Below are 70,259 nucleotides of genomic sequence, written 5' to 3'. Positions count from 1 at the left end.
AACTTGCGCAACAACAACACAATCATTATTAGAGCATATTTTGTTTTCTAACGAGAAAAACAGTAATCATAAAACCAGTTAATTTAAATTAACTACATGTATGTAGCCGCAAACTGGTAAGCATTAATCATCTGATTCCTTAATTATTTCACTCAGTAGGTTGCATTCTGTCAGCTCATTTTTTGACTATATCGCCTCCTTGTGGACAATACTGAAGCACACTAATTCATGGTATAAGCAATTAAAGGGATACTCCACTTTAAAATGAAAATTCTGTCATCATATACTCACCCGCATGTTGTTTCAATCCTGTATGAATTTCTTTCTTCTGCAGAACAGAAAGGAAGATATTTAGAAGAATGTCAGTAACCAGACAGTTTCTGGTCTCATTGACTTCCATAGTAGGAAAAAAAAAATACTATGGAAGTCAATGAGACCAGAAACTGTCTGGTTACTGACATTCTTCTAAATATCTTCCTTTCTGTTCAGCAGAAGAAAGAAATTCATACAGGTTTGAAACAACATGAGGGTGAGTATATGATGACAGAATATTCATTTTAAAGTGGAGTATCCCTTTAAATTAGTTTTTTTTTTTCCATGCTTTAATCGTCCACAAACGTTCAATTTTCACCGCTTCAACGCAGCCTACAGCATCAAATAATAAAGTTTTAGCCTATTTGAATTTAACATCAATTTTAAATCTCTATTTTGTGCACCTGAACAGCACGTTTTAATCTTAACTTAATTTAGGATATTGTTTAATATACTCAGAAATTCTTTCTAGTTCAAAAAGGATTGTTGTACCAGAATTATACACTCTCAAAAAAAAGAAAAGAAAAAAAAAAAGGTTTAAAGAGCAGTCACAGCCCCTTTCAAATATTACTAAAATGTACCTTTTAGGTACTAATAATGTACACTTTAGGTACTAATGTGTACCTTTATGGTATAGGCCTACTAATATTGACCCTTTAGGGACAACTAATGTACAAAAGTGAATCTTTTGAAAAGGCACTGCCCCAGCGACAACTTCTGTACTTTTTTTCGGAGAGTTTAATGCATAAAAAATGATAATAATAATTTTTCAGTAGGTCATATCATGCAGATTCTGACTATAGACAAAACAGCTCAGGTCAGTCACACAGGAGATTGTCTGTTTGCTTTTATTTCATGAGTTTATTGTGAACATTATGGCAATGAATATTAAAACATTTTAGTAGCACCATTTTCTTCAGCTTTTAATGATCGTTAACTTTAAAGAGGACAAACTTTTTGCTAATCTTCATTTGCTGAGGGTAATTCTACATCACTGTGCTAATCACTGTCAGTATGCTTTATCTAAAAGTGTTACACTGATGAAATAAACCTCCCAGTTAACCTCTCCTCTCACTACTACAAATCTAGTTTAAAACATAGACAAAAAAAGCTTAAACTTGCTAATAATGCCAATTATGAGACTAATGGTTACTATATTACTATAAACTGACATGTTAAGGTAGTTAGTGAGCATACAAACAATAAATAAAGGAAAAATTGTTGAATACATAGAAAATATTGCTTCATTGAGTACACCTGAATATTTGGTCTTCTTTATAATAGTGCTGGGTTAATAGACATTTTCATAATAAACTTTAAAAGGCTTGCATCTTCATCTTTCAAAAGAAAGGAGTAGGACTTTCTTTTTCTATAACAGATTTCAAGTTTTAAGGCCAAATCAATCAGAGAAAAGTTTATACATTTTTCTTTGATTATGGTTTTTAAAAAAAATTTTAGCTTCTACTAAAATTATTTCTTACTATAAATCTTTTACACATTTCAAGAAATATGAATGCCAAAATTCACTCATTTGAATTAGGTAATTCTGTGCTATGCAGAGCATCTTCACAGTTGGACAAGAGATCCTTCTATTGATTTGGAATGTCATGCTTTTGTAATTGGTCCTGAATTGGGTTCAAAAGGGGACTGACTGAGCCCTCGTCCCACAGAGCTGCCCCTGAGATGGGAGTCATGGGATGTGACCCAGGCAGAGAGGGTGGCAGGGCTTATGCATCATCACCGCCACACAGCAGCAGAAGGGCTTTACGGTAGTCACCTGCGGTATCACCCTGCAGTAACAGAAAAAGATGAGAAAGTTTACATTTCACTGATCTGGGTGAACAAGAAAATGTTAGAAGGTGTACACCTGCATGCATGAGCATACATTAATAATTTTGTGCAGGGAGGTTGCAAACTTCTTGCGGAATTCAACACGTATATCCAGCATGTCCACCTCACTGCGACAAACCATGATCCTGATCAATGTCTGGTCATCGGTGCCTGCCCCCTACAGGATGAAACGAGAATTACAGCAACAGGTACGTTCTTTGAAGGTTAAAGGAGAAGTTCACTTTTAAAAAAACTTTTGCTGATTATTTACTCACCCCCATGTCATCCAAGATGTCCATGTCTTTCTTTCTTCAGTCGAAAAGAAATTAAGGTTTTTGATGAAAACATTCCAGGATTTTTTCACATATTATGGATTCCATTGGGACCCAAACGGTTCAAGGTCCAAATGACAGTTTCATTGCAGCTTCAAAGGGCTTTAAACGATACCAGACGATGAATAAGGGTCTTATCTAGCGAAACGATCGGTCATTTCAAAAATAAAATAAAAAGTTTACGTTTTATAAGCACAAATGTTCGCCTTGCTCTGTTCTGTGATGCGCGTTCGTGACGTCAAGTAATACGCAATTACGTTGAAAAGGTCACGCTTGAAAAATTGAAGAAAATGTTCTTTTTGGCTTTTTAATATTAAAACACTCAGGATGCGCACACGAAATGGGCATTTTAAACGATAAACTGACACAAATACATTTGAAAATGTTTATATGGTCCTCCTTCCGCACATTTGTAAACACATCAAACTTGACCTTTTCAACGTAATTGCGTATTACGTGACGTCACGAACGCGCATCACAGAACAGAGCAAGGCGAACATTTGTGCTTATAAAACTTAAACTTTTTTATTTATTTTTGAAATGACCGATCGTTTCGCTAGATAAGACCCTTATTCATCGTCTGGTATCGTTTAAAGCCCTTTGAAGCGGCAATGAAACTGTCATTTGGACCTTGAACCGTTTGGGTCCCAATGGAATCCATAATATGTGGAAAAATCCTGGAATGTTTTCATCAAAAACCTTAATTTCTTTTCGACTGAAGAAAGAAAGACATGGACATCTTGGATGACATGGGGGTGAGTAAATTATCAGCAAAAGTTTTTTCAAAAGTGAACTTCTCCTTTAATATAGTAAGTAAAATAATTTTGTTACCTTAAAAATAAAAAGGAAAGCAAAATAATATAATATTTAAAAAAATTAAACATTTCTTTTCAGCTTGTTGTCAACGCTACATTTTTCATTTAGTTTAACTTAATGTACTAATTAAAACTAAACCTGAAATAAATAAAAAAATAAAAAAATGACAAACACACAACAAAATTACAAAAACTTTTTTTTGAACTTTTTTTTTTAATGTTCTAATCAAAGAGATAAATATAAACCCAGAGACAAGTTGTGTTGCAGAACAGAATCATTCCTATTATTCACAAATATTGAAACACATACTCACCTTCATGGCTTTGTAAAGGCTCTCCGCAAAATACCCCGGTAAACTGCGGGCACACTTCACTGATGAGACACAGAAGAGAGTGTTAAGAGACAAAACAGCCACACAGAGAGAAAAATCCCATGATTCTGAGTGCTGTATATGGGTGATTCTTAAAGGGATACTTCACCTCTGGAAAGATGAATGTGTATTTAAAATAGGCCATTTATGTAGAAGAAATGTGAAGAAAATTTTGAATTTGGAGTTTTCTAGACTGAGAAAAGACAGAAAATGTATTTTTGGCTTATGTGGATGAAAGACAACAACTCCCAGAATGCACTTGCTTCACTGCTCTACAAGGCCACGCCTCCCGGTAAGAGAGCGCAGTTGAAAACAACAAGGTTATGCTACTAGTGAGTCTCCGTGACAAGTTTGCCCGGGATATCGAGCGCGAGGCCGATGGCGTCATTACTGAGACGCGCCGGTCTCCTATCTCTCACGGAGGAGCGGGAATTTTCTTAGCAATGTTAAAACGCACATCGACTGATCACTTGTTTAGCGTTCATGTAAACACTTCATTCAGATTCACCAATCGGAATGAATTCAGTTAGATTGAAACAAAAGGTGTGCATGTAAACACTGAATGGCGACTGCAGAAAGCAAAAGCTGAATCCCGGACATTTTGGACGATCTCGACGGCCGGACATGTCCGGGAAAAAGAGTATGGTACCGCTACTACTCAGCTTTCTCCACAGAACAAGAGCCTGCTAGCTTAGCTTCCAAAGAAAGACGGCTGATACTGTGTACATTCTGTGAGTGAGATCCCACCTCCTATGGGCGGGTTGAAAACATGCGGGACAGCTCCTCCTACTGGCTGTAGTCTTTAGCCTCTGGCCAGAAAATCCTCCGATGACGCAAAATGACGATTTTTGCGTCATTGGAGGATTTTTTCCAGACCAAAAATACATAAATCTCTCATCTCAGGGGGATATGAGGGTGGAAAGCACGGTAATTCGAAAATACTACAGGTTTTCTACTAATACAAAGCTTAATGCTAAATCCTGAAGTATCCCTTTAAGTTATAGGAATGATTCTGTCCCCTAATATATGATTTTATAGACAAACTGTAAGGCATGGCCCCTCCCCAGACTTTTTACCTTCCCCTCTATAATAAAAGTATAAAATAAGGAAATTGTTATTTTGCACTTTCTAATAGGAACTTAATTGAGATCCATATATCTGTGTGTGTGTGTCTTACCAACAGCCAGGAGTACTTCTTGGAGGGTTCCTGAGGTCTCTCTCTGGATGCTCTCCTCTATCTCATACCCTGAGAGCTTTCTATACTCCTCGAACACTGCAGATTAACAGAAAACTAATGAATATACAAAACCAAACATAACAATATCATTAACTCTGTGCATGTTTTGAACTGACCTTTCCTAAGGTGAGCACTACTACGGTTTCCCAGGATAGTGATGAACTGGCTTTCATCAGTTCCACACTTCTTTTCTCCTGCGGCAAATAGAGCCTACACACAAACAGTTTTTAAACTTCACAATGACAAACTGACAATACACACTACAAGCATTAGATGGCAGCATTTCACCTCGTTTTACATCAAGTCAAAAGATGCTTATTCAACATCCAAACTTTTATTAGAGAAAGACAATTTTGAACAGTTGTTTGCAAATATTTAGGGGTCGTTTCACTGGCGGAGCTAGGGGGTGGCCAGGGGTGGCCGTGGCCACCCTTGGTCTAAGCTTGGCCACCCCTTTGGCCACCCCTTTCACAACTGATTTCTGTCTCTTTTTTTTATTGACAAAAATTGCGTTTTTTAAAACGCTGAACCGTCTCTTTAAGACCACAAAAAACGTGAGACTTTTCAGACGCACACTCCAACTTCTCCTCAGCGCCAGGCGCAAGTCAAACGAGTACGGAAATGTGCAAGTGCCGAATGAGCTTCAGCAGAACATCAGTGATATGCACATAGTAAATATAGAGTCAATCTTTCTCAACTGGTGGGTTGCAAGACCGTTTTGAGTAGGCCTAAGTCGAATAGTGTGCAGTCAACAACAAATGTAATTCTCTTTTTTTCTAATGCTACTTCTATTTTAGAAGATGTGTGTGAAAGCTTGTGACACTTCTGTCAGATGCTGAGAAAAAGTGCGTTGTCCTTATTCAGTTGGCTATCTTCGGTAAGATGACGAGATGTTGTCAGGCCAAATGTCAGTAAAACTATTCTGTCCTACGGCGGACATCCGTTGTATTGTGCTTGCGGTACGCTCATCACGCGCAAATGCGGCGTGCTGTAGCCGTAGTTGTCCTCAATTAACTGATTGGATCAAAAAGGCGATTAAAACTGTCATAACTGCATGCATGTATTTGTTATATATGCGTCACATGTGTCTGGATTAAAATATTCTGCTATGTGAGATCACAATATAAGGCACAAACTGATATGTAATGTTTTAATGTCCAAATAAATGTGAGCACTGTGCATTTGTACTAGACGATAGGCATTCATTTTGCGTTAATTTGTAAAGGACAAACAAAAATGGATCATTTGGGGATTCAAAAGAGAACTTTTGTTTTCCTTTTTAATTTAGGTATGATAGAACTGTTGCAATTATTTATTTTGACAACTAATATAGAAAGTTAAACTTTTTTTTGACAAACTCAGAATTGGTTGAAGAGTTCATTGATTATATAAAACGCATTGAAGGTTGAATAATCTTTGGACTACAGTATTTATCTGCATGTTATCTCATCCATGAAGATGCAACAATGTAGAACAAGCTATTGGAGATTTTGAGAACCAGAACCAATCTAACTGAGCAAGTTGAACTTTAGCTATAGTGTGTGCCCTTTTATTACTATTTAATTAATTTTAATATGAGGTAGTGGGTAATAATAAAAAAATATAAAATTCACTCAGTATTCCATGATTCCCAATTCACTAATATCTCAATTACAATTAAGTACAAATTAACTTTATTCAGTTGTGTAGGCACTAAAACAGTCCAATACATTATCAAATTATTTTTTATGATAAAATAATTAAGATTTCTGTGCCACCCCAGACTGGTTGCTGGCCCTTGCCCTTGGCCAGCACCACCCCTATGAAAAAATCCTGGCTCCGCCACTACATGACACTTTTTTCGACTAAAAAATGAAAAACTTTTTATGCGTTTTGGCCGTTCATTAACACGACATCAGTGTTTTGGCAGCCTGAACGGGGATGGTTTTTACAATGTTGTTGTCTGTATGCAAAAAAAGCAAAGGAAAATCTTTTCCGTTTTTAGTACATCATTGTCGTGTAAACACACTCAGTTACACTGGACTTAATAGCAACAAAACTTACATAAACAAACTTACCTGAGCATCACTTTGGATGAGGTTCTCTTGTATACCCTGCTGTCTGCTGGCCTATGGATAAATCATTTAATAGCAAATAAATTAATTGTAATACTAAGACAAAACAACCACACTTAAAGGGATAATTCACCCAAAAATGAAAAATTCTGTCATCATTTACTCACCTTTAATTTGTTCAAAACCTGTATGAATTTCTTTCTTTTGCTGAACACAAAAGATTATAGTGTGAAGAATATCAGGAAACCATTTTTATTAAATTTTTTCACTATGGAAGTCAATGGGGTCCATCAACCGTTTGGTTACCAAAATTCTACAAAATGTCTTTTTTTGTGTTCAGCAGAAGAAAGAAATTCATACAGATTTGAAACAACTTGAGGGTGAGTAAATGATGACAATTTTCATTTTTGGGTGAACTATCCCCTTAAGTCTATGGCTTTTTACAGTGGGTTGACTTTCCAGTCTTACTTTATAATAATTATTTTCATATACAGATAAATTATTGTTAATTGACATCTTGTATTTTCATTTTTAAAAAGATTTTTAATAGACTGCGTACTTGTAGCAAAACAACCAGCATCCTCTCGAAATGACCTGCGGTGTCACCAGTCACATCTTTCTCCAGTTCAACTTTATGCTCTATAATGCACATATAGACATCATCAAGACTAAAGACAGCGGCATTCAGCAGCACATATTGCACAGCTGGCAATTATTAAAAATTAATAATAAATAATATGTATAATAAAAGTATAAATAACTAAGAACAAGAATACTAAAAAGTCAAAGACGTATAATACATAACCCACACAAACAGTTACCTTGCTTGTATAAACTTTTGATCTCGTTGATTTCATTGGCTAATCTAGATGCCAAGATCTCAATCAACACTTTCTCATCTGTGCCTGCTCCCTAAAACAAATGCAAGGTACAGATATACATTGTATGACAGTGTATTTTGCAAGTGTTAATGTCAACAATCATGAATATTTGAATTCTTAAAATGAATGACCTCCCAATAATTATTGATATGTACCTTAATAGCATTCCGCAGAGATGTGACATCAAACATGATGGGAGGAGTCATCAGAGCTACTATCAGAGACTCAAACTTCCCAGTGAGCTCGGACTTCAAATTATCCACCAAATCCTGAACAGAAAAAATAAATGTATACTTTTAAGATTTTAAATTATATATATATATATATATATATATATATATATATATATATATATATAAATAAATAAATTATATATATATAAATAAAAATAAATAAATTATATATATATATATATATATATATATATAATTATATATATAATTATATATATAATTATAATATAATATAATATAATATAATATATATATATATATATATATATATTATATATGAAGAGTTCAGATGCAAAAGCCTCTAAGTGCCATCTGAAATTTTCTTCTAGAGCTCGTATATTTAAATTCAATAATTTCACTTAAATGGCAATGAAGATTACCTATTAATTGTCATTTAAGTGAAATTACTGATCTTAAATATACGAGCTAGATAAAAATGACCATTCTAGAAGAAAATTTCAGATGGCACTTAGAGGCTTTTGCATCTGAACTCTTCATATATATATATATAAAACCAGCATCTATTCAAATAAAACACTAAGATGTCCAGTGCTATTTTAATTTTAAAACATAATTTATGCTAATGCTGTTACTGTACCTTTCCATGCAGAGTTTTGAATGCAGCTTTGATTTCTTGGCGCTGTGCATTACTGCGTGCTGTCACCAGCTTGAGAATAGCATCCTCATCGGTGCCTGAGTAAAAATAATAATAATAACGTTGATTACCATTACTTTATTCTTCGACATAATGAGAAGACTGATACCCATCTCTTAAACCCAGATACAACATTCTCTGAGTATTCATTTATGAGAAACAAATAAACTGATTAAACAAGCAAAACGTATAAATTAGTGTCTAAATACAAATGCATCCTTACACAGCCGTGATTAGCCAAATAATAATAAATTACTCTAAACGTGTAAAATCTCTCCTCTTTTACGGCATTACAGATTCTAATTTACAGTTATACTGGTTCTATAGATATAATACTATGTTATTCCATAACAGTCATTCATTTGAAGGTGTACTGATCTTTAATGTGTCAAATTGGCATTTAATATGTTAGTCAAACTCACCAATTCCTTTCATGGCCTTGTAGAGAACCTCAGCATCGTTATTAGCATTGAATCCACTGTGGGGCTTCACTGTTCCTCTGCCAGCCTAAAACAATTAGAAACACAACATTTTAGTTGCATGTTCTCTTTTCTGTAGTATGTATTTATTTCACTTCAGGAACTTCAGTAGCCTAATCTATGAATCATGACCACACCCTTATTTCCTCTGCAGCCGACGGTCTGTCTCTTTAAGAAGCTGTGCATTTAACTTTTACATGCAGTGGTTTTCCACATGGAAACTTTGAGCGTCTACCACAAAAAGTATGTGTGGGGGGAGGCAGAGGAATGACACCAGAATACTGGATGTGGACATACAAATGATTCATACAATACCACAGTATATAAATTAATTTGACATTGTTTTATACATTCAAAAAGTAAAGTTAAGATTTGTATTATGTTTGTGACCTAAGACAGATGTTATTGCCCACTCAAATTGAGGAAGTTATGCAAGATCCCAGAAAACGGTCTTCAAACATCAGCTGATGTAACCAAAGATCTTGCTGATCACACGATCTTTTGGGTAAATCACATACTTTTTAAATCGTTTACATAATAAACTTGAAAGAAGACAACACTCCAACCGTGTCTGTTTGTGGGTCAAAGAAGTCACAGGAAAAGATACAAGCACAGACACAGGCACACTGGTTTGTTCATATCTCAGTTAAGCCCCCAGGGTGACAACCACACTACTGACAAAACAAGGCACACAATTACACTCTAAAGCCTTTTTCTAAACCTCACTGTATCAGTGGAAGCTCAGAACATACTGCAAATCCATTTATTATGGCTTTTCTTCTATGTAGTAATTGTTTTACTCCCATTTAATTCTACAAGACATAGGCTGCATCCTGAAATCTCATACTTCCCTAATATATAGGCAAAATCAGTATGTGAAAAGAGTAGCATGTCCGAATTAACAGTATTCATAAAACAGTAGTTGAAAAGTACCCGTATGACTTACTACTTCCTGTGAGATTCTGAAGAGCACATACAATGGACACTTTACTATCCCATGAGGCCACACAAGTGGATTTGTTAATGGCAGTGAAGCAACCCAACTGTCACTGTAGGTCACATGACGATTGCAGTACATCCAGATTACATTTATACTTCATATTCATATTATATAAAACATACTTTTTAGTGTCCGTAAAGTAATTCGTTATACAAAAGTATGTAATTTTGGATGCAGCCATAGACTGTATGCGCCAAGGCTATGATATGAGGTCAAAAGCAGTTAAGTTCCCAGACATTGTCCGATAATCAATGTGAGCATGCTTATTATGTATAAACTGGCAAGTCTAAATCAGCTGCTGTCTATCACACAGCTGTTTTTATAAGTCTTGCCAATTACTACTCACAGCTTTTTTTATTAGATAAACGAAATTACATTTCGTTGTTTCGGAGAGGATACGTATTGTTCGTCTCGAGCCATATTGTTAATGGAATAAAGGAATGTGCTGAATAACGCAGGTTTGAATGCTTTCTGTGGTTATCTAAGAATGTGGAGCGCCAGCTCCAAACACAAGAGATTCCTACCGATGTGTGATAGCAACATCATGCGTTACAGATTTATTCTGTGCAAAACAAGCATTTAAGGAAGAACTTGCAGATTCTTGAGACACGGGATAGCAATCTTTCCTGATATCAAATGTACCTTTTTTAAAAAATAAAATTTCACACCTGTGTCCATACTTTTGTCAACACTCAGATATTCACCACAACATGTGTCAATCTGCCTTCACCCTGAAGATTCCCTTTTTGATATTTCACCTGAAATTATTTTCAAATATCAACAAATATCAAAATTGTCTGATTTGTTTTATTGCTGTTTTTTACATTTTAGTTATGTTGATGATGTTTTCCATTTTACAACCACGATAATATAAATTAAGATCATTTTATTTTATTTAGTTTAAAATTTCAAACCATTGTAATTTCACATAATGGGTACTTTAATACATAAGTGACGTGCAAAATATGTTTGTTTTTTTGTAAACAAGATTCCATATGACTGTGGTGACCATTCAATAGATGGAGCTGAAAGTCAGGTGGAAACCATTCTGTAGTTTCCATTCATTGAAGTGAATGCTAATTTATATTAAACCTTTTACAAAATATAAGATGGGCATTGCACCAAAATATAGCTGTAAATAGCTCTTAAATTGTTAAACGGATTATTCCAGTTCCTTAAACATAAACGTTTCTTCTTTTTTTCAGTTCTGCTGCCTTTTTTTGTCCCAGTACTCAAGACTCAGTGTGCTGTCATTTGGTGTCATGTTACTCAGCCTCTCTTCATACAATAGACTGAACATATTTGACACCCAAATATATGGAAAACTAAAGCAATATTAATTTACCAACAGCATCTAGAGCCCGATTGTTTTCTAGTCCCCTTTTAAAAGCTGGAAATAACTAATTTACAAAGCAACTGCAGCTCTCACTGTGTGCACACCTGATATTAAAGGGATAGTTCACGGTAAACAGAAAGTTCACTGCATGCACTCACTGACTTCCATAGTATTTTTTTTTTCCTACTATGGAATTCAATAGGTGCTGTCAACTGTTATGTTACCAACATTTTTTAAAATATCTTATTTTGTGTTCAACAGAAGAAAGAAACTCATACACGTTTGGAATAACATGAGGGTAAGTGATGACAACATTTTCATTTTTGGGTGAACTATCCCTTTAATTATATTCTGTAAGTAAGGTAAAGTATGACGTTCAAATTCAAAAGCCAAGATAATAACATAGTATCTAAACATTACATTACTGAGTTTATGAAATATTATTATTATGCTCCAAGTCGTAGGAAACAATCTATCAGTTTACTTTAACTCAGCTGAACAAGGGTAATAGGAAACAGAGGCGAGAGGATAGAGGAGAGGAGAAACTGAGAGAGAGACAGACAGGAACGCCCATTGGGTCGTTTAGCCCACACGAATGAGTCAGTAGCTCTCGTTTACAACAATTTTTTTTCTTTCTAACATCACTTGTTTGTGGAAAAAAAGTTGTAGTAGCTAGTTAGATACGGTTTCCCCCCCAAAAAAACTTAAACTACTCCCAAAATGTGTCGCCTTTATTGTTGGATAACGAGGAAGCATCGTTTTAGGCTACTCTGTAAGTAATACAACACGAGTAAATGGACTTAAATGGATGGGCGTCGACATATGAACTGTCGGAAGTTTATACTATTCTCAACAGAATATTGAATATCTTCAGAAATAAAGGCGTTGAAACTTAATAGCGTATGTGATACAAATGTTATAGACTTTTATTTCAACAATAGCCTAAACAGACAGATAACTTACCATGTTTGAGATTTGCGTAGCTTACTTCAAAGTGCTCGAAGCTAAAGACATAAACGACAAAATAGTTCAGTAACAAACATTAACATGTGAATATTATCAAATACATAAAGTGATTCTGAAATAATTAAAAGCAGTGTTTAAGAAACATGTTGGAATGTTTGCAGACAGGTATAGGTCCTGCCAGTGAACTCACTTACCGTAAGAAGAGTTTCAGTTTAAAATGTGATGACTGCAGTACAGACCGAAGCAGCAGCAGGAATGAGGAATGAAGAAGTAGGAGGATTAAACTTGACTACGATGTGTTGAGCCACACCTTGGCAAAAAAGCCAATCGCTGGGACTTATGGGTAGTGGTGTTTTTGCTTTCGTCTTATAGGCTATTTCAACATCTGTGCACACGAAAGCAACGAATCACTTCTGGAGCAGGCATTAGGGGAGAGTGGGGTGAGTTGTGCCAGTTTTTACTCAAAGTGACTTTAAAGTGAGGCCATGGCAGTAATGCCTTCAACTTAAGGATGTACATATATTTCAGGATGTGGTGCATCCCTGAGAACAATAACTTTGGATCTGAAATAAATTGTTTCAGAAATATAGCTCTTGGGAAAAAAGTGGTCTCATGGCACAACTTGCCCCTGGTGCGGGGGAAGTTGTGCCTTTGGGGGAATACATTGGGGGTAAATTGTGCCAGTGATTTCTGAAGTAAAACAGAACATTTTAATGTTATGAACCGTAATGCTATATGAAAGCAAGATAAATTCAATACAAAATTAGTCATTTAAGGTTTATTTAGATATTGTCACCCTGGAATACCATAGCATGCGTTTTTCCTTCTATGGTCAATTGCATAGGAATTTTGTATTGAACATAACTCTGGATCACAGTGTCAAAGAGACAAGGGGGCGGGCTCATTTTACTCAGACGACCAATCAGTCTCTCAGGATCATTGTGAAGCTATCAAGCTACGCCCTAGCAACCATTTAGAGCACCATAGCAACACAATATATGATATTTGTGAATCATTTCAGGCAAAAAGGCTTTGGCAATAGATGCCTGTTGACATTGCGCTGTCTGTCAATTATGTAACATATAAGAATAAAGTGACTAGGCTAATTTCTAAACATCCTATTGTGACATAGGCCACTTAAAAACGGAATAAAACTTCTCTTTAATAACATAGTGCAAACTCAAAACTGAAATCAGTGTTAGCTAAATTAAACAAATAACAGGCAGGCCTAAGTCAAACAATGATGAGGCATGCCCATCTCCTCACTTCTCAAGATTATCCCCTGTGAGTATATAGGTCTAGGTGGTCTGGATCTGGCACAACTTAACCCAGGCCCTTTGGCACAAATCACCCCAGACCCACAAGTTTGAAAAACTAGCATGATCCAGCAGTTAAGAGCTAACATCATGCTAACTGTATAGACTCATTGTGTCGCCTACTAAAGCACTAAAACATGTGTGAAATGTTTTCAAACTTGTCTATAATTGTTCAGACACTACAATCAAAAAACCTTAATCATAGAAATTTTACTTTGAAAGGGAAAAAACTGTTTTTTGCACTAAAATATGCTTAACTCTCATGCCATGTGTCTCCCCTCTTTGGAGGACGAGTAAAAGTGATTGCTTTTCAAAATTATGTGGTCACATGACCAATTTCTTCTATGGTTTTCTAGAAACAAGGGTGGAACTACTTCCCCCCTGGCACAAATCACCCCACTCTCCCCTACATAAGAACATAGAATGTAAGCATTTATTAAACACTTATAAACATAAACTTTTGCCATCCAGGAGGCTATATGGTTTGTGAAATCTGATGTGATGATGGTCCCCCACCCTGTTGGTCAACAAACGTCCAGGTGCTCTCATTGTATAAGACAAACAGAGAAAAACTATTTGCCAAGCAACACATTAAGACTAATCAAACACACAAAGATGGGTGTCACATTACACTAATCTAACATTTTATCTGGAAAGTAACTCATTGTTGATTTCCACATGCATGCAAGACTTGCTGATCAAATTTCAATCCCAAACATAAATGCAACTGCATTGGGTTCTAGAGGGCCTTGGCAAGGAATTAAAACATACAGTCTTTATGTAACAGTTTTTACCATCACTTTAGATGAAATTGTCTGTAATCACAGTACAGTGTGCACATGTACTGTTAATTCACCTGAAATATTTTATTGCTTGAATGATATTATTGTTCTGGTTTTATTATTATTATTGTTTATTTTTTTATATATATATTTTTTTAGGTTAGGCCTACTGTGCCAAATCAATAATTTGATAGACAATTACGTGCAATTAAACTTGTCCATATGCTTTATGTGATGAAACTGTTAATCATTGCGAATAGATCATTGCTTTGGGCCCTGTACATTTAAAAAATGGTTGTGGGCAGTTGTTGAGATTTTCAGTGAATAAATCACTTCCGAAAACTTGGAATATACAGTTGCTATCAAAATGATTCAAAACCCCCTTGACCTGCAAGACATTTTGCTGCAGAGAACAACATTTTATGAAACAATTTGACAAAGGGATCAGTAAACTATTATAGAATGTTTATTAATACACATTTGAGTGATTCTAAAAATGTAAAGTTGATAAAAAAAAAAGAGTAAAACACCAAATCAAATTGGCTACACACTTAAAAACGTTGGGTTATTTTTTTAACCCAACCGTTGGTGTATGCATGTTGGGTCATTATGTTGGGTTATCTTAAAATTTGTTGGGTTATTTGTTTATGCCGTTGGGTTATTTTTAACCCAACATTTTTAAGTGAGTATAAACATTCATGCACAAAATTATTCAACCCCCAAAAGTCCAATTTTGTGCAGAAACATTTATTCTTTATAGCCTCCAATAAATCCTGCCTGTAAGTGCTTAGAAGCTTGTCACCTCTTTACTGCAATCTTGGCCCATTCCTCACTTGAAAAAGCTTCCAGATCACTGATAATCTTTGGTTTTCACGTTACCACTGTTTTCTTCAAATTCCACCAAATATTTTCAATGAGATTTAAATATAAAGACTGTACAGGCCACTTAAGAACATTCTACGACTGATCCCTGAACCAGGCTTAAGTAGATTTGGATGTATATTTTGGGATGGCTGTCCTGCAGGAAAGTCCATTGATCATCAAGCTTCAGTCTCTGCACCGAAGGCATCACCATCTTTTCCAAAATGGCTTGATACTTTAAAGAATTCATGATGTTCTTCATACAGTCAAGATTTCCACTTCCTGCAACAGCAAAGTACCCCCATAGCACAATACAACGGCTGTCCGCCGTATGACAGAATAGTTTTACTGACATTTGGCCTGACAACATCTCGTCATCTTACCGAAGATAGCCAACTGAATAAGGACAACGCACTTTTCCTCAGCATCTGACAGAAGTGTCACAAGCTTTCACACACATCTTCTAAAATAGAAGTAGCATCAGAAAAAAAGAGAATTACATTTGTTGTTTACTGCACACTATTCGACTTAGGCCTACTCAAAACGGTCTTGCAACCCACCAGTTGAGAAAGATTGACTCTATATTTACTATGTGCATATCACTGATGTTCTGCTGAAGCTCAATCGGCACTTGCACATTTCCGTACTCGTTTGACTTGCGCCTGGCGCTGAGGTGAAGTTGGAGTGTGCATCTGAAAAGTCTCACGTTTTTTGTGGTCTTAAAGAGACGGTTCAGCGTTTTAAAAAACGCAATTTTTGTCAATAAAAAAAGAGACAGAAACAGCAGTTGTGAGAGGGGTGGCCAAGCTTAGACCAAGGCTGGCAACCCCCTAGCTCCGCCAGAGGATCAAAGTGCTCGTTGCCGCTGCAATCAGTGTACAGTGATCAGGATGTTCTGGATGTTCAGGATCTTCACTCGGACGCGCGCTTCAATCCGTTGTGGAGACTCGTTCCCTGTTCTCAGGAAACATGTTACAGTCGTAACCTGAGACGTTATGGTTATCATCCTTTGTGTGAACTTAGATTCATCAAAGTTAATTGAACTTAGTTACCTGAACGTTACCTGAATATATATATATATATATATATATATATATATTATATATAGCCTAGCCTATATAAAATTACAAACAGATTTACAGGCTTTTCTTTTATTACACAGATGATGTGTGGTTTATTTAACTTGCTTAGTATATATATATATATATATATTTTTTTTTTTATTGGAGTCTTTTTCTGATGCCATTGTTTTCCTTGGATTTGCAGTTCCATGCAATTTTAAGATTTTCTTGGTTCATTCCATGTTTTATAGGCAACCTCTGTCATGATAATTCAGATTAGCACAGTTGGTTTTAAATTAATCTTATTTTAGTTCAGGACTCCATAGTCCAGGTGTAACTAATCCTTACTTAATCTGTGTTACAGAAAGCCATTTTTTAAGACACGATTAACTATTCTAGATTAAGGCCTACTCCTGTCTTATTTTAAACCCTGTCCGGGAAACCGCCCCATTGAGTATTAACACAATTTTGTACCATGCCATATATAATAACTAAGTGACTTAAAAACAGCAGCGTTGAATTATTTAGTTGTATTACAAAAAGTCCTACAACTCAAAAGCATTATATATTGGCATTATCACTTTTAATTTGCCATTAAACTGTTATAAATGAATTTTAGAAACAAAAAACAAAACTCTGTATCTTTAGAAAAACTTACATTTTAGTCTCTGGGTAGTTAAATAATTTTGAGTGCAACTCAATCAAGTTTATGCTTTTATGGTGTTCTTTTGTCTTTTTTGTCATTAAGTTCTCATTCTCTTTCAAGAGAGGGTAGGATATATATTTATTTTTTCAAAAAGTCATCTTTTCTTGTCCACTAAAGAAAGAAAATAGTATGGGATTGGAACAATATGAGGGTGAGCAAATAGCCATAAATTAAATTTTTGGTATTTGGTAAATACTAAAATTAAAAGGGGCAACATGATGATACCAGTTTACAGGGCTATAGCCTTTATTAATTATGTAACTCATAGGCCTACTTTGAGTGTGTAAACTGAATTTCATAGACAAAAACATGCTTGACAGTATAGGCCTATAAACCCACTTCAAATTGACATATTTAAAACATACCAGAAAGTGCAAGTCATCAGTTGTTATTTCAGCTGATCCACTCAGGTCAAATGGAGTGTTGTGAATAGAACAGAGTTAAAATTATAGTCTTTTGGTTCTGATTTACGCAGCTTGAGTCATTAAGTGCACCTAATACATTCCCCCACTTTTTAAAATAATCTACAGTAAAATGTAATTGTTTCTGTTTTAATCAAACGATTCATCAGAGCTGGAAAACACTGGTAGCTTCCAGAATCGACCGATGGCGGACCGACCTATTGCTGGAGAATCTGAACCAACTTTTTCCGTTTTTCTCTCTTTCGTGTGGCGTTGCCTTTTTTTAGACACACCAAATATACAGAAAAGTTTCACTGCCGGTGTAAATATGTGTGCCAGTAGTACATAAATAGCACGAGTATCTGAGCGGACACCCCTCCGGTCTGTGTAAATGGAATATGACCGGTCGCATATATGATCCTCGTGCTCCCTCAGCAGGGATTGTGTTTTCTCGGGCGACGCCTTTCAGAACTCTTGAGGAGTGACACCCACGAACGTCTGCGATCATGGAGTGGAAACCGATGGAAATAAACCCGGAGGTTTAACGCTATGTCATGATTTAGCCACGTTAGCCAATCTGTTTGTAGAGCATGCTTTCGCTTTCTCTGGTATGATTGTGGCCGACATATTTGTGCGTTTGTATTGGTTTCAGATGCTGAATAAGGTACGTTTGCTGAGTCATAAGATGAGAGGATGATGATGATGAGACTGTCTGTGGCGTCTGGGGCTGAACTGTCGTGGACCCGAATCTGAAATGAAAGGGCGTGGGCTTACACACATCACCTATGCACGAAAACAATAACACGCAGAATTTCTAAATGCATGCTTTACGCAATGATTTGTAATTTTGCATAATATCAGAATTAAGTTTGTCGTTTATAAACAATCGACAATGAAAACCCCCCTCATTACAAACTTGAAATATTTTAGACCGCTTTATTTTATATGGGAATAACGGGTATCGCGTTGTGATTTTTGTAAACCTTTTCTCTGTATCTAGGTATTGAGTAAGTTGGGTGTGGGCTCGAGTTGGCGTTTTGTGGATGTTTTGGGTCTGGAGGATGAGTCTTTGTCAGGAGTGCCATCACCCTGCTGTGCCATGATGCTGCTCTTCCCTTTAACGCAACAGGTACGTACGTACGGAAGCACGCACATGATGAGCGCGCACACAATGCATTACATTAAACGCGGGCGTGGTCATTTCTCACGTGTAATCCTTTAAGACTATTTGTGTTGCTCAATCTTAATAGTTTATTTTAGGAAAGAAATGAAAGTTGTCACTTTAGTTTAACATTTAAACTCACAGAATGAATTATATAACGTTATTTATAACTATTTAACCCACATCCTCTTCTTTCTTTTAGCATGAGGACTTTCGTTCCAAACAGTCTGTTGATGACACTAAATGTGTTTATTTTCTGAAACAAACTGTGGTCAACTCCTGTGGAACTGTGGGATTGGTGCATGCTGTGGCCAACAACCAGGACACTATTGATTTTGGTCAGTGGTGCCATGAACATCTGCTCATACACCAGATGCTTATTGATGCAGAATATAGCTGATGGCCTTGTTGATTTTAAAAATATTACATCTAATTTATCTTTTGAAAACTTGACTGGCTAAATCAACCCAAAAATATTTAGATTCCTTAATCAGGTTAATCCAAAGTGCAACAAATTTCATATGCATCATTAAAGCAAAAAACGTTTATACAAATATTATAAATCAGTCATATGGCACAGTTTGGGTTGTTCGGGAGAGAGGCAGATTCAAGACTTAACATTTTTGTGTTTTTTTTTTTTTCCCTTCTCCCTACCATCTATAGACAACAACTCTACACTGAAGAAGTTTCTCAAAGCCACCTCAGGGATGTCTGCTGCAGAAAGAGCCAAAGAACTTGAACAAAATAAGGTATTGCAAGCATTCATTAAAAGTTGAGCCACACAAAATGTGATTTGCCAAAACCCAAGATTAAGTTAGAAATATCACAAAGTTCATGTGACCATTTTCATTTTTGTGTAGTATTCAATACCACCAGTAGATGGTACTATTGTATTATATTCCATGTTTTTTTTGTTTAAAGTCACCATGAAATCCAAATTGATCATTCTTATTTATGGAATATTGCAGTATCCATTATAAAGAATTTACGTAACTTAACAAAATAACTTCCACTCCCTCTTGCAACATCTCTTCTCTCTCTGATAATGTATGTTCTGGCGTGAGTGTCGGACAATCTGTCACTCTCATGAGATCACCGCAATAACAAACCACAACCGAGTTTCACTCGGATATATGCCACAATAGAGAAGTCTATCGCATCTTCTGTTTCATATTGACTTTAATTAAAATGCATTCAGGCTTGATTTGTGTTTTTAAAATGAAGTTAATGTAGTTACAATTTTATTCAGGACATCCAGGAAACTCATGATGCAGTTGCTAACGAAGGAGAGTGTCGGGTAAGACAAAACAACTGACAATATAGCACATATACTAGTTACAAATACAAGTACTAAGTAATGACTTTAACTTAATTTTTTATTTTTTTCATCTCTTATAACAGCCAGAGGCAGACGAAGTCAACTTCCATTTCATTACATTTGTCAATGTAAATGGTCAGCTTTATGAGCTGGGTAAGTGGGTGACATGTATTGTGTTGTAGTGTCTGTTTCATTGGCCAATGACTTTCATTTAAGTATAAACTCCTTTTAAAACGTCTGAGATGAAAAAGTGGGTGTTTTGTCACATCAGATGGCAGAATTGATGGACCTGTGAGTCATGGACCTACAAAACCAGAAAGCTTTGTCATGGTAAGGGCACATTTTCCTGGGAATGGCCTTTTGTACTAAATGACAACTGTAATCACTTTCTCTTATGAACCGTAATTACGTTCAAAACTGTAGATTTAGAGCACCTAAAACAGAGTCATTTTCCCATTTCATCTCTCTAGGATGCAGCAAAGGTGTGCCGTGAGTTTACGGAGCGGGAGAAAGGGGAGGTGCGTTTCTCTGCTGTGGCTCTCTGCAAGGCCTGAGAGGAAACAGACCACTAAGCTTGAACCATGAGCAAAACCCTTCAACCACTTTACTATACAGAGCACAGAAACCAAACCTGTACCATCCCTTCATACATGCTACACAAACTGCCTGTCTGACTGTGAATTAATGTAATTTCCTATTTATTCTAATTTAGTTTTGTCTCTTGAATCAATCTACAACTACTATGCTCTCTGTAAACATCAGTGTTAATTTAGCTTTTGTTGATGTACCTTTTAGTTCTAATGTTTTGGGCACTTTTTTGGAGGGGCAAAATTTTGCAAAAATGTGATGTTCACTAAGCTTGGAGGTATATGTGCAAAATAAATAGAAGACAGAGAAGGGTATTCTGCTTCTGTGTGTAGTATTGTCATTACATGCTGGAACTATCTGACATCACTAATTAACAGTTTAACTTTGCATTTAGACAATACCATATGTAGTTGACGAATATTGAGTGGTGTATGTAGTTTATTTTTGAGGTGTGTGTATAGGCTTCAGTTGTAATTTAAATTATTCATCCCCCCCCATTGCAAATCAGGTTTATTGGCAAAATGTACTGACTGTTTGCAATGAACAAACTAATTGAAATGGCTCAACAAATGTTTCAAGTGGTTTCCCCAAATTCAACTAAAAATGACTTCTGCAGTCTCAAAAATATTCAACCTTTTCATGGCAAGCATTTTTAGTACTTGGAGGAACTCCATTTTGCCATTATGATCTGCTGAAAAAGAGATATGTAACCTGACACCAGCTTCTGGCAGCGTTTCTGAAGAATCTTAACCAATTCCTCATGAGCAATGGCTTCCGGTTCAGTAACATTCTTGGGTTTACGTGCTGCAACTGCCGCCTTCAAATCGCACCAGAGATTATTTAAAAAAATGTATGAGTCTTCGATTAAGTCAGGTGACTGATGGGCCATCAGTCACCTGACTTAATCGAAGACTATGGCCACTGTAGAATCTTCCAGAACATCTGCAACCAATCCTTGGTGGAAGTTGAGGTATGCTTGGGATCATTGTCCTGTTGGAAGTTCCAATGGCACCCAAGCTTATGCTTCCTCACTCACGACATGTTTTCTCATAGGATTTTCTGATACTTTAATGAATCCATCTTACCTTCCACACGCTGCAGGTTCCAGTGCCAGAGGATGCAAAGCAGCCCCAGAGCATTACCACTATACTTAATTGTAGACAGTGTTCTTTTCATCATATGCTTCATTCTTCTTCCTCCAGACATACTGCTGATCCATAGGGCCTAAAAAAATCCAGTTTGTTTCATTGCTCCCCAGAACAGAATCCCAAAACTTCTGTGGGTTATTTATATGATTTTGAACGCTTTTCTTGTGCTTTTGGGTCAGTAGTGGTGTACGTCTTGGAGTTCTGGCATGGAAACCGCATGCGTTAAGTACTCGTCTTATACTGTGCAAGCTGAAATCTCAGTGCCTGTTGCCACCAAGTCTTGCAGCAGGTCTTTTACAATTTTCTGAACCTGCCTTCTCAGAAATCTGGTTCCAGCCATTGATGGCTTCTTTTTTCTGACCCGTCCAGGTAGTTTAACCACTGTTCCTTTAACTTTGAACTTGTGAACTATGCTTCCAATGGTGTCTCTAGGAACATGTAGTGCCTTCGCTATCTTTTTGTATTCTGTTCCTTGTTTGTGAAGGACGATGATATCTTCTCTTCTTTTGACTTAGCCATTGTGCATTTTTAGCACACTGCAGTGAGATTGTTAGGATGCTTTTTGTGATTTGTGGTGTTCGATCCTCCTACAGTGGGTTGTTTTAAGCTGTTTTTAATGCATTGCTATGTGGTTGCCAGGATGTTTTGGGTGGTTCCTGTCTGTTGACATGCTTTTGCCTAGGTTTCCTGAGCAGTTGTTAGTGTTTTGCTGTGCGGTTGCTGGACTTTTCGTTGTGGTTTTTCATGCATTGCTAAGTGGTTGTCAGGACATTTTGAGTGGTTGAATGATATCCGGTTGCTTTTAAACAGTTAGGTTAGGGTCCCTCACATGGTTTGCAGCTTGACGTGCTGTAAGGGCTTGTGTGCATCAATGATGCTGAGAGCTATGCCACTGGTACTTCAGAACTACTAGTAGGGTTACCCATAGTGGACCGGTGGACCATATGAGGTTACCCCAGTGGATCTCAGCTGTGATGCAAGACGAAGACAAACCACCTGGACAGTAGCAGATTGGCCTGATGTTCCTGGCAGAAGATCACAGTCTTGTGACGGTGGCAACAGCACCAGAATTATCAGCACACTTGTAAAGGCTTCAGTTGCCTTCTAAAATTAACTTAAGTAAGCTTAAATGCTTGTGTGTGTGGTAAATAACTTCTAAAATAGTTTCTAAATTTAGCCACATGATCATGTGTAGGCTATATTGAGTAGAACAGTGAAACTGATTTAAATACAATTACAATTTATAACAGGTTCAGTAATCTAAACTTCATAAAGCAGACGCTCAGTAACGAACTTGTGCATTAATAATCAAAACAAATCCTTATTAAAACAAATAAAAACTAAATGTACTGAAAAATTTAAAGTATAAAACACTAAACTGAAAGTAAACTAAAACAATCACAATGTGAAAAAACAGCATCAGAGGCTCAAAAATATAATCATTCAGTATGTTGTTGCATAGGTGAGAAAATAATAAAAAAATATATTTTATTCAAGTTGTCCTTGTTTTGTGTTTCATTTCTAAAGTCTGACTGTATTTTAATATATATTTATGCAATATGCATCAAGAAAAAAGGCAAGATCTTATTGTTTTTTTCCCTGTCCATATTATGTGCACTGTGGTCTCAATTTTATTTTGTAGCATTTGAACACACGGTTGAAACATTCTTTAAAATATCTTCTTTTGTGTTCATCAGAAGAAATAAAGTCATATAGGTTTGGAATGACATGAGGGTGAGTAAATGATGTGATTTTATTTTTTGAATCAACTCTTTAATCTCTGTAATGTCTGTGAGCTTGATTTGCAGAAGGCCATACAAAAGAGTGGACTGCTTTTGACTCATAAATTCTGGATTCAACACAGTTTTTAACATGATATTGAACTACAACCTATTTTAAGGGCCAAGACCTACCAGTTATGAATAGAGTGTCAAAGACTTTAGAACAGCAAACTTGTCTAAGTGTGTAGTACATGTACATTTATACATTTAGCAGGTTGTTTTATTAACTTGCAATAGAGGAACATAAGCAATTCACCAACAATACAATACAATATTTATTTATAAAGCACATTTAAAAACAACCAAGGCTGACCAAAGTGCTGTAGAGAACAGAATACAATAAAAATGAAACAACCATTGCATAGCCAACGCTTGTTTTGGGTTTCACCAACGATCATTGTATACTAGTACAGGTGTATTAGAAAGCTAGATTAGGTGAAATAATAAATCTACATCAGTAAGGAAAACATCTAACAGTAAAGTGTCGAACGTCTCTTACCTGTCATTACTGATGTCAACAGCTGCTCAGAGTGACAAGTACGCAGCCATCTAGATGTACAGACAAAGGCTGCGTCCGAAAACGTAAAAATGCTGCCTTCGGAGGATGCATTCCAAGGTAGGAAGGCATCAAGGCACGTCCGATTCCAATGTCAGCTTCACTTCATGTCTCTGCAGCATAGATGTATCCTTCACTGGCTTTGATATCCCACAATCCTGTGCTTTCTATTCTGTGATAGTCGAGCTAAAAAAATAAAGATGGCGTCTGAAATTTGCGGTTGGTGGTCAGTTTGTGACGTTTAAATGTTCGTTTGACCAACGTTTTCCACTTTAGATTTTTTCTCCATTTGTATCATTATATATTTAGTTGAAACTCAATACTTATTTTTAAAAAATGTATTCGGCAATTTCTTTCAAAAAACTAAATCCTGCCATCATTGGCGCACAATGAATTGTGGGGTAGGCAAGGCAGCAAAGGATCCATCTTTTGAATCCTTCATTTCAGAGAAAAAAAAAGGCCGCATGGAGGCTACATTTGAAGGAGCATTCGAATTGGGACAGTCTTCGTTGCGCTACGGTGACGCAATCCGCCTTCGTTTTAGTTTTAAGAGTTTTTTAGACAAGAATGTTGTTATTTAGACCTCAAATATGCAACATATATAATCAAACGTCAATTTGTTCAGACGTTATCTGAGATTTAGCTCCAGACCGTCAGCAGCCATTCAGTGCTCATGTACCATGTTGTTTCATATTTATTTCGCACTCTTGTGATATTGCTCATAGGCTTGTTTGTGCATAGACAGCTCAATTCGGTTGTTAAGTCGTGACGTAACCACTCTCCGATAATACTCTTTCCGGGTCCAAAGTCGGTCCTCTCAACCTACCTACCGCTTTCGCTAGTGTTTTGGTTATTATTGAGTGTTTTTACAATGCCGCAGTGCTGTGTCCTGTGTCCCGAGCTAACTCACTTCAACCTCGTAAATCTTCTTTTTCATTGATGCCTGGACTCTACCCTTAATTATGCCACCTGAGTGATGAGCTACACTAACCACTCTGTTGGTGTTAAAGGAATTTAAACCGCCAAGGGTGCCTCACTAAGAAGGACGTGATCGTAAATAAATGTACAGGTTCCACCATTGTTATTTCTGGACGAGAGGAGCGCTAGGACCCGGAAAATGCTAAACGTGACGTGTGACGTCAGACTTAACAATCGGATAGAGCTGGTAAGTCCCGCCCCTTCCGCTAACCCCACTGGACCTAGGTTGAAAAATCGTCAACGCAAGTGAATGTTAGAAAATAATTATTTTCTGGTCCCGTTTGAATTTTGCCATGAATGTGAACATATGTTGTCTGTGAATTTTTTATACAATTTTTTGTGTGAAGAATGCTACAATTTAGCGGGTAGAAGTTTGATACGGTTAGACTTTGTGTGAGAGCACTTTGTGGACTACAACTCTTCGCTGCTTTCGACGGGAATCTGAAGAAAGAACAGCCCACTTGGTTTGAATGGTGACATTTGGGTACAAAACACACAGGCATCTCGATCTGTCTCCATAGATTATCGCAGCATTAGCACGTGATTTGACAAGTGGAGGGAAAATATGTTATGGGGTGACGTCACATAGGCGACATGTAGTCTTTCTCGTTATGTCTTTTCCACAACTGCCAGCCAAAGAATCATACAATATACTGTCAAACTCGTAACATGAAAAATTATATAAAAAATGCACAGACAACATATGTTCACATTCATGGCACAATTCAAATGGGACCAGAAAATAATTATTTTCTCACATTCACTTGCATTGACGATTTTTCAACCTAGAGGTCCACTTGGCGTTTAACGGATGGGCGGGACTTAGTAAAGATAAACAACAATGCCTTGGACTACCAACCTTTGGTTATTTCAAAATAACGGCTGCGTGAAATCAGCGCATTAGAAATTCATCTACTCACTGGAGAAAAACCAAATTAACTTCATGGAGGCCCAGAGAAAACTGAGGGTTTATTCATATTCAGATTAAAGGCCCGTTCACACCAAGAACGATAACTATAAAGATAACTATATTAGCGTCCACTTGCACACCAGCGGACGATATCGTTCTATCTATTCTAAGCGCGTGCTTGTCTGCCGCTTTAAATGCTCGAGCTCACAACAGGATGGATTCTGATTGGCTGCCAATGTTTTCATCAGTTGGATAAAATCGTTCTGAAAGTGATTCCAACGATATCGTTTTTCTGTGCCAGACATCATATTTGTGCCTAAAGTATTGCACATAACTGAATGTACAGTAGGCTACTTCAACCTCTGGAATGATCCAGAGCATAGCAGACCCACATATAAGGGCATCCATGAATAGCTGCTTGCATTAAGTTCAAATTTAGTTAATTCACAGAGAACATGTTCAAAGGACTGCTTTAGCCACCTGACCTAACCTTAACTATTTTTCCCCCTCAAAATTATTAATTGTTTAGATTTTGTGAGTGAAACTCAAAGATTCCAAAAGGATCTGGCTGCAGACTTGCATTTACTTGCTCCTGCGCTACACAATATTGTAATGATAATGTTTAAATAGCCACTAGAGGGCGACATTGTAACGTGAATGATCCATCAGTACCATTATTTACTGAGACGACATGACACAGCTGCAAAGCACAGAACGCCTTTACATGGATTCAAGGATTTCAAGTAAAACATGGTGAAAGTGTACAATTAAGTTATTTAGAGAATTGAGGATATCATCTGTATTTATGGTGGAAATTATTGAAACATTAAGCTCGTCTATACCTACTGTCTTGCCTTCTGCTCTGTCTCTTTATCTGTCTGAATAATTGTTGGTAAGTGTGAGTTACACAGTTGTTTAACTTTATGCTTATTGTTATGACAATTCATCTCTTGAGCTTTTCTAATTGGAGTTCTAATCACTTTTTGGATGGTATTAATCATTCTGTTTTTATGCTGCAAGCTCTCAGCTTTGTCTTAATGAAGAATGACTTTTCTGGTGCATGATTCTGAAGAATCTTGCTTGATTGAACCAACCTTTCCCCTCTCTCAATATCTTTCTGTTTGCCATTAGTTCCTCTCTGTCCTTGAGGCGGAAGCCATGAGGAGACAGCAGCGGGTACTGGGTGAGAAAAAGCTGTGCGTGTATGTGTGTGTGTGTGTGTGAGTTAGGTGGGTAAAGTATAGGGCCAGTTTGGATAGTCTGGGGGCTAGAATGACTTAGTTTAATTGACTAAGCTTTTGAGATGATTAAAAGCTCCTCGACTGAAAACCCGGAAGGCGCATCATGCTGTACTTGTTATGCAATCTGTCTCCCAAAATCAGACAGCCATGAAACAGACACTGGGACAGACTGTGCAGTGACATCAGTGAAACACTGGAAAATTAACATATATTAGGCTCCTGGGAGCATTTGTGTCATGATGCTCATTTATTGTCCTTTTTTTCTCTCTTTATAATTAAAAATTCAATATTAATAATAATAATTCTGCTTCATACAAACAGTGAATTTGATATCTCTAATTTAATTAGTAAATTTTTCATTTCTATACTAATACTTTTTTTTTTTAAGGTAGGCTACATTCTCAAAAACTGCCCTGACATCACAATGAAGAAAATAGTCTCATTATTTTGGAATAATCTATTATTATTTCTTCCAAAGAAAAAAAGAAACCTACTTCACTGCTTCTTAATATTTGAAAAACTCTTAACCACAAACACTTTTGGTGCACCCCCTTAAAAACAAATATTTATGAATTATTTATGCTTTTTTTTTATATTTATTAATTATTTAGCTTTGTAAAAATCTATTTTAAGATGCGATTCTATTCAATCTGATGTTTATGAAGAATTTGTGAATCTGGAGGAGAGTTTTCAGGAAGGTCCGTTTTATGCGCAAATTACTAAGAATTCACAAAAAGTTTCAAGTTTCATGAATAAGGCCCATTGACAGGAAACAGGAAAAAAACAGAACCAAAACACAGTGAAACTAAACATAACTGTTACACTTGACATATTTTAGTATATGTTTTGTGTTAACCTTCAGAATGAGAATAAAAGGAAATCCACCTAGGCTACTTGATGCAGTAGTAAAGGTTAAAAGCTTAAAATCTTGTTTAAGATAAAGATATGAAATTGCTTGTTCTATAATGTGTTCTATTTCACATTTGACACTGAATACAATGGATGTTCTGTATTGATATATCCAGTAGGGTGTAAGATGTACTCAATGATTTGGTGGCCGTTGCTGGTTTGAGCTGAAGTGAATAGGCAATAATAACACAGGCCTCTCTCTTCAGGCAAAGGCAGACTGCGAGATGGTTCACAGTCCAGAAACAAAAGGACTGGTCATTGCTTTGAATGAGCGAGTATGAGTGCTCTGACTCCAGAGGATAAGAGACAGAGAGCAGAGATGGATGCTAATTAAATCAAACCCCACCTAAGGGCTTCATACTGACCTCATATGTCAGTCAAGAAGGAGACATTGGTAGGCTGATTCAACATTTTCAATTATATAATGCTGCACTGGTCTGTGATGACTAGCCTGTACCAAAATGCCCCATACCAGACAAATCCCATTGGACTTTGTGCTATTTTTGGGTGTTATCTCAAGTAAAATGGTGATTTGTTTGAAAGCACGAATCTGAGCCGAGTAATGTTAAAGGGATACTCCACTCAGAAATTAGGCTATAGTTTTCTCATCATTTACTCATCATGCTTTCCCAGATATGACTTTCTTTCTTCAGATGATTTTTGAAAAATAATCTATCTCCGTGAGTCCATATAATGCAAGTCAAGTGCATGGGCCCTCAAAGTTGACGATTCAAAAACCACACAAAATGAACACGATTGTAATCCATACACCCTAGTTGATGAATCATCAGCCGCTCTTCCACCGTCTGGCCGAACGATTCTATGCACAGTAAGGAACGATTCCAGTTTTATTTCACTTGAGCTTGCTACGGCACGGCACTATTACAAACCGCTCTTGGACCAGAATTCTCAGCAGTGGTAGAGTGCATGTAGTGATGTCGCCACTCAGGATTGGTCTGTTGCCAACAGTCTGTTGTCTGTTGTCTGTTGCCTGACTGCCAGTTTCTCTATAGCTGGCCAAGTGTGCTATTTAAACGATGTAAACACAAGTTAATATTGAAATTGAAATAAATATCTGATCATCCTCCATAAAGCGGTCGCTATTCAGCTCATTGTGAAGCGTTTTGTGTGGTATTTGAAGCGTCAACTTTGAGGGGTCTGTCCACTTTTTATATACTCAGAGAGATGGATTTGTGCGAATTTGTGTTCATCTTTCGAAATAAGGTTATATACATCTGGGATTGCATGAGGGTGAGAAATAATGAGAGAATTTCTTTTTTTCAGTGGAGTATCCTATAACACACACCCCAAAATATTCTGCACTTTTGGTATAACAGTTTTGAGAAAAATAAAATAAAAAAATACCCAAAAGATAAATAATCATTCAGTTCAATTTCTTTTGCCACCAAGTAAACTGCATTCAAATAATATGGAAACAAATGTTGTTAGCAATACAAGCTACTGTAACTCAGCACTTAATTTTTCAATCAAGTTTTCTTTCAGGTATTTTTTTCTTCTTACCTCTTTGTTTTGACATTTCTACTATAGATCTGTAAGTAAATAGTTTATATCTAGCAAAATAATAACAGTAAATATATTGCTATTTGCTAGCATAAGCTGCCTGTAAGCTTTGATTTATTTATTTTTTTAATAATCACAAAATGTGGATACTGCTTTTTGAATTGCTATGACTCACAAGCAATTCTGGGTGTAGTATAAAGAAAATGTTGCTACTTGCAAAGGGGCAAAGGTCATCTGATGGCCTGCCAAAACTAGTAAATGAAGTAACTTAAAGTCATGACCTCACATTACATGCCAGAAGTCACTCAGTGGAGGTTTGTTTGATTATCCGTTGAGCCTTTAGCAACTTCCTGAGTAACTTCTTGGCCCTAAGACTCAACTTTTACATTATTAATAGAGCCATAAATATGAATATCATGTTCAGTTCAACTTTCTGAACATTTTCTATCTTGACATTTATGACATTTTAATTCAACAAACTGTAAAGCATTGGTTTTCATTGAAGAACATACAGTTCGTATATATTCGTATATAAACATATATGAGAACCACTGTTGTAGGGTCATGTTTTAGCAGTCATGTTGAATGTAGACAGCAAGATGAAGAAGATAAATGCGAAAGACTTTATTAACAAAGGATTAACCATAACCAAACTCAGCGTAGATGTTAACGGCAACCAACAAATGAGAACTGAGACACAGGCATATAAGATTAACACAGGTGAAGCAAACAAGGGAACTAATGAGTAACTATGGTAACAAACAAGAGGGTAATGAGTAACCTAGGAGACAAGTGAAAACACTGGCAAATGGGAACAAAGCAGACAGAGTGAAAACAAAAACAAAATTAACTAAACAGTGTCCATGTGACATTTAGAGCATATCTGTAACATCTCTAGAGTAACAGAAGCTCAACTTTGTTAAGATCAGGTAAATAGCTGTGACATACTTCATATTCAATGGAACGTACCACCACACAAAGCGATTTGTGATATAGAGACCACTTTCCCTGAGTCAATACAGCTTCTTGATTACATCTCTTTTTCTCTCTCCCTGGTTTCTCTTTCAGCATTTTTGATTTTCTAGAGGGCAAATGTTGACACTAGCTAAGTAAAAAATATGGTTATTTCCAGTGCAGTGCAGTGAATTAGAAATGAAACCCGCATGCACATCAGTGAATGGGAATGATAAGTGCAGAAGGGTGCTATCATATTCAGCACTAATATAAGAGCTAAAGGGATTACACATCAAAATGAATGAGATAGAGAGTTTGTAGTCTTAAATGTCCCTTTTCAAGCTCTTTAGCGCTCTCTCTCTCTCTCTCTGTCTCTCTCACTCTCTCTCTCTCTCTCTCTCTCTCTCTATATATATATACATACACATATGTGTGTGTGTGTGTGTATACTCCGTCAATAAAAAAATGTTTGATTGAATCAAATGTTTGCTCAAGTTGAAACCTTTTAAAGGTGTTTGAAATGAAGATCAAGTGGATTTTAATTGCTTAACATGCAGTACCCTGTAACAGCTTTTGAATCAAATTAATTCTTGATCAGATGAATTTATGAGTTAAAGAGTGCCTCTCATGAATACAAATGCTTATGAGACTAACAAGATTTGTTCAAGGGGACTAAATCTCTTCTTAATTGGCTCTGTCCTAATAGTAAATGCTCAGACTGATTTCACTGGTTAAATAGTCTATACTTTTCTGAAGTGTGTTTGTGTGCAATGGAAGTGTTTGTTTGTTTTCTTTTCTCATGTATACTATACATAATCAGCCAGGATTTATGTGTATATAAACAAGTTTTTGACCAGGTTTAAGTTTTTATAATGCATTTGATGATGAAGTATATGGAGTACATTTTATTAATGTATTTTCTGAAAAGTATTTTTTCTCTTTCTGTAAATGCTAGATATTTATATCAGCTGTTATAGCAGCCACCTGTGAAAGTGACCTATTCCTATAATTTTCCCTTTCACTTTCAAATGAACTTCATAAATCTGTTGGTAGAAAACAAATTTAATAGACATGTGATTTACATTCATAGCAGACTAAGAACGCTACAAACTCCTGTATTACTTTACTTGTGTGTCTAAGACAACTAAAAATGGGGGCCATGTGTTGCATCATTAAAAATACAGCCATGATGTCAAAGGACATTGTGTTAAAAGCAAAATGTGAAGACAAAGCCATAAATGATCATATCATGCTGAAACATGCAACTGACCAGTGCCAGAGGTGCAGGGTTGGTTGGAGGTGCGCGTTGTTGGATCAGTTTCAAACCTATTTTGTGATCTTAAAAGCAGACAGATAGCCATATGTGGGGTGTCAGATGTATTAGCCTGAATTGGTCAATCAATCAAGAGATAAACCTTTTAGGATGGAGTCAGAACATTTGAGCTGTTCCTCATGAAATTACCCATTTCAAAAGTATAGGGTTAGACACTTAATGCTGATCGGGTAAGTGTCCGATGGAGAAAAAGCTTAAATGTGCAAGGAAACCGTGGAGATGGACAGCAATCCGTTTGCTAAAACAACTTTAAATGGTTTGAGGTGGATTGTGGGCCTGTGTTAGCAGTGACAAACATGATTGGAACACAGGAGAAGCCCATGTTACATTTTGGAGTGATGTTTAGCCAGAATTTTTATGACGAAATTCTGTATAGCAGTTAAAGATTTTTAATATTTAGCTAGGCCAAGAAGAGTACCAATAATGACAAAAACAAAACAAACACACACAAACAAATAAAAATCACCTAAATGCAAAGATACACTGGCATTTTTGTATGTAATGCAAGAAAAGTAGGATGGATTTAGTCATATTTCCATCTGACTAATGGAGGCACATTTATGAGGTTGGATGTAAATGGAATATGGATAAATAATAACTGGATATTATCTGGATATGAGAGTAAATGGTCGCAGAGCGTATTTATTGCAAAAATGAAAACATTAATAAGAATAAAATACGGGAATGTCTGTCAGATCTTTTGCTGTTCCTGGTTGTGAATAGCACCTATCTCTGCATGTTGTCTGAAGGGGGGGGGGGATTGGTCTGTCCAATCATTTCAGACAAACCTTCACAGTTAGTGTGGCACATTTTAATTTAAAGTAGGCTTTGCAAAGTAAATTAAACTTAAATTAGCACTCAAGCTTAATGTTTGTATGAATACAGTCTGAATCCGAAGTCTGAAATCACGGCCACTTTCTTGCTTCAGGCTCCAAAACCATCTTATCCACAATGTTTTATCCTCTTCAGCCTAAAATTGTGCATGGTTTTGACTTCTGTTTCTCTGTCTCCCACAGTGCTCACTGTCTCTAGAATAATCAAATTAACCACAGAGTGCCATGTGCACAGATGCTGCATACTCACAGAGCATGTGGCTGTGCAGCTGAGCTTGACATTTGACTCAACTCAACTCCACAACAGTGCATTTACATTTGCCACATTCCATCCGTCCCCACTGGGCAAGAGGAGACAACAAATTAACACAGATTCCCAGTGGTGAGCCAATGAGGCGCGAAGAGAGCAACGTTATTGTGAAATGACACTAGGGCAACAGGGGCATATGCATCTGCTTTTCTGTTGTTGTTCTGTTTTTAATGAGGAGATAAAGACGGAACACGTGGCTTAGCTAAATGCTGAAGTAAACTAATAATTTGGGGACGGTGCAAGGGACAAAAAATGGCAAAGACATTCTCAACAGAACTGGGTATTTGGTGGTCGAGGAGGGAAGGGAAATGTGTAATAACCTTTAATCGTGTGCTTTGGATTCGATTTGAAAGCCTTACTTTGATCAGCTCACTCATAATCCCCTGGCCACTGGTTTCTGTGAAGGAGCTCCATAATCTACAGCTCAGCTGTGCTTAACCACTAGAAGGATGTTGCACTGAGAGGCACAGTACAGCTTAGCGACATGAACTTGGAAAAAGTAAAAGTGTGTATGTATTATTCAGGTCATGCATCTCAATGATGTGATTCATTTGTTTTTGTCCTGTCTTCTAATTTATTCAGAAATTCAATCGTATACATACAATGTCTTGAATGCACCTCTTTTACGATGTGTTTAATTTCTTAATTTTGATTGAACTGTCAATCTCATGTAGAAAAAAAACTATCAAAAGAATGAAATTCTTGAAAAGAAAACATTAAGTGTAATATTTTGTATTATATCTAAGAAAAGTATAAATTAACAAAACTGCTGTACTGTATTTATATTTGAAATCATGTTGTGAAACGAACATGCAGAACAAAACAAAAGAGAAATGATAGAGGCAAGACAAGTTGTAAAGTGTCATGATAAGTTATGGGTAGTTTTAGGTTTAGGGGTACGGATACAGTTAAGTCTGCAAATGAAGTTGAAACTGGATTTAATCGCAGCAAGCTTTATTTAACAGAACTCAGGATACTCAGAATACAGGCCAGAACAACCAAGTAAAAGCAACAATAATGAACCACTGAACTGAACCAAACACAGGGCTTAAATACAAAGAGCACACAAAGGAGCTAATGAGACAACAGGTGAACGGGATCAATCCATGCGACACACTGGGAAGGTGAGACCGGCAAACAGAAACAGTAGCCTACATAGTGAAAACTAAGGGGCCGTTTACACAACACATATACATTCAACTTTTTATGCGTTTTGGCCATTCATTTATATGACAACAGTGTTTTGAGTGCCTGAAAACGCAAACTTTTGTAAACAGTTTTCATGCACATGCGTATTACGTGTTCAATCTATAGTGTTTCATCGCCATCTAATGGCCTGGCAGCAGAATACAGCGTTTTCTGCAGAAAGGTGCAGCTAGAGTGGTCCTTAACGAGCCGAAGAGACACACGTCACATCTCTCCTCACAAAATTGGACTGGTTGTCAGTCGCCGCTCGCATCGAATTCAAGGCACTGATGCTTGCCTACAGAACATCCACTGGCTCTGCTCCCTTTTACCTAAACTCATTACACCAGACTTACGTGCCATCCAGAAGCTTGCGTTCTGCAAGTGAACGTTGAATCGTGGTGTCATCTCAAAGAGGCACAAAATCACTTTAAGTTACTGATCCACGTGCCACTATAAACGACCCACTTACCGATTCAATCAATTCATTGTATTAGAATTCAAATGTGCTTGCTTGAGTGACTCCACTGCAAGGCTTAAAACCCTACATGCACAATCACAGGGGGAGACTGTGGTGGCTAAAGCTTTTACACAGGCTTTTGTTAGTTTCTCCAATGGCCATTTTTTCGGCAGGTTGAAATTTGAATGCTTTGATTACCTGTTCCAGGCAGCTTAGGTTTCTATTCCATAATGCACCATGCAGACCACATAGTATGTTAGAAGGCAGGATGTTGTTTTTGTGTCCTGGTCTCTGCACACTGCTAATACATACTTCTTTTTTTTTTTTTTTTTGCCCTGCAGGAGGTCTTTAATACGTGGAGAATGCGATATGTTATGGTTCCCATTCATCTCATGACAGTTGCTCAACTGGCGCAGAAGGCAACCTACTTGCTGCCATCTTTCCTCAGGGGCACCCAGTTCCAGAGCCAATCACCTGAGTCATAATTTAGATGCAATTAATTAATCTAGATCCACAGTGAAATTATGTCATGGCAACTCTGATGGTGCCACAAGAAAGTGTCCAGCACGGTCTCCAGCCCTTCATAAACAACTAGCTTGGGGTGCGTTTCCCAAAGCCAACTGGTTGCAAGTTCGTCATTACCAACACAAATCAACAGAATTTGCAACCATAGTTGGCTAACGATGCTTTTGGGAAATGCACCCCTGAGCTGTAACACCGAAGACAACAGACATGGACAAATATTCCATTTCATGCATTTAAAGAGATTTTTTTGAAATAATATTTGTTCTTTTTATTTGAAGTTTTGTTTTTCATGGCACACAAATTGTTATCAAAAAGTCAATCCCCTGTAGGAGAGAAGGTTACCTGTAGGCATGGTAATCAGGTACTTTCTGTTAAGGGTGAACAAAATCTGTGAGAATTGGATAAAAATCAGGAGATGAAGAAAGAAAGAGAGAGGTAATTCTGTCAAATCAAACACACGCCCAGTTTCTTACAGTAGTTCCCTCTGAGTAAAATAAATTGCTACTACTGTATAGTCAAATGTAAAGCAAAGCAGTGCCAAAGCTGGCATTGCCATGACAGAACATACCTTGCGGGTGTATGCACATTTGCATATGTGTGTGTATGACAGACGTTGTCAGAGACAATCCCAGTTGTCCTCTCCTCACCTCAAAATTGCTCTGCTGCCCCTGAAATGGACTTTGACCTCTCGTAGAGCAGCGGTCAGGGCTAAAGCTTTCCACTGTCTTTGACCTTTTGACTTTGCTGCCACTTTCTTGAAATAATACAGCTGAACCAGCAGAATCACATTCAACAAGGGAAAAACACACTAGCATGAAATTACTTGATGACTGCATTTAAAATTGAAGTGTGTGATTTCCGTGACACTTTTGGCACCAAAGAAAATAGCAAAAAACAACGAAAACAAACAAACAACAAAACAACAAAAGTTTTAAACATTTCCCATTTAGGCATACAGGTAACGCTGCCTTAAACTCCTGCAAATATTTTACCAAATTTTTATCAACTCTTAACCACAAAAGTTACCTCAAATTAGTCAGGACGATAAATAGACTCTAATGATCATAAATCACACATCTGAGTTGGCCACCATATCAATATATATATATATATATATATATATATTTTTTTTTTTTTTATTGTTAAAATAATTGGCATTTGGCTATCAGATGCTAATCGATTACAATTCTGTTTGCTGGCGCTAATGGCACAAAATGATCACACTTCATTTTTAAAGTGTTATGCCCCTTCAATCACACAAACTATCTTTAAAACAAATACTCAAGCAATCACGCAAAACACTTTCAAATCACTCAAAATCAATAATACACTACAAATGCTAATTAACGATATTGAAGGCAAACACAGCAAGCAAGCAACAAGGCTGATGGGATAAGTGTTTTATATGACTGCAGGTGTCAGCTGACCAATCAGGGTGTAGAAGTTATCAGTCTGCCCTGATGAAAAATCCAGCATAAACCAGCATGAATTCCATGTTGGTCCAGGCTGGTTTATGCTAGTTAGAGATTGTATAGTGTTGGCATAGTGCTGGTCTGGGGTGCGTTTCCCAAACGCATCGCTGGCCAACTATGATTGCAATTTCCATTGAATTCTATTGGCGTCACTTTGTGTCATCAGCAGCGCTCAAAGGATCTGGCCTTGTGTTGTTTTAGTTTGGTTATTTAAGAAATTCATAATAAATAATAATAAAGCAAGATACCCTGTTGAAATATGTGTGGTTTATTTAAACTGCAAAGGTAAAGTATAAATTAAAATGATTATGACCGATGTGAAGGGGGAGGAGAATAAATATGTGCGTCACGTTTAGTCGATAAAACACTTCCGCAAAGGATACACCTGTGTATCCTCGCTCATGACTCATCAGGAAGCCTCCTCACTCCTCAATCCTCGCGGTACAATTAGACTGTGTTAGTAGCTGATGCTATGGGGAAACCCATCTTCCAGATAACTGAAGCCCTATTGCATTGCGCCAGCCTCTCTGCCTCTTGCTGAGTGGTTTGCATTTGTAGCTATGTAGACCTTGTTTTAAATCTCTATTTTACTACCATTCCTTGTGGTTTATATAGCTAGGTATAACTTAATCATCACCACATATCTGGTATGATACAATATCACATTCATCTGACATTGCTATCTTTTTAAAATAGTTTTTATTATAAATTGTTATCGCTAAGACAATGCATTTGCATTTCGTTAGCCAGTCGTTTTTTCCCCCTTTCTTGTCTCTCTTGTGCTCCATCTTTTATGAGTCCATCAAACAACTGTGCTAAGTCGATATCAATCAACAATTATAATCAGTTTTTGTTTCTTGCCCTGCCTGCCACATGTTTAGTGTACGTTTAGAATTCTCTGTCAGAGGTGAGGGATTAAATTGTGATAAATGCAGGGAAATAGTTAATCAGACAGAGAAGATTACAAAATTAGAGACATGCATCCAAACTTTAATCGAGGGTAATAAGAATGCAAGGGCTTTAGAAACTGCTTTGAATGTGAGCCTTGTACATTGTTCGGTTCCGGTTAAGGAGCCCACTGCAACAGGGCAGCTGGGTGACTGTAGGACGGAATAGTCGCAGGACAAAACACCGGTCTTCTGTGTTAACTCACAAGTACGATGTCGAAGTACCAATGAGACCCAATGTCAGATGCAGAAAAGTTCTTTTATGTGTTCATAACCTCAAGGCTAGATTATTGTAATGCTTTACTGGGTCGTTGCCCTGTATGCTCAATAAACAAACTCCAGCTGGTCCAAAATGCAGTGTGACCATATTAGCCTGGTTCTGCCAACACTGCATTGGCTCCCTGTTAAACATTGCATACAATTTAAAATCCTGCTGATTACTGATTACAAAGCTCTGAATGGTTTAACTCCTCGGTAATTGAGCAAGCTCCTATTGCATCATAGTCCTTCATGTTTACTGCTGTCTCAAAATTCTGGCCAGTTAATAATACCTTGAATATAAAAATCAACTGCAGGCGGTAGATCCTTTTCCTGTTTAGCACCCAAACTTTGGAAGTGTCTTCCTAGCATTGTCTGGAAGGCAGACACACTCTGTCAGTTTAAATCTAGATTAAAGACCCCATCTCTTTACCTCTCACCTAGCATACACATAACACTATCACATTTCTATAATTCAGATCTGTTAAATGATTATTAGGCTGCATAAATTAGATCAACCCGGAACCAGGAACACTTCCCATAACACCCGATGTTGTTACATCATAAGAAGATTGGCATCTATGCTTATATTAGTCTCTCTAATTCATCCCTATCCCAAGATTACCGGAGTCCGCCGGGGCCGCCCAGATCAGATGGTGGACCTGCACCTAGTGATGAGACAACAGCCCTGAATGTCACCGGAGACCATGATAACTAGACATGACCTAGAGACAGATCCCCTGTGAAGACTTCGTCGACATGACAGCCAGCACAGATCCACAGCAAAGACCACAAGAACCAGACAAGTCCTCTTAGCCTGAGGTTTCTCCTAAGGTTTTTTCTCCATTGTCATCAATAGAGTTTGGGTTCCTTGCCACTGAGCTGAACTGAGCTGGGCGATGACATCACCATTTTCAACAGAGATGCTTTATAGGGGAATTGAACTCATTCCATATTTGATGATCTTTACAGAGTTATTGAATGGAACTGAATCAATACTGAACTGATCATGAACACAATACACATTTATATCAATGACAGAGAAATGTTGTGAAAAGTGGTTGCCAGAGGGGTTGGATGTGGATGATCATGGATCAGAACTGTAATCTCACCTCTAGGTACCAGGTGTTTGTCTTCCAGAAATAGAATAAAAATGGCACATCTAATGAATCATCCCTGGTCCTGTTTCAAAATCTGTACCGCTCCCCAAGATATTACAGAAATCGGTCTCTCACACACCTTTATAATGCCCGTCAATCTATTTTACTGCGGGCCACACAAGGCGAGAGGTGATCCAAGTCCATTATGACAGATTGGAATCTCCATCATCCTGTAAATGAGAGGTGTGTGTCTGAGCACAATTTACACAACACTTCTCTGTTATAAACCACCCTACACCTAATATGGCATCCAAGCCTTTGATTTGAGTCAATGCAAAACATATGTATATGTTTTTAAAGTAACAACAGATCAATGGATAATTATAGTACATGAGGTGCAGTGGAATGAGGATGTTTGGTAAACTGATAATGTTAACAGCTTTTGTATGAATTTTCTTCAAGATGATTTCTTTGACAGTAAGAATAAAACGGAACCTAACCCAACCCATATGTGACCGTGGACCACAAAACCAGTCACATGGGTACATTTTTTTTAAATTTAGATTTATACATCATATGAAAGCTGAATAAATAAGCTTTCCATTGATGTATTGTTTGTTAGGATAGGACAATATCCGGCCAATATACAACTATTTGAAAATCTGGAATCTGAGGGTGCAAAAAATTCAAAACATTGAGAAAATCACCTTTAAAGTTGTCCATTTATGTTCGTGATTGTGCTGCATTCACTCACAGAAATAAATGTTTTATATATTTACAGTAGAAAATTTAAAAACTTACATGGAACATGATCTTTACTTAATATCCTAAAGGTTTTTGGCATAAAAGAAAAATCTATAATTTTGCCCCACACAATGTATTGTTGGCTTTTGCCACAAATATACCCGTGCGACTTGTGACTGGTTTTGTGATCCAGGGTCACATATTAAGTCCAAGTACTTGTATAGCTACACTGTAAGGGCACATTCTGGCAAATCAAGCACACCTACAACACTTTCATAGCATGTATTTATTATTGTTAATGATAATTTATAAATATGCATTTTACTTGACAAGTAGGCTAACATTAATACATTCACCTATATCATAAACAAACATGAATTAACAATGAAAAATTTAATATTTATCAATAAATGTTGTTAAATCAAATTTTTAGTTAATGCACTATTAAGTAAGGGATAATGTACATCCAGCTGGTTGTTATCGATCTTGCATCAGCCTGAAGGTGTTTATTCTGGATTAACAACCGGCAATTTCACTGTATATAGTCTAAAATATGAAAGAAATGTTTGTACATTTTTAGAATTGACACAACATCATTAAACACAACAATACGCTATCACATTCACGACTCTCCTGTGATTAAAGGCGACACTTCCGGTTTTCTTCCCACCAGAGCCTCACTTTCAATTTCAAAATAACGGCTGCGTGAAATCAGCGTATGAGGGACCAACTTATAAAGCAAACACAGATGCGTTGCAGCCCGATCTCACGGGAAAACGTACAAATTCTACAAAGTGGCTTATTCGTACGAATTCATACGACCTGACTCGTACGAATTAGTACGATTTTTGCAAAATCGTACATATTTGACGAATTGGCCAATTCGTATGAATTCATACGAATGACCTACCCCTGACCCCGCCCCTAAACCTACCCATCACGTGGGTTTAGACAAATCGTACAAATTCGTACGAGTGAGGTCGTACGAATTAGTACGAATTAGCCAACTTTTTATCATTCGTACGAATTCGTACGAATTGGTCGTGAGATAGCGTTGGATGAGGATGATTAAGCAAACACAGATGAGGATGATTAATCAAACACAGCTGAACCAAATGAACTCATAATGATGGTGACCATGGTAACAAAAGAGTGGCGGGAAAACTGAACAAAGGAAAACATGTGACTAATGAAAACAAACTGTGACAAAATTGTTTATTAGCTATTTAAACGCAAAGCTTCCGCAGAGAAAGCAGTTGCTAGCAAGTGGCAAGTTCAAACTAGACAGACATTTAAGGGATACGGTACAGCCATACCACTTATTACACGGCATTTCGCCACATAAATAATTATGGGGATAAGAGATATTGATCTGATATTAAACTGTTTAAGTATCTGTTCGAATCCATTACAGTGCAAAAAACAATAGTCGCAAAATGGCAGCAGCTGCGTTTGTATGAAACAAGAGAGAGCGAGTCTGTGATACTGGATGACATAGGCCTAATTAAATAACAGTACACAAAATATTGATTTGACTGAGCTTTAATATTTTATTAGCTCACCAAATGCAAAACTTCCGTGAGGAAAAACCGTTCCTAGCAATCCTATAGCGCCAACTTAATTGACAGATACCTGGATGAGCCTGTGTTTTTAGCAGTTTTTATCAGGGAATAACATACCACTGGATGGTGAGATTGACCAATCAGAATCAATTATTCCACAGAGCCGTGTAATAACTAATGTTAACAAAATGAACTTTATCACAAAGAGTTATCATATTGTTAAAATGTCAACAAATATTATCACCGTTTTTTTTGTTTTTTTTGGTCACACAATTATTTGAGTGATGAATCTCTGTACTTTAGCTGTTTTTTATTTATTAAATAACTCTAAGTATTAACTACTCACAAAATAGCATCATACTACTCTTGAAGAAAAAGCATCATAGAAATCCTCTTGAAGGATACCAATTTTAAATCGGGCTATGATCCCATGCATGTTTATGGATTAGATCCTCTGGATGCCAAAAATGTCAGTTCCTGTGCAGTTTCACAGCATTAAATATGTTTGCTTTCTCAACACTAACATGATGTTAGTAGATGTCCCACTGAAATGAATGTCTCAAATTTGAGTGTTCAGTGACCCAATGAAACATAATAAATTTGAATTTATTGTACAGGATATGTGAAAGTGTGTGTGTGTGCAGTGTGGAGCTTTTCTATGCTGTGAACATGATTCTGCTTTTAACAGTTGGCAGGTAACCTACTGCAGTTGTGGAAAGCAGAAGCTAGCCTTTTAAAGCCTACTGTCTCTTCTAGTATTTGTGTGCGTGTGAGAGAGAAAGAGCAGGCATCTGCAGAAATCTGCAGCCATGCTCATTCAAACGGAAGATATCTGAGACATGCCCCTCAGTCAAGTAGATTTTGAATTTATACAGTATACCTAAAAGAAAGGCATATTTGTAAAATGTTGAGGCAGAAATCACCATTCACATGTATAAATGCATTCAAATTGAGTTGCACATTCCTCAGATCATTTGCTTTAAACTGAATATTCTGACATCTATCAACCCTAGTGTGATGTGAAACTTTTTTCCTGTTATGCAAAACAAGTTATCAAAATGTTGCTCCTTTACAGCACTTTGTGAGCACTTTGTGACTAAACTATAGAAAGGGATTTGAACCCTTATGTCGTTGTATGATAATTGAAAACTATACCACTAGACCACAGGTCATGTTATCTCTCACCTAGAGAAGTGAGCCAGAACCGCAATTGGTGTCACAGAAAGAAGTAGAATCTTTCAGAAGATAATGGAAGATTTGGTTTAAGTCCTTTTTGTGATTTCTCTGGAACAAAGGTCAAAGGTTTTTTTGTGACAGGTATGTGTAAGTCAGCAGCTAATGGAAGGATAAGGAATAGGCCTACTTACAATTTTCTTAAATAACTTAAATTCTTTAGTTCACCCAAAAAATTAAAGATTTGAATTAGACCGCTTGATTCATATTGTTTATGTTTACAATGACATGAATGTTTTGAAGCAGCAAAGTTTTGGTGGAAAGGACTTTTAAAGATGGGACAGAAGTCTCTTGTAACAGTCTGGTCTGCAGCACGCATGATGAGAAGGAATAAGAACTCAGAATAGTATTTATTTAAACTTCATAACACTCAGGAACAGGGAAATAGGAGAAATCGCAAACCACTAGATGAGAACCAACAAGGGACTGAACATAAGTTTAAATACAAGATGAACACAATGACTGACAGATGATAATTAACCATAGAAACAAACGAGGAGATAATAAGTAATCAAGGAAACCAAAACTATAATGGAGCAGAGAAACAGGAACAAGGTAAACAAAACATAATATAAAAAGTCCATACCGTATACAAGGTACCGTATAAGGTATTCACCTTTGAAACACAAATGAACATATTTTTAAAGAAACCTGTGAGATGTTATAGCATCTCACAGGTTTCATTAAAAATATGTTCATTTGTGTTTCAAAGGTGAATGAACCACCTTTTTTGGGTGGACCAATTACTGATTAGGGTAGAATTCCGAGTGAAATATTCTTAGCTACTAATAATCATATTGATTAATATGGATTTAGTTCACAATGCCTTTGTGAACGTTTCTAAGAATGTTTTAGTAGAATGGGCTTTCAATAGAGGGACATAAATCTTCCAGGTTCATTAAAAATCTTAATTTGTGTTTCAAGGATTAACAAAAGTCTTATAGGTTTGGAACAACATAAATGACCATTTAAAATTTTGGGTGAACAAATGACAGACAAGGGAGATAGTTGTGCTGATACAGTTGATTTTTTTGTTGGACTGAGATGAAAGATGACCTCTAAATACTGTCTAAAAACATTTATGTTGTGGTATCCCTTAAAAAAAAGACACTTGGGCATATGTAGCCTATCTATCAGTTAAACAAATGTAAGAAAAGAAATACATTTTAATAATAAAACAGATGGATAGATAGATAGATAGATAGATAGATAGATAGATAGATAGATAGATAGATAGATAGATAGATAGGGTAAAGTGAAACATCTTTAAATTAATATATTAACTGTTTAATAAATTACCTGTTATCAACCGTTTCCTGCAGCTCGCACGGGAAACGGCGCGGTTCGTCACGTGGTTCTCCCGGAGCAATGCCCCATATGAGAATGTATCTGTTCTCACAGATCCTTGCACTGCATCCGAAGATCACTCAGCCAGGAATACACAATAGCCTGGTACAATAGTATAAAAATATTGACGGTACCGAAGTTTGATAAAGCAGAAAAGGATAAAAGCAGACGTGTCTGGGAGATTGAACAGTCTCATCATTGTGTTCCTGCTCTTCATCTCTTAAAAGTTGGAGCCGGTGTCTACTGTCGGTTATTTTCGTGTTTTCGGGAAACACGTTTACAAATGCAACAACGATGTTTCTTTCTTGTTAAGACATGCGTGCTGACTTGATGAATGGCTCAAGCGTGCTTCAAATGTAAGCGCGCGTAATCTGACTGGAGTCTGTGGACGGGCTCGCGCTTCTCTCGGCTGAACTGGAATACATTGTATTAACGCGAGCAAAACATCTGTCGATGATTGGGAGACGGCTGCTGAAAACTGAGAGAGGAAGAGCAAAGCCTGGAGCACAGAGAATATAGCGTTAAACATACGACAGCACCTGTCCTGGAGAGGACGGAGGACTCTGGAGGGTGATAGTGGCCGTGGACTGGACATCACTGTGAACCTTCACCCGGGACAGAAGAGAAAGAGAGGAAGAGAGAGAGAGAGAGAGAGAGTAACGGGCTCCGTGATGGCATCAAAGTGGTTTTTATGTCCCTGTCTATTTTGGCTGTGCGTGACAAGTAAGAAGCTATGGCATAGGCTACTTGTTTTTTAATAACACTTATTTTTATATAGGGCTATGGTCTGTCTTTATATATTCAGAATGTTAGTAACGACAGAACATGAACTAAGCATGCAATACTTTTTATTACAGACATTGGTAACAAGGTGGTCTTCTTTATCCTTTATACCCCCCCCCCTCCCCCTCTCTCTCTCTCTCTCTCTCTCTCTCTCTCTCTCTCTCTTTCTCCCCCTCCCTTCTCTCTCCCCTCTCTCTCCTCTCTCTCTCTCTCTCTCTCTCTCTCTCTCGCTCTCTCTCTGTCTCTCTCTCTCCTAATGGATGCATGAGTTCATGTGGGACACGTGTATAGTGAGAGACTTGTTGATCAAGTTTGTTGGTAACACTTTACAATAAGGTTCCTTTATTAAACATTAGTTAATGTATTAACTAACATGAACTAACAATGAGCAATACATTTATTACTGTTTTTGTTAATCTTTGTTAATGTTTGTTAACAAAAATAAAGCTGTTCATTGTTTGTTCATGTTAGTTCACAGTGCATTAACTAATGTTAACAAGATTTTAATAAAGTATAAGTAAATGTTGAAATTAACATTGACAAATATGAACAAATGTTGTATAAGTGCAGTTAATTATTAGTTAATGTTAACTAATGTAGTTAACTAATGAACCTTATTGTAAAGTGTTACCAGTTTATTTATTTGTTCATTAAGTAGGTCAAATACAATTCTTTTTGTTTCCATGTTTCTGAAACTGAACAGAGGTGATTAGTAGTTTTTACACTGCTTCAGAAGACCTTGGATATAGTGCTTGAGTTGTATGGACTACTTTTGATGCTTTAATAGGGCTTTTTGTCATTTTTGGAGCTTGAAGGCCCCTGGTCCTTATTCACTTTCATTGAAGAGAGCAGCATGGACATTATTTTACTTCTCCTTTTGTATTCCATGCAAGAAGAAAACTATATAGGTTGGATTTTTTATATTTAATTAACCTTTGAACCACATACGGAATGAGTTTGATTTAGTCAAATACACATACACACACACAGACAAATGTGTCATTATATAGCCTACAAACATTTTAAAAACCTGCATGTGTAAATATTGTTGTGAAAGTATTTGAAGTTAAGACATTTTTTGGGCTAAATGATTACTTTTTAGGGTAGTCCATATGTCCATAGACCCTTTTCATATAAGTTGAAGTAAATTAAGTAAAAATAGAGGTAAATGGAAGAGATATGTTATCACAGCATTCCCTTTCCCAAACTCCAGTAGCTTAAAAAAAAAAAAAAAAAGGGTTATATAACACAAAGTAGAGTGTACTAGTACAATAAATAATACATTAAGAAAGAAATAGTTTTATCTTTTTACCTGGCTAAATTAAATCAAACATCACTAAACTTTTAAAATAGTCCATAGATTTAGACTTTTCCACTGCAGTTCTGTAGATGCATGGATTTAGATTCATTTTATAACAAGCATTCTGTTTATTTTACATAAAACAAATGGTTCAAGTCTTTGTGACAGTTTGTGCCCACAGCAAGACAGAAAGATTTATGTACAACATCTGTATTTTCAAATGATCAACTGTATATGTTACTGTTATATGTAGCAGTTCCAAAGATACAGGATTAAGATCGATGTGCATACATAATTTAATAAAGATAGCATGTAATTTGGATTTATTTGCTATCTTCATTCAATTACATCTGCACACTGAAAAAAACCCCCAAAAAAACATAAAACATAAGATAAAATGCATATGTAATATGAACCAAAAAGCAAAGGTACAAAACAGTGACCATAATATCAAGAAATTTGTCATGGAATTACTGGCAAAACTTTGAGTAAACAGTATAGATGTGAAATCAATTTCTAAGATGCAAAGAACATACTATATATATATTTTGTGTCTGTGTTTGTGTAGTGGTTATGGTTATGCCTGTGTAATATTATTACTATACTGTAGGAGAAGACCCATAATGTGAGGGATGAGAGCACTTAACCCCCACTAACATCCATTAACAAGAGCAAGCATGACAAAAGCACACAACCTCTTCACAGGCAATTCACATAAATTACAGCTCAACGAATAGCCACGAACACACACATATAGTGTAAATTACATCTATATGATTCATTTAATCTTTAATTATCATCTCTTTCACAAGTTGTTGCTTATGTTGATGTATCTCTTCTACACAGCCTTTCTGTATGCTGTATTTTATGTTTGTTTAATGTTGTTTCTATGTTACGAATGCTGAGAGATGAGGCAGAGAGAGAATCCACTTGCATGCACGTTTTTAATTACAAAACTTCACATGACTGGACAGGAACATCTGACCCAAAACACGAACACAATCCACCATGAAACAAGCAAAACACAATAGAAACACAAGGGCTATATATATGCACAGGTGCAAACAGGCTTAACAGGGTAATGAGGAAACGAGAAACACCTGGGGATCCTAATCAACATGAAAAACTACAATGAACTACAAACATGGCACTAGGACAGGAAATTCAACAAAAGTCCAGACAAGACATAGGGAAATATATGACATTCTACATTATTATGGAGATTCAATGTGAAAGTATTACAATATAAAAATGATATCAAAAACTTTAATGTTATGTGCAATTAAACATTTACATTTACATTGACATTTAGTCATTTAGCAGACGCCTTTGTCCAAAGCGACTTACAAATTAGGACAAAATTCAGCGAGTCATCATAAAGAGGCAAAAGCAACAACAACGCAAGAAGTGCTCAAAATACGAAGTTCAGGTATTATTCAGAGTAGCATAAGCCTGATAAGTGATGTTTCAAAGGGAAAGGAAATTATTATTATTATATATATTTTTTTTTTTTTTTTATAAGGTAAAGTGCTCACGGAAGAGATTGGTTTTCAGCTGTCTTTTGAATGTTGTCAGGGATTCTGCATTCCGGATGAGGGTGGGGAGAGCGTTCCACCAGTTATTAAACATAATTAATTACAGAAAAATGTGCTATTAATTAGTTTTTTTTTAAATCGATTGAAAGCATGTTTTTACATTTTACTGTATTTAAAAAAATACCTGCATGTAATTACAGCTGTAATTAATTTCTGTAATTACATATATAATTACACTGTTGAGCTTATCCCTTAACACATCCTTAAACCTATACCATACCATGAAACATATCCCTTACCTTACCCATGTCTCACCTCGATAGCAGCAAAAGTGTTTTGCAAAACAACTTAAACACAATAAGTACACTACATTACTTAGCAATTAATAGTACAACAATATATCAGCATATGTGTGTGTGTGTGTGTGTGTGTTTCTCAACCACTATTAGAAGTTGGTGACACGATATTAACAGCATTTAGTCTCAGTCTTTGAATTTGATTAGCTGAGTGGCGTTCCAAGAGTTTTGATGTACAGTCCAACAACTCTGGGAGTTTTCATTGTTTGTATCAGTCTGCTTGCCTTTGTCTGTGAATTAGTGGTTGAGTGGTTGTTACTCTTTCTACAGTTTTTAAGCGTTAAGCTATTGTTACGGTGGTGAAATGGGCTGAATTGTATAGGAACATGATTCATTCAAAAACTCTGATTAATTCAGGAACAAAATATCACATGTATTTAAACTACCATTCAGAATTTTGGGTTCGGTAAGATTTTTTAATGATTTCTCTTATGATCATCTACATTTATTTGATGAATACAGAAAAAAAAAACACAATTTAAAAGAACTTTTCTATGAGCAATAAGACTTTAGTTATCTTGACGTCAGATGAGCTTCATTAAATTTGCAGTGACATCACAAAGGACCGTCTAGCCTCCAGGCTCGTTGGTCTGATTCTCACTTTGGGTGCGAGAGGTCTCGGCTTCAAAACCTGGAAAAGCCCTGCGGTTTTAGAAAGAGTGTCAGGAGCAGCCAATTGGATCCTTCCTTTGCAGCACTGAGTGTGAAATCCCTGCAGCGAGTTGTGTTCATCTGTACTTCAACTTAGCCAAGATTTAATCAGATGGCAAGAGTTTATTATACATTGAAAATGGTTGTGCAGCTTAATATTTTTGTGGAAACCATGATACATTTTCGGATTTTCGGATGAATAGAAAGTTCAGATTGATTTAAAATAGAAATATTTTGTGTAATTATAAATGTCTTTACTGACACTTTTATTAAATTAAATTTAATCCTTGCTGAATAAAAATATTATGAATAAAAAGTATTAATTTCTTTAGAAAAAATCTTACCGACCAAATGGTATAGTACATGGAACAGTTTGTATCTACCTTGGCTTTGTTCGGAACAGACAATATTGTGTCTAAAATGTAATGTAAATTGTAAAATATTGAAGTCTTGTTTATTTATAAACATGCTCATATTTTTACAAGTGGTTTTGGGTACTGATTACTGCATTTTAATCCACTGCAGCTCATATAGACATTGAAAGACTGACAAATAGAATCAATAAAATGTATATTAGGCTTTGAATCAGATGCTTCTGCAGATGTTTTTTCTGTCTTATGACGCATTGGCCAACGCCTGGAAATGGTGGTCACAGATGGGTCTAAGATTAGAGGTAATAGGTCAGACACACATATACTCATTCATTGATTGTCCTTAAAGAGTCATCAATGGCTTTTGCATGGGAATATCTTCCTTGAAGACTGAGTTACACAAAAAACAAACACAAAACTGATAAGTGGATCTGGACTTTGTGTTGCTTAAGGAGACAAGCCATCCGAAATGACTAAGGCTCAGCATAGCTTCGAAAGCTCAAAGGTCTGTGTGTGTGTGTGTGTGTGTGTCTCTTCTGGTGTGGAATGGATCATACCAATCGAGTCTGACACAATCTTGGATTCATGACGGGAACTAGGTGTGTGTGTGTTTGTGTGTCAGTGTTCTGTTTTGGGAGGAGGAGTAGAGTCAGTGGAGTCCTTTATCCCACATGCAGTGAGGAGGAAATGGCATGTGTTTGTGTGTGTGTGTATTTTTTATTTTTTTTGCTACAGTCTTGGCAAGTCATTGTTTTGCCATGTCATTGGCACACTCCCTTCACAGCATTGGTGGGCTTATGAGTTATGATGGGATAAGATGCATAGTAAAATTATTATGACATGTTTGTTTTTTGCTCTGCAGTGAAAGCAGATTACATGCAGCTTAGCAGACATTTTTGACCTTTTCATGATATTCTCAAAAACTCAAGAACTATATTTAAAAAAAAAAAAAATGTAGAGATGTATCACTGCTTTGTGACTTTAATGTCTTTCGATGAATATCTGACATTTAATGATACAATTTTAAAAGGTTTTGGCAAACAGACATTAGATTCAAAGCTAGAACAGCAATTTTTTTGTTTGTGATCCATTTATAATTCTTTTTCCTAAATTTGTTTTTTTGGCAAAGCAGTCATAATTTAGTTTATTAAAGTAATTTATAAATAGTCAATTTAACACAATAACGTGCTGCTCAGACTGTTGAAGTCAGATGTCAGAATGATCTGTTTTGCTGTTTGTTTTCAGTAAATGGTCTTACAATCTTTGATCAAGGAAAGTTTGATTAGTCATGACATGACCCATTTGCCATTTATTGATCTTCAAACATTTCTTTTTCCCCCCCATGTGGATGTGTCTCTGTGTGTGTGTGTGTGTGTGTGTGTGTGTGTGTGTGTGTCTGTTAGTGTCTCTTGCTGCTGATGCTGAGGAAAGGCTGGTAGATTTTCTGCTTGGTCCTGAGCGCTACAATAAGCTTATCCGGCCTGCGGTCAATAAGAGTCAGCAGGTCACTATTGGCATCAAAGTCTCTCTCGCACAGCTCATTAGTGTGGTAAGTGTTTCACATTCACACACACACACACACACACACACACACACACACACACACACACACACACACACACACACACACACACACACACACACACACACACACACACACACACACACACACACACACACACACACACACACACACACACACACACACACACACACACACACACACCAAAATATTAGATAAAAAAATGACTGACTCCAAACTTTTAAACGGTAGTGTATGTAGTTAATATTTTAGGCATTTAGCATATACAGTAGTAGTATCCAGAGCAACTTAAAAAAAAGTGTAGATAAATATGAATTTAAATATTAAAAATGTATTACAAATTTAAATAAATATTATAAAATGTTATGTTATATATATAATGTTCATGTCACAAGCACACAATTGCATTACATCCATGGTGCAACAGAAGAATGCCCATGACACATTAGAGACTTAAGGTACATTCAGAGTGACAGGTAAATTCACTTTGACACTGTGCTCTAACCAGGCATAATGCCACAAAGTGACAAGCAACACAACATTTTGTTTCTACATTCGTCCGGTTACATTCTGTATCTCCGCCCACTGCAAAATTTGTTCTGCTCATTTGTTCAACTCTGTGCTTCAGACAGCTGTATATTAAACAGCATATATATTCAGACGGACTTCCACTCTTTGTGCGGACGCTGGAACCCTGCCACGTTCATGTCTGATTAGGACAGTGTTAGTGCTCACACGGGTGATACAGGTTTGAGTCTGGATTGTGTCATATCCTCATCATATCCAAACAAATTTATGTCATGAAACTCTAGATGGCACAGGCCAATAGCGCAACCTGCTTGCAATTAAATCATTATCTATAGTGCACAGCTGATTGGTTCCTGCTGTATCAGTAGCCAACTGTATTTGAAGCCTTAAAGCCATCAACCTTAAAGTCGACATGAAATCAAAATTGACCCTATTTACTTTGTTAGCGCATATTACTAGTTTTGTGGTGAACAATTAATCAGTGCAAGTTAATACACAAAAAACGTAATACTTTCGGTCTGGAATGGCGTTCCTTTTCTGATAACGTCAGTTTGACGGCTTGGATTGAAAATGCTTAACTACTTTCGTCAAACCGTTAGTCTGCTATGAGCAGAGATGGAGAGGAGGAGCGCTAAAGTAAAACCCTGCCCTCTGTTCAATATTCCGTTTCACTTGGAAACACGTCACAACACTGGAGAAAAGTCATTTGGAACTTCCGGTTCACGGGGACTTTAAAATACAGCACTTGGTTAGCATTTGCCTTAGCAGTGCAGCACGCTTTCAGAAACCCTCCACTTTGCCCAGCTCCACCTGTATAGATCTGCTACGGGTAATTCATGTACAGCAGCAGCAGCAGCAGCATGTCTTACTTGCTCACAGCAGCGTGTCGTGTATGAATTGGCAGTAGCAAGTCCCGTACTTGCTCTGCAGCAGCAGCAGCAATAAAAGCAGCACCGTAGCAGATCTATTCTGCCAAGACCAAACATTTTAACATTGCCATACCCATTACCATGCCAAACACTCCGAGAGTTGTCATGCCAGAAAAAAAATGATGTTCCTTTTTCACTGTTGCATACAAACTAGGACTGTCAAGTGATTAAAATTTGTAATTATATTGCATGATGTGTGTGCCGATTAATTAATCTAGTTAATCGCAAATTAATCACATCAAATTACTCCCAAAAGATACTCCCAAAAGATCATTTTAAGTTATTGGGCCCTATTTTAACGATCTGAAATGCAAGTATCAAGTGCGAAACGCAAGTAACTTTGTGGGCGGGTCTTGGGCGCTGTTGCTATTATACCGGCGGGATAAATGACTCTTGCGCCCGACGCAAATCTAAAATGCGTTGGTCTGAAGTTGCATCATTATTCATAGGTGTGGTTTGGGCGTAACATGAAATAAACCAATCAGAGCATCATCTCACATTCCCTTTAAAGGGATAGTTCACTTTGAAATTAAATTTTGGTTCTTGTCCGTTCTTGTCCGGGCGGGTATAAATATATACACTAGATGTCGCATTGGCTACGGTTTCGTTCCAATGAACTGCAGTAGTCAAGGCGACTTCTATTGTATATATCTATACCCGCCCGCGCTCTCAGATCACTTGGACGTGGCTGTGTACAAGAGGTAAAAACGATATAAATACTGTTCGTTTTCTCACACAAACCGCTCGTTTCGTGTCTTGGGCCATCAATGTGTACTTACGATGGGGAATTGTTTAATTTGGACGATGGGGAATTGTTTTAATTTGGACTCTGTGCATGCTCTTTGAGACAGTGACCATAGACCTGCATTATATGACTGACAGACAAGAACAGTTTGACCTAAAAATATAAAAATTGAAACTACTGCGGAAAAAAAGACACCTACATCTTGGATGCCCTTGAGGTAAGCTAAAACATACCAAAATTTAATTTCAAAGTGAACTATCCCTTTAAGAGCAGGCGCGCTTGTTCTATAGCGGATTCCTATTATAACGGCGGATTTGCCAGGCGCGCGCCAGGGGCGGTTCACAGCCGAGGAGGCCGACGTTCTCGTCAGGGCCGTAAAACACAGAGAAGTGATGTTGGGGATGGGAGAAACCCACTCAAATTAGCTTCGGCTAAACAGGCGTATGATAATTTGGGTAAATGTGTAAGCTACTGTAGATGTATGCTTTTATAATAAACTATCTATCTATCTATCTATCTATCTATCTATCTATCTATCTATCTATCTATCTATCTATCTATCTATCTATCATAATAATAATGTATGATTTGCAAAAATGAAAACTGTTGCTTCTGTGTAGATCAAAGTGTATGCGCGTTGTGCACACGCTACATTGATTATGGCCAAGCATGCGCCCTTAAAATAGCATATGAAAAACATGGGCAACGCGCCACTGACTTTAAACTAGGTTTTTTCAGTCAGTGGCGGAATTGTTTTCTAAACCTGCAAAATAGCATGAGGGAACATTTGCGCCCGAACACGCCTCCTCTTTGCGCTGTACCGCCCTCGGGAGCACAAGTGTATTTCTTAGTTAACCGACGTGCGTCTGTGGAGGGAAAAGTCTGCTGTGCGCGGGTGCAAAATAGGAATGATACATGCGTCGGTGTACAAAGTCAATTGCGCTGGGTGCAAGATAGGGCCCATTGTGTTAAATGAGAAAAGCATCAAATAGACATTACAAAAAGTAGCTTTAGAAATAAATATTTTATCTGCTTGAACATAAAAGTTTAGGGTCAGTAAAATAAATTAATTTGAGATGTCTCAGTATTTTTGTTATTGTTCATACAATTGAAGTCAATTGTAACCAATGGAAACCAAAACAGCATTCTTGAAAATATCTTCTTTTATGTTCCGGAGTCATATAGGTTTGAAACACCTGAGGGTGAGTAAATGATGACAGAATTTTCATTTTTGGGTGAACTATTGTTACGGAATCAGACTCACAAGACAGAGATTAAACAAACAGGAAGTTTATTTGGACAACAACTAAGCGGGTGAACTGGAAGCAGGTGAGTAAGAAGTGCAATGATGAATCGGAGAGTGGGATGCTGGCAGTGAATGTAATGCATATTCTTACAGGAATGTTGATGGGTCGATGAAGGCGTGGAATGCAGGATCGCTGGAGACTTTGGAGACACGGAGGAAGGACGAGACACTGGGGGAATCACACGGAGGAGAATGGAGACAAGACGATGGAGTAGGGGTTGGAGATAGATCGCTGTCAGGTAGGTTGTTGCAAGGTAAGGCAAGTTGTCCTCTTCATACAAACGAGACCGGACAATGAACTGTGTGTGCTTTAGTTGTGGCAGTGATGAGGGTGATGATGAGGTGCAGGTGTGTGTGATCAGAACTCAGGTGAGGGAGTGGCCGTGATTGGCTGGTGAGAGAGCCTGGCAGATCTGTAACAGTAGTTCCAAGAGTTCTGGTGGCCCTGGCAGAAGGTTCGTAGGAAATGACCAATTTCCTGAATCTTTCTTTCGGTCTGCCCGTTCGACTGCGGATGGTACCCAGACGATAGGCTTACTGTCACACCTAGGAGAGAAAAGAACACTTTCCATACCCTGGATATAAACTGCGGTCCACGGTCTGAAACAATGTCTGCTGGGAGTCCATAGTATCTGAAGACGTGATTGAAGAGGAGTTCTGCTGTTTCAGTTGCTGTGGGTAGTCCTTTGAGGAGGAGAAGACTACAGGATTTGGAGAATCGTCAGTTATCACCAGGATGCATGTGTTACCCTCAGAAGGTGGGAGGTCAGACATGAAGTCCACTCCTAGGTGTGACGATAGCCGGTTGGGAATGGGCAGTGGTAGAAGCTTGCCAGATGGTAGGTGGTGAGGACTCTTGGCCATGGCACAGTCTGCGGATCCTTGGATGAACCTTCTCACATCCCTTGCCATGTTAGGCCACCAAAAGCGATCTCTTAGCAGCGAGAGGATGTTATTGGCCCCTGGGTGGCCAATGCCCAAGGATGTATGTGCAGAGTGAATCAGGGGTGTGCATTGTGCTCTGTTGACATACTGATGTCCGAGGGGACAGCCCGGCGGAGCGGCGTTGGAGGCATTGGAGGAGGTGATGGAGTCTGAAGACCACTGGATGGGACTCACGATCAGCTCGGGTGGCAGGATGGGTTCGGGTTCTTCGCTGACCTCTTCTGGAGCATACAGACGAAAAAGAGCGTCAGCCTTCACATTCTTTGAACATGGAAGATAGGAAATGGAGAAATGAAATCAGGTAAAGAACAAGGCCCAACGGTCCTGGCGGGGATTGAGTCTCTTGGCTTCTTTTAAGTACTTGAGGTTCTTTTGATCAGTGATGATTGTGAAGGTGGGTTGAGCACCCTCCAACTAATACCTCCACTCCTCTAGGACTAGTTTGATGGCGAGGATTTCTCAGTTGCCGACATCGTAGTTCCTCTCCGCTGGGGTTTTTTGGAGTAGAAGGCGCATGGATGGAGTTTTGCTGGTGTCCCCTGCTGCTGAGACACTCCTACCCCGGTGGTGGATGCATCCACTTCCACGACAAAAGGTTGCTCTGTGTCTGGATGGATGAGGAGCGGTGCGCTGGTGAATGTCTTCTTCAGTTGTTGGAAGTCTTCGTTGGCAGCTGGTGACCAGGACAGAGACTTGGGCTTGTTCTGCAGGAGACTGATGAGTGGGCTGGTGATGGAACTGTAGCCGAAGATGAATCGTCTGTGAAAGTTTGCGAAGCCAAGAAAGCGTTGAAGTTATTTAATGGTGGATGGTGTGGGCCAGCTCTGGATGGCTTCCACCTTCCCCTCGTCCATCTGGATTCCTTTGTCACTGATGTTATAGCCAAGGAACTGCACTGAGGTTTGGTGGAAGGAACACTTCTCGGCTTTGAGGAAGAGATGGAATTCCCTCAGGTGTTTCAGGACCTCCGCAACGGTATGGCGATGGTCAGCCATGCTCCGGGAGTAAATGAGGATGTCATCTATGTAGATGAGGACGTATCGGTGAAGAAACTCCCGGAGCACCACATGCATGAAGTCCTGGAATACGGAGGGATCATGTGATCATTTACTAGATCACATGGCATAACCAAATAATCATAGTGTCCAGTAGGGGTCACGAAGGCAGTCTTCCATATCTTCCATGTCTATCCGGATGTGGTTGTATGCACTGCGGAGGTCCAACTTGGTAAACACTGTGGCTCTGCGGAGGTGTTCGAGCACCGCTGGGACCAGGGGAAGAGGATATACAATTTTTACGGTGATTTTGTTGTGGGCATGGTAATCAAAACAGGGCCGCAAGCCTCCGTCCTTCTTTGTAACGAAGAAGAAACTCGAAGCAGCAAGGGACGTAGAAGGGTGGATGTAGCCTTTTTGGAGGGCCTCTTCTACATACTCCTCCATGGCCTTCTGCTTGGGAAGTGAGAGGGAATAGATATTTCCGTGGGGCACTGGCTCACCCGGAATCAGGTCGATGGCGCAGTCCAATGCCCGGTGTGGAGGCAGCTGAGAGGCTCTCTGTGGGCAGAAAACATCGCTGAAGGGGGCATAACCATTTGGGATGTCGACCGACTGCTTCTCGACAGGGCTTTCGATGGAGGTGGAATTCAACGGGAGTACCTCGGTGATGATATGCCCCCCAGCACCACAATGCTGGGTTAGCCACCTCTGCCGTTCAATAAACGGTAGCCGGGTAGAGTCGACTTGCATTGGCTCGTGGCCTGATTCTGGAGTGCTGAGGTGCTCTGGCTGGCGGAGGAAGATAGATGGTGTTTGACCCTGGTGTTTTTCAAGACACGACTGCATATGGGTGGTGAAACGGATGGACAGTTGGATGAAACGTTCTAAACTGATGGCATTGTCGTATGCAGCGAGATGCAGCCGCACTCGGGGATCCAATCCCTGCCGATAGGTGGTGTGGAGCGAGTGCTCATTCCAGCTAGGGGTGTGCGATATGACGATTTTTTATCGTGGACGATTAAAATGTCTCCACGATCTGCTTTTGAAGAAATATCGTAGTATCGCGCATTCTCAGTTGCTGTTCTGGCGCCTCTGTCCCAACATACTGCACAACGCGACGTATATTCAGATCAAATGTTAACGCAGCGGAACGGGACACTACAGTTCACAAAAGTTCATAATTTGCATGTGCTTTAATGCCTTGTCGGTTAAACATTTAATTCGCGTGCTGATGCGCTGTTCTAACATGTGCGTTTCTCAGCGCATAAGTTACATGTGAAGCTCACATGCACTAAAAGCCTGTCTACCAGCGCCTGAATACTGGACTAAGTTATCTTTCGAGTCTTATTGTGCTAATACTGTCAAATACACACAAGGTTTACATAAACAAAGTCGGTGATGTCTAAAGTGAAAGCAAACTTGAGAAAATTGAGAGAAAATCTGCTTGTCAAATGCGTGTATAAAATGCAGCTCTTAAAGAGACAGTAGCAATAGTAAACACGCTGCCGTTTGTCCTTAAAGGGATAGTTCACCCAAAAATAAAAATGATCTCATTATTTACGCACTATAATGTTGTTCCAAGCCCGTATTAATTTCCTTCTAATATTGTTCTAATATTAATATTTTGAAGAATGTGGCTATACAAACAGTAGCTGGTCCCCATTGACTTCCATAGGAAAAAAATATACTATGGAAGTCACATTCTTCCAAATAACTTTTATTTTCAACAGAAGAAAGAAACTTATTCGAGTTTAAAACAACTTGAGAGAGTAAATTATGACAATTTGAATTTTTAGGAGAACTATCCCTTTATTGTTAAAACAACAAAATGCAAAGAGAAAATCACTCACTGCTCTTGACTGATAACTTTAATAGTAGCTTTAAGTAGCATTTATAATTTATACAGTGAAGTTTATGTTTTGTTTTATTTTCATATTTGTTCATTTAATTACTTTCATCAATGCTACTGTTAAATACACCTGTAGCTGAAAACAAAGCACTGTTTATTTAATTTGTATATTAAGTTGTGTGTGTAATGTGTATCTTTGATCTTAATATTTAATAACAAAGAAAATAATGACAAATATTTTTTTATCTTCGCCCGTCTGCCATTCTTTTTTATTTTATATTTTGTTACCTAAGGCTTTGTTTTTTAAAATATGGACATTAGTTTGGCTGTAATGCTCAGTCACAAAATAGTAAAACCAACATAAAAAAATAATCGTGATAAAATCGTTAATCGTGATTTTCCTGAAAAAAATCGTGATATGATATTTTTACCATATCGCCCACCCCTAATTCCAGCCACTGGCGGCCACGAGGGTTCTGAACTTGAGAACATAATCATTAATTGACAGATTCCCTTGACTGAGATGATAATGTTGCTCACCTATTGATGAATCTCCCACAGGGCTGCCGAAGTAAAAACTCACGAAAGTGAGTGACGAAATCATTAAGAGACTGGGTTACTGCGTTGGATTGCGTCCAGAGAGTATCAGCCCATTGGAGCGCTCGCCCCCTTAGAAGGGAAATGATGAACGCGATCTTAGCCCAGTCGTTGGTAAAGAGAGAATTGCAGGAGATTGCAGGAGAAATACGTTGCAATCTTCCGCCAGACCAAAGTAGGGCACTGGTTTGGCCATGGGGCTGGCGATCGCGATCAATCGGTGGTGATGACGGAAGTGGTGACTGATGCGGTGGTGACGGCTGGTGTGATGGGATCAGGATTGCCTTGGAGCAGTTCCGGTGAGCTCATGATGTTGTCTTCTGTTACGGAATCAGACTTACAAGACAGAGATTAAGCAAACATGAAGTTTTTTTGGACAACAACTAAGCGGGTGGAAGCAGGTGAGTAAGAAGTGCAATGATGAATCGGAGAGTGGGATGCTGGCAGTGAATGGAATGTATCTTCTTACAGGAATGTTGATGGGTCAATGAAGGCGTGGAATGATGGAATGCAGGATCGCTGGAGACTTTAGAGACACGGAGGAAGGACGAGACACTAGGAGAATCACACGGAGGAGAATGGAGACGACGCTGGAGAATGACGCTGGAGTAGAGGTTGGAGATAGATCGCTGGAGAGGTAAGGTAAGGTAAGGTAAGTAGTCCTCTTCATACAAACGAGACCGGACAGTGAACTGTGGTGAAGTGTGTGCTTTAGTAGTGGCAGTAATGAGGGCGATGATGAGGTCCCTTCATTTTTTATTAATAGGGATAATATTAAATAATTTATTGATTAATATGAAATAAATTTTTTTATGAAATGATACCCTTAATAAGAAACTAAAACTGCCAGTAGGTGTCGGTAAATGCCTAAATGAATAAGTCATTGAGTCATTCATTCATTTGATTCGTTCATAAATGGCTGTCTTTATGAATGGACCATTGAATCATTGATTCACCCGATTCGTTGAAAACACAGATTCATTCAGTAATGAAACACCACTGTGTGTTGCTCAAAGACGCACAACAGTTCTGCTGTAATTTATAGGTATTTTCATTTGCAAAATTTAGCAAAAACAGACTATATTGTGTCTAAAATATAACAAAATATTAACTTCTAATTTATTGAACTGTTGTATTAAATTAATATCACATTTGCACATGCTATTCGGGACAAAGACAGCACTCGTGTGATACTTGTTAATTATGTCATGTGATACTACTTTTTTATATAAATATGAGACAAAAACTTATACAGGAGTTGCCCCAATATCTTGAATTTTAGGGGCATTTTAACTGCATTATATAGTGTAGGCAACATCAAGCAGTGAGCTGTTGCCCTGCATCATGTTTGTCATCAGTCAACTGTATGAAGGTGAAAGCCCTTATACAAACACATTCAATGTTCTGTTCTTTTTACAGAATGAGAGGGAACAAATCATGACAACGAATGTGTGGCTGACGCAGGTAAGCTCACTCTCTATGCGTGTGCACTCATCGGGATAGTGTTATAAAACACAGTCAAATGAGCTGTCCCATACATGAGTGCAAACACAGCACGTAGCAGATTTGAGTTGAAATTAAAGGGATAGTTCACCCAAAAATGAAAATTCTGTGAATTTGAAAAGTTGAAAAATGAAAAGTTGTTTCAAACCTGTATGAATTTATTTTTTCTGCTGAACACAAAAGAAGATATTTTGAAAAATGTCTGTAACCAAACAGTTGACGGACCCCATTGACTTCCATATTTTTTTTTTTTTTCTACTATGGAAGTCATTGGGGTCCATCAACTGTTTGGTTACCGACATTTTTCAAAATATCTTCTTTTGTGTTCAGCAGAAAAAAGAAATTCATACAGGTTTGAAACAACTTGAGGGTGAGTAAATGATGACAGAATTTTCATTTTTGGGTGAACTATCCCTTTAAATTGTAGTTCACTTTTAGGTCATTTCTTTTGCATGATGGAAATTCCTGTTTAACCGAGTGAATGCATTTAGCATTTTTTTCAACAACATTTTCAACCACATTCTACTTTTTTTGTAGGAGTGGAATGACTACAGACTGGTGTGGGATCCGAATGAGTATGATGGCATCAAAAAACTACGAATACCATCGCAGCACATCTGGCTCCCTGATATAGTACTCTATAACAAGTATGCCATAACTGTGACCAGTAGCATACTGTGTACTGTATATATTGACTTCCATTCAAAGTTTGGGGCCGATAAGATTATTTAATGTTTTTGAAAGTCTCTTATGCTCACCAAGGCTGCATTATAAATACAGTAAAATAATAATATTAGTAAAAAATAGTTTAAAAAAGTAAAATTGTGAAATATTATTACATTTTAAATGGACTGTATTTAATATATTTTAAAATGTAATTTATCCCTGTGATGACAAAGCTGAATTTTCAGTAGCGTTACTCCAGTCTTCAGTGTCACATGGTCCTTCAGAAATCATTCTAATATGCTGATTTTCTGCTCATGAAACATTTCTTAGTATAATCGATGTTGAAAACAGTTGTGCTGCTTAATATTTTTGTGGAAACCATAATGAATTTTTCTTTTCAGGTTTCTTTGATGAAAATAAAGTTCAAAAGAACAGCATTTATTTGATATATATATATATATATATATATATATATATATATATATAGTAACAATGTAAAAGTATTTACTGTCACTTTTGATCAATTTAATGTAATGCATCCTTGCTCAATAAAGAGAAAAAAAAATCTTACTGACCCCAAACTTTTTGAACAATAGTATGAGCACAACATTAAGGATTCTTTCTGTTGGATAACTAGTTTGTTGTGGTTGATTTTATTTATATTTGATATAAATATTGATATTATTATAAATTATATATAATTATATATAAAATAACAATTTAAATAATTAATTTTCTTTACAATGAAAAATTTGCATGCTGAAAATTATAAAATAACTACACAATTAAAGCACTTTTGCTGGAAAACGATCACATACGATGCGGGCCGTTCTCATCGCTAAGCACTGATATACTGTATATACTTACATTCAGTATAGTTATATATTGTAATAGTCAATTCTCTAATGCATATCACAACATCTGATGAATTGATGTTTGATTAGTAATAGCTTGGAGTAGTATAATATTTGGAAAGAGTTATTAGTACCTCTGTGTGTTCACAGTTGTTCCCAGCCTTAAGCCGTGTAAACTTTTGGGATGCTTTTGACGCTTTGATGCAGTCACTGTTTAGTGACAAACTCAATACAAGCAAGCTGTCACTGTTCCAAGAGACTGGCTAATTATGCTAAAGAGTTGCCAAAAGCAAAAGCAGTTGCCTTCCCTTGTTGCTGTTCATTCAGGTCGTTCATGTCTTCACTCTTGACAAAGATCAAAAGAATGAATAATAATAATAATAATTCATTACATTTATATAGCGCTTTTCTCTGCACTCAAAGCACTTCACATAGAAGGGGGAATCTCCTCAACAACCACCAATGTGCAGCATCCACCTGGATGATGCGATGGCAGCCATAGTGCGCCAGAACGCCTAACACACATCAGCTTATTGGTGGAGAGGAGACAAGAGTGATGATGCCAATTAGTATATATATATATATATATATGGGGATGATTAGGAGGCCATGATGGACAAATTTGGCCAGGATGCCGGGGTTACACCCCTACTCTTTCGAAAGACATCCTGGGATTTTTTGTGACCTCAGAGTTAATGTCTCATCCGAAGGACGGTGCTCTTTTGAAAGAATAAATGTAACGAAAAAATGAAGGAAAAAAATAAGATGAATGACAAGCAAAAATGTTTAAACTGTTTTATCTAGGTCAGATGTTTGTTCCTAGTGGAAGCATTGTGTGTTATATATACATATATAGATCTACATTATATATATATATATATATATATATATATATATATATATATATATATATATATATATATATTTTAGTGGATAAAAATGGAGGATGCACTTGCACATGTTCATTGCTTAAATGGGAAAATTGGGTGGGATGAGACTAATTTGCTTAAGAGGCATTCCCTCATGTAAAGAGACAGTGGTTCATGTAATCCTTTGCTAAAATAAGCATTGTGTTTCTATGCTAATTTTAATTAAAAAGCTGTACACTAATAATTTTCAAAGGACACAGAGAAAAAGAGAGATCCTGGATTAAAGATCTGTTAATTAATGCATATTAATCAGGAACTGTGTGTGACGAGGAGGCGTTCTCAACGTCTCATATGCATGGGTTTTTCAAACTAGGGGCTGCAAGGAAGTGCATGGGAAAATTTGAGAGCAAAAATATAAAGATGCTTACAAAATGATTAGGGCAAACAAAGTAAACTACTTATTTTATACACTTGTGATATTAATTTAATAATTTTTAACACACCAAATTTTATATTACTACAGTTTCATCACAATTATGTTATTGGATTGACAGCTGTAATAAAAAAAAAAGGCTAGCTCTTAATTTAGAAATTAACCAATATTTAGATTAAATCTTTTTCACACAGTATAAAAAGGTCTTTATTTATCAAAATAAATTGCTGCAATTTAAGAAGGGGGTCCCTCGCAAGGGAATATTCATATTTGGCAATGGTTGGCATCAACAAGTTTGAAAATCCCTCTGCCTGTGAATGCATTTTGCCACTGTAACATACTTAATGCTTTTTACACAGTATACACTTTATCTATATTTAGAATGTATATTTTGTTCTTTTGCAGTGCAGATGGCGTGTATGAAGTATCTTTTTACTGCAATGCAGTTGTCTCCAACACCGGTGACATTTTCTGGCTCCCTCCTGCCATCTACAAGAGCGCCTGTGCGATTGAAGTCCGTAACTTCCCCTTTGATCAACAGAACTGCACGCTTAAATTTCGTTCCTGGACCTACGACCGCACAGAACTCGATCTTGTCTTGACGTCTGATTTTGCCAGTCGTGATGACTACACACCCAGCGGCGAATGGGATATTGTGTCGCTCCCTGGCAGAAAAAACGAAGACCCCAATGACCTCACATACCTGGATGTCACATACGACTTTGTGATCAGGCGCAAGCCTCTCTTCTACACGATTAACCTCATCATTCCATGCATCCTCATCACTTCTCTTGCAATTCTGGTTTTCTACCTTCCTTCAGACTGTGGGGAGAAGATGACACTTTGTATTTCAGTTCTTCTGGCTCTTACTGTGTTTCTGCTCCTGATTTCGAAGATCGTTCCACCAACATCACTGGCTGTTCCATTAATAGGGAAGTATCTGATGTTTACGATGGTGCTGGTCACATTTTCTATTGTGACGAGTGTGTGTGTGCTCAACGTGCACCACCGTTCTCCATCAACCCACCATATGCCCGCGTGGGTCAAGCGTGTGTTCCTCCATAAGCTTCCTGCTTTCCTTCTAATGCGACGACCGGGAAGGTCTAATGTACGGGAGAGGTTTAGGAGGAAACACCAGCAGAAATCGTTTTCCACTGATGCAAAGGGCATAAGGTTGGAAGGAGACTCATTCTTCTTAAGTGATGACCCTGGACGTGTGTGTGGGGCATGGAGGGTCGGCGACCTTCCTGAGGGGTCAGGCTTCAGGCAGAGAGTTAAAGTCAGACACGACCCAGATGTGGATGAGGCCATCGAAGGTGTGAGGTTCGTTGCTGAACATATGAAGATTGAGGATGATGATGAAGGGGTGAGAAGGGTTTTGAGTTTATTATTGACTTATTGAGGGTGCTTTCACACTGGCAGTTTAGTTCAAATCAGGGGACTGTTCGCATGAAAAATTTGTAATGTGAATGCTGTCTTACGGAACCAGGAGTGCACCGGAGTATCTAACCTAAGACTATCTGTAGACATCCTTAGTTCAACAAAGCACATGTAGGGGATGACAGTGATGATGATTTACCTTGAGCGTGCACTGTAATCGTGCACAGTGAGTTTAATCAGAGTGGTAAATGAATGGTTCAATCAGCTGTCTCCTCAAAAGAAGCCGTCCTTACACTGTTTCCTAACTACACAAGACGCGACACCGCGACACGCAATAAAAGGTACATTTTCCATGTTAATCAGAGTTTTTGTCCTAACCAGTTGCGACGGCGACACGCGACGATTCTATTTTCTATTTTCTGCGAGGTTGCGGCTGGATCAACAAACACAAAGTGTGGCAATGATAATCTCTGGTAGGCTGCTGTTTATGTGCTTTATTTAAGGTTAAAAGCATGTAATGTGACTTTGAATATCATTTAGTGCTCCCAGCTTTGTAGCCGTAAAAGCAACAATGGATAATTCACCTCAGATCTTGAAGTTAAACAAATGGAACGTTTAAACTGTGAACAAACAAGTGTATTATTTGACAAAGATTGTTTTAGGTACTCAGTATGTATTTATAAGTAATGTTGAAATGGTATAATATTTGTTAATTTGATTATGTAGGCTACTTATCCTTTTTTTTTGCGAGTGCCGTCAAGATTACACTCTGGTGCTGTGCACTTGCCACGAGAGCCCACCCACAGGCTGTTCTGATTGGCTGTGAGTTTTGATTGATTTTGACGCAGCTCGTAGTCGCGTAGCATCTGTGTGGACAACGCTATCTCACGACCAATTCATATGAATTCGTACGAGTGATTAAAAGGTGGCTTTTTCGTATGATTTGTCTAAACCCACATGATGGTTAGGTTTAGGGGCGGGGTCAGGGGTAGGTAATTTGTACGAATTCATACAAATTTGGCAACTCGTAAAATATGTACAATTTAGCAAAAATACGAGTACGAGTGAGGTCGTATGAATTCATACGAATTAGCCACATCATAAAATTCATACGAATTGCCGTGAGATCGGGTTGGTGTAGACAGGCAAATTGCATGTCGCTGGAATCTTATCGCATCGCGTCTGGTTAGGACTTAAGGCCAATTTATACTTCTACGTCGAGTGTACACCGTAGTGTAGTGTAGGCGACGCCGCCGTGAGCATTTATACTTCTGCGTTATGTCTGTGTTGCTCTGCAGTTACACCGCCGAAACGCTAGTTGGCGGGGGCGGGTTTTAATGTTCCACTGTGTTTAGATTCCTTGTGGCTGTTTTGAGTTTAGGCTACTAAGCGACTGAAAGAGAGCGGATCATATTGGAGTTGGAGCTTATCGAGGTGGAAAAATAGTTAATTTTAGTGAAATTACTAAAACTAAAAGGCAGAAACGAGAGAAGGCGTCGGAGGAGATGGTACGTACGACCCGTGAACCTGTTGACGGTTGAACCGAATTTAAAAATGACGGACGGTGCAGAAGAACACGCCGGAAATGCGTAGGAGGAAATGCGATGCTACCAAGCCGACCAATCACAGATCTTGCGGTCCGCGTCGTCGCGACGTGTAGTTACATTTTTGAGGAGGTGCGCGTCAGGGTACGGCAAAGGGTATGACGTATGATACACGTCTATGCGTATGCTACGCCGTATCTACTGCGTGCACCCGACGCAGAAGTATAAATTGGCCTTTAGGAGGACACGGTGTTATGCGACGCACACACAGCAGATTCACTGTTTTCTGCAGAATAGCACCAAATTAATAAATAAAAAAACTATATATTAACCTGCTTTCTGTCTTCTATTACACTCGTATTCAGACCACAGCAAACGTGCCCAGTGTGAAAGCCCCCTAAATTAATTGATTGCTTGTAGTTTGCAAATTTTAATTAGACAGAACAGCCAGGTGTACTTTTCTCAGAGGTGTAAAGAGTACCTAAAAAACATACTTGAGTAAGAGTACAGATACCTTACAGCGAAAATGACTCCATTACAAGTTACCAATTCTAACATGACTTGAGTAAAAGTCTTTGATTTTAACAGTGTTTTTTACTCTTACCCGGTATACTGAATGTAGGCTCAAAGATGCACTAGTCAACACTTAAAACACATGCCAATGAAAAACAAGAAACATTTGATTTATAAGGAGAGCAATCACGTTTATTATCTAAAGTCAAAATAAAACTGAACACTTCAATATTGCAATTGACACAACAGCCTCTTAAAAGTCTACGAACACTCAAGTCTCAGTTAAGCTTGAGTGCTTAAAAAGGTCATAATTAAACCAATATTCTTTAAAAAGGTTTATTCAATATAACAGATACATAAAACATTAAGTAAAATTTAATTGTCAAAATTAAATTGTCAAAGCCTATTTGCACTAGATGTGCTGGTTTCGGCCTCATAACCAGCTGCAGCCATGAATCTCCATGCATCTCGTGTATGAAACACCTGCGATTCACAACTAAGTGCTAATGAACTCACATTTGCGTAATGTAGCCTTGTTGACAAGTTTGGGCGAGTAAGGGCAAAACGCACACGGTATAGTACCTTCAGTGCCCTGTAGATGGTGATATCGCTTCTTTTGTAGCAGAAATAAACTGCTGCAGAAAAAGTTAGGTGCCTTCTTGTATAATGTAACGAGTAATTGCATTACCAGAGAATGTCTAATATGGCGAGAAGTTTCACTCTCACTACACTTCCGGCTTCTGAACTGGTTGCAGTTCCACTCTGATTCCATATGAGGGCGCTCACAGGACGAGTGCAGAATGAATGGAGGTCAATGGCGGTATACCCCTCAAAATCCACTTTTCTCAGGATATAATTTTTTGTCTAGTAATTTGAATGTTGTATTCGAAAGGAGATGCAAAGAAATTACACATTGCTGGGTGTTAGATTTTTTAGAGTCACTTATTTGATTTAAAAAAGTCTTTCAAAATGTCAATGACGTCAGAATGCTGACGTCATTAGCAGAATGCTAGCGTGTTATGGGCAACAACAACTCAACCTGTAAGAAATCAAAACGACATAAGTACTCGTTCATTCAACTTTCGACCTAAAACCCATGTTGAACTTGCAAAATCTACAATCACATCTGAGATTTCTCAACGGCAATCGGGTGAAAGAGACAAATTTAGCCGTCTAGCCCCATTGACTCCCATTCATTTTGCACTCATGGCGAGCGCCCCCAGTGGAACTCTGGTGGTACTACAACCAAAATTCGGTACAATAGGGCTTAATAGGGAGTGGACAGGCTCTCCGTAGACGGGCTCTGGCATTACTCATCACAAATGTACTGGAGTAAAGAATACATAAAAGGGCCTACTTATTCAAAAATGTAGTCAAGTAGAGAGTAAAAGTTAATATCTTTGATAGCAAATTATCCAAAAAGATACTTAAGTACAGTAACTAATCTACATTTGCTCAAATTAGTTGTTCAAACCATGTTAATTATTACTTTTGTTAATGATGTCAGATTAATGCTGTACATTTTTATTTATTCTCTTCATTATTGCTGTTTATAATAATAATAATAATTAATGAATGAAATATTTTATCACATTTTGTTTCTTTAGTATTGTTGTTTAATGTGCCAGTTGTTTGACAGCATTTATGCTTCCTCCCAAAAGACTGGAAAGTTTTTTAAAAATCTTGTACAATAATGTGTTTATAAATATTTATTAATGAAATTAATTAATTAAACATTTATCCCTTACAAATACCTAAAGAATCATTAATGGAACCATTAAAAAAGTTAATTATTTACAATTCCCATCCCTAGACATACTACGTCTGAAGTGTGGAACAAAATACCAGGCATGAAAACATTGTGCTAAAACACGTTCAAAGCTTACTAAACCACTCAGGGTTAAGCTCATCCCTAATTCCCCCCTCATGACTATACATATATGTAGTTGTAATTAATGTGTTTTTGCTTGTATGTGTCATGCAGATCATTGAGGACTGGAAGTATGTAGCCATGGTGATCGACCGGCTCTTCCTCTGGATTTTTATCCTGGTGTGTGTCGTCGGCACACTCGGACTCTTTGTTCAGCCTCTCTTTCAGAGCTACAACACCCCCGTGGCAGAGGAAGTGTGAGTCACATATTTCTTTCTCTTCTCCTTCTCTTTAATTCATGATAGAGGAGTGTTTGGAGGCCAATGCCTTCTGGAGTTTTGTAAACTTCATATGCATTTAACAATAGGGTCACCTTCATGTGGAAAAGTTATCTGATGTTTACTGATGCATCTGCTTCTTTTTTTTCCCTTCCCTTCCTTTCCCCATGGTGTTCTTCTCTTTCCATTGTCTTCCTTTTGCAGATATGGGGATTTCTAAAATATCTGCTGAATGATCCTGTGACTTTTGGACAGAACTGTTGACCGAGTTTTGACATATCACAAACACAAATCCACATTATTGTTCAGCAGAACATAACCATTGTGGGGCGAATTCACTAAACTGTTGCACCACTTAGCTATGGTGTTTCAGCGCAAACATGAATCTTTATTCACAAACCACCTGCAATCCAGTTTAAGCTGGTACAAAATAGCATTTTGCATTCAAATTTATTGTTTTCTGTGCTAACCACCTTTCTATGCAAATTATTAGGCTTCTTATAGAATGTGTATTAAAAAATGAGCGCTGTGTGCCTGGTACAATTAACGTTGTGCGATTATCGACCGTAGAAAGCAAGTTGTAAACACAATTTTATGAAAAACAGATATTTGTTTGCATTTTCTATTGAACGTAATAGCAGTAAATTATCAAATGATGATTAATTGGAGTAGAGTGCTATAATAAGCCAGAAAATATGCCATTACCTGATTTGAATAATTCCTTGATGAAAATGAACCCATCAGCTGGTTCAATTCCTTGTTAGTGAATTCCTCCCATGTGCCACATGACAAACTTTGCCCACTCCACTCTCAAAGCTATAAACCAATGATCCTGTCTCTTTAGTTAAGAATTTCTCATTTGAACAATAATAGCGTCTTATGACAGCTGTCAGTGCCACTCAGTCGAAATCTTTGCAGCCAAATTGTTGTATAACTATACTATTTATATGTTTTATGTAGTGTTCACTTTTATATTTTTTCAAGGCACACATTCACTTCTATCAAAGAAGGTTTACAGGGTTTCAAGAGCAGGATGATTATCAGAGACCTTGATACAAGGACTAATTTTCTAAGATGTTTTTCTCCTTCTTGCTTGACACACAAAAGCATTGACACACAAACTGTAGTTCACTCAATATTGTTTGATTAATGGCTGTGAGTGGTATTCTGGAAATGAATCGCATTTTAATTGCCTTAAAAGAAAGTTTCATGCTGTGATCGAAAAGCACTTCACCACCACAATATTATGATCAATAGACTTTTCAAACTAAGTATTGTAATTATAAAAATAATACAATTTCTTTCAGTGTTACTTTTTTATGTGAAAGCAGTTTCTTTATCTCACTTTTTCTGTTGTGTTCATTCTCTTAATGCACATTCTACTTTTATGTCCCATCTTTGAATCGAGAGAGTCCATTTACAGAGTACATAAACTTTAAATCCCTAGACAATCCTCCATTATTGACATATGGATTATATATTATATGATACATACACCGTTGGGTATTTTTTTCAATGTGTTTTTTTTTATATTTGTTTAATTTCAGCACCTTCATACACAGTTTATAATTCTATGTACACAATATTCCTCAAAAATAAAAATACATCAGTTTAACCCTGTAAAGCCGGACAAATGAAATAAGAAAAGAATAAAAAGAAATCTTTAAAAAAAGATTGCATATGTATTTTTTGTTGAGTATTACATTTTATACATCAGGCTTTTATGGCACATATAGTATGAAATAGGAGAATACGGAGATCATACTCGAGGAGGAAAAAGTTTTATTTAGAGGCCCAAACTAAGCAAAAATATGCAATTTGCTGCAGTTGTTGATATTTATATGGCCAAAAAAGTAAAATGAAATTCTCAGCTGATAATGCAAATTAATGAGATCTTTAAAACAGTATAG

The 70,259-nt window shown here is 37.5% G+C and overlaps 3 protein-coding genes across 3 annotated transcripts; 2 read left to right on the top strand and 1 right to left on the bottom strand.

Annotated features, from left to right (window-relative positions):
• Positions 1-1,144: 1,144 nt before the first annotated feature.
• anxa5b (annexin A5b) lies at positions 1,145-12,805 on the bottom strand. The gene is made up of 13 exons (XM_082165556.1): positions 12,696-12,805; positions 12,499-12,539; positions 9,143-9,227; positions 8,664-8,758; positions 7,988-8,101; positions 7,773-7,863; positions 7,511-7,590; positions 6,955-7,005; positions 5,014-5,107; positions 4,838-4,933; positions 3,604-3,662; positions 2,198-2,320; positions 1,145-2,102 (listed from the first exon to the last, which is right to left on the bottom strand). The coding sequence occupies exons 2-13, from the start codon at positions 12,499-12,501 to the stop codon at positions 2,040-2,042; spliced, it is 954 nt and encodes a 317-aa protein (XP_082021682.1). The 5' UTR covers positions 12,502-12,539; positions 12,696-12,805; the 3' UTR covers positions 1,145-2,039.
• Positions 12,806-18,018: 5,213 nt separating this feature from the next.
• On the top strand, positions 18,019-21,010 carry uchl1 (ubiquitin carboxyl-terminal esterase L1 (ubiquitin thiolesterase)). Its single transcript, XM_082164605.1, has 9 exons — positions 18,019-18,167; positions 18,281-18,292; positions 18,629-18,757; positions 18,993-19,128; positions 19,454-19,539; positions 20,040-20,087; positions 20,192-20,261; positions 20,380-20,438; positions 20,579-21,010. The coding sequence occupies exons 1-9, from the start codon at positions 18,135-18,137 to the stop codon at positions 20,660-20,662; spliced, it is 657 nt and encodes a 218-aa protein (XP_082020731.1). The 5' UTR covers positions 18,019-18,134; the 3' UTR covers positions 20,663-21,010.
• Positions 21,011-44,035: 23,025 nt separating this feature from the next.
• On the top strand, positions 44,036-70,011 carry chrnb5a (cholinergic receptor, nicotinic, beta 5a). The gene is made up of 7 exons (XM_082164598.1): positions 44,036-44,726; positions 50,403-50,548; positions 59,859-59,903; positions 60,480-60,589; positions 63,170-64,130; positions 68,186-68,328; positions 68,554-70,011. Exons 1-7 carry the CDS (start codon positions 44,675-44,677, stop codon positions 68,567-68,569), a joined length of 1,473 nt encoding a protein of 490 aa, XP_082020724.1. The 5' UTR covers positions 44,036-44,674; the 3' UTR covers positions 68,570-70,011.
• The last annotated feature ends 248 nt before the right edge of the window (positions 70,012-70,259 follow it).

The sequence above is a fragment of the Leuciscus leuciscus genome (genome assembly GCF_965113295.1).
Source record: "Leuciscus leuciscus genome assembly, chromosome: 3".
NCBI lineage: Eukaryota > Metazoa > Chordata > Actinopteri > Cypriniformes > Leuciscidae > Leuciscus > Leuciscus leuciscus.
This window is presented reverse-complemented; position numbering and strand designations above follow the sequence as displayed.

What these genes read in the sequence shown, in the direction of transcription:
- chrnb5a (XM_082164598.1), top strand. Translation starts at nt 44,675, where the DNA reads ATGGCATCAAAGTGGTTTTTATGTCCCTGTCTATTTTGGCTGTGCGTG. An exon ending in CGAATGTGTGGCTGACGCAG is followed by an intron (nt 59,904 to 60,479) that starts GTAAGCTCACTC and finishes CTTTTTTTGTAG; the next exon opens with GAGTGGAATGACTACAGACT. An exon ending in TTGAGGATGATGATGAAGGG is followed by an intron (nt 64,131 to 68,185) that starts GTGAGAAGGGTT and finishes TGTGTCATGCAG; the next exon opens with ATCATTGAGGACTGGAAGTA.
- anxa5b (XM_082165556.1), bottom strand. An exon ending in CAAAAGTTTATACAAGCAAG is followed by an intron (nt 7,591 to 7,772) that starts GTAACTGTTTGT and finishes TGTGCATTATAG; the next exon opens with AGCATAAAGTTGAACTGGAG. An exon ending in GCCTTTACAAAGCCATGAAG is followed by an intron (nt 2,321 to 3,603) that starts GTGAGTATGTGT and finishes TTCATCCTGTAG; the next exon opens with GGGGCAGGCACCGATGACCA.
- uchl1 (XM_082164605.1), top strand. Translation starts at nt 18,135, where the DNA reads ATGGAGTGGAAACCGATGGAAATAAACCCGGAG. An exon ending in TCTTCCCTTTAACGCAACAG is followed by an intron (nt 18,758 to 18,992) that starts GTACGTACGTAC and finishes TCTTTCTTTTAG; the next exon opens with CATGAGGACTTTCGTTCCAA. An exon ending in AAGAACTTGAACAAAATAAG is followed by an intron (nt 19,540 to 20,039) that starts GTATTGCAAGCA and finishes AATTTTATTCAG; the next exon opens with GACATCCAGGAAACTCATGA.